The 60,948-nt window shown below is 37.7% G+C and overlaps 1 long non-coding RNA gene across 3 annotated transcripts; it reads left to right on the top strand.

The window, feature by feature from the left end:
• Positions 1-713: 713 nt before the first annotated feature.
• On the top strand, positions 714-31,086 carry LOC116441787. 3 transcript variants are annotated; one of them, XR_004239240.1, is made up of 4 exons: positions 714-802; positions 24,176-24,260; positions 30,222-30,431; positions 30,618-31,086. It is a non-coding gene; the product is annotated as an uncharacterized LOC116441787 (long non-coding RNA). The 3 variants fall into 3 exon arrangements; XR_004239241.1 differs by lacking the exon at positions 714-802 and adding an exon at positions 13,515-13,604 and having other exon boundaries at positions 30,714-31,086; XR_004239239.1 differs by lacking the exon at positions 714-802 and adding an exon at positions 13,515-13,604.
• The last annotated feature ends 29,862 nt before the right edge of the window (positions 31,087-60,948 follow it).

The following is a 60,948-nucleotide window of genomic DNA, read 5'->3' as shown; positions in this document are numbered from 1 at the left end:
GTATTTTCTGTAGAAAATCTTTGGACACTTCTATGTTGCAATGGTCATGCAGAAAGTAGGAAGTCCATCAGAAGAAAAGTCTTCTGTTCCCAGAATGATTCATAGCTTCTGGGAACTATATTAAATATGATTAAAGTAGAATTAAAAAAAGATTGCTATGGTAGAGCTACTTTAAAATTACAAATTACATTATATTATATTATTCATTTAATTATATTTGCAACATCAATCATAGTCTCACTTCACTAGGGAGAGTCTTAGTAGCAATAGACTTTATTTTAAGAGCAGAAATAAAATGTTATTTTGGATTAAGGTAGAAAATGATTGTAATCTGTATTTTTTTCTTGAATACCAATGTATTTAGAAATCTTCATTATGATATTTTATCACCTATTTAGATTACTTCAGAAATTAAATCAACCTAAAACTGAGTAAGATTTCAAAACAGGAATACTCAAAAGGAGTTGCTAAATTAATTTCATGTGCAGACAAGCTCCCAAGAAGCCAGTAAAAAAGCAAAGAGTATCAAAGAGTGTGCTGAAAGAAGGAGAAGAAAATATTAAATAGAAATACAAATTGAATCTGACAGGAGGTTGAGTCTGAGTATTTATAGGTGACAGGGTGTTAATGTATTATGCAAAAGGAAACACAAAGCTGGTTTCTTTTTCCAGATATTACACAAAAAAAGCAGTTTAGTAGAAGCATATTCTATCTACAATGCCATGTTCCTTCTGCAGCTAAAATGGAGGAGCCCGAAGAAATGAAGTTTAAATCATCTTTATTATCCTGCACAATTCCTCAGGTGAGTGGGGAAAGGCTGGTGAATACTTCCAGAGAGGATGCCTGCAACAGCATGACCATTATAACGCTTTGTGCCATTCTAGTGCTGACTTTTGCTAGTCTATCTTCAAAAATCAGTGGACCTACTTACTAACAAAGGTGAGTCTTTCAGATAGTGCTTGAGAGATTAATGCTTTATGACCCATAACTGCAGGTTTAACTTTGGAGCTGCTGGGGGAAAGAGAAGCAGGATGTTAATGTCTGAAATTGTGTGGCCAGTTACTACTGAACCATAAGCAAATCTTCTTTGTGTCCTTGAACGTAAAACTAGGCTTTGCACGTTGTGATAAACCACTTAAAAATTAAAAGCTACCAGTGTGAGTCCACCTGATTTATCATGTTCTTATGCCATGTGAAACATGCTATAGTCTCCTGCCCAGCTGTTGCTATGGTTCCCACTATGGTTTGAGGTGTGGGATGGAAAGTCATCCCATCATTTCTTCAGTGCTCCCCCTCCCTGGTGGCAATTTATGGCAACCACTATGGCAGTATGTGTATGTGACTTGCTCTAGAAAGGATTGCCACAGCTTTTGATTTGGAAAAACTATCACATTTGCCCTGCTAATAACATACAACTATTTTTTTTTCAAGTTATACTGTAGAGCTTTTCACTTTCTTTAAAGTGAGCATCCTTTTATGGGATATATGGATGCTACAGCTTTTCAGCATGTTTTCATCCCATTTGATTAGCTATGTGAAAGCATACTTCATTTATAAATTAAAACTCTATATAGAAATAGTTTATCCTACTTGTAGATCAGACACTGCTGCTTGTTCTGCTTGAACTATCAATATGAGTCCAAGCATAGTAGCCAGTAAATGCATCTATTTTGCTCCCAATGGAATCAGCAAAGCCTAAGACAACTGCCTGTCAGTAACAGACATGTTAGCATAGCACTAAGCTGTGTTCTGGAAGCTAGAGTTCTCAAGGTTACAGGGAAAAGACAAACAGCTCTATTCTATGTCAGCTGCTATCCAGAAAGATTTCTTAATTTTGCCTGAACACAAGCTCTGCAGGAGATGTGCTAACTCCTGCAGATCCTATTGAGGGTGTTATTGCTAGAAAAAAAAAATACAGAAAATTCATTCTCCAGTGCCATAGCACACTTGGAGTTAGAAGTACAGAAGGAAAGAAAAACAGTTTCTATTTTTCAGACTGAAAAAATAATATTTTCTTATAAAGTACATAGCCTTAAACCTAAAATCCTTTCAATGAACAACATTTCACATCTCATATATTCACTTTCTTTTATGGTCTAGTCCTGTTTGGTATCATCATTCTCAGAAACACTTCATCTTCCAGAAGGGAATATTACTACCATCTTCTTCTCATATCTCTAAATAAACTGTATATTTGTTACAGTTTAAGCATTAATGTGTATATAAATTACAATTTTCTAAAAACACCATGGAATGACAGTTTTTTAGAATCTAACCATAATCAAAGCATGCTGACCAATATATATAAAATAAATATGTAGTTGCTTGCTTCCAAGAGCTGCAGCTTTGTGAAATCACATGATTACAGGAAATATCTGACTTTTATAAAAGATGTAAGGTCTGAGCTCTCTCGTTATTGGAGAAAAGGCCTAAAAATATGATGAAGTACAAATAAAGGTTGAAAAAACTAGACTAAATAAAATGAGGAATACTGACATTGCATTGTAGGACTGCTACATACAAACACTGTCATATTAAGCTGCTCATTTATGTTGGGGTCATTAGGTTTGTACTTAAGGCTGAATGTTTGAGAATACGCTCTACACAAGTATAATTCTAGGGCCAAGATAGAAAGACTTAATTCCTTAAAATCCTGTTTGTGGCAAGAAGCTTGCAGCCAGCCTCACATGTTAGAGTGTGAAGCCTGAAGCTGTAGAACGTTAACAGCCTCTCTGCTCTTTGAGTCTTTGAAGTTTATTAGAGTGAGTTTCATAGAATTAGTCCTCTAAAATTGCTGTCTCCTTCAGCTGGTCTCTTTCTGCAGCTTAGTCTTCTGTTCTTGTGCTTTGATAATTCTGTTCACAGAGAAGCCTCATGAAACATGCGAGACATGCGTATAATAAAGCTGTCTTGAGCAGTTGCTTGGTAACTCTATGTGTTAAAATGCTTCTAATATTCAAGAGATACATGGATTACAATAATAAAAATACAGGAATACAGCAGGGAATCACTAACATCTGTTAGGGATTTAGCACTCACATCCAGATGCTTGAAAAAAACATGTTGTACTAATAAGCACTGCATTATTAGCTGTTTGAGTAATTGCTTTGGATTCAGCATAACGATAAATTTTTGAAAATATTTAGCAGTTTTTCATACCTAAAAGAATAATTATAGGATTTACCTCCAGTTACTGTACTGGAGCCTTTCCTGACTCTGGAGCTTCTGTGGAAGAAGCCACACTGTGTGATGGGGCACCTGACCAACTCTGCAGGGTGGGGGGCTAGGACAGGCCCCTGAGAAGTCAAACACCTGCTTTCTAATCCATGTTCCAAAGACTATTAAGGTATGTTTGTACAAACCCGAAAAGATCAGTCAGGAACAATTAGAAGGATATTGTACACTAGTGGCCAAGATATTATTGCAAATTTAAAAAAAAAAAGTCCTAAACTGGAGGAAGAAATTAAACTTATTTAACTAACTTTTGAGTTACTTATTTGCTGGGACTTTAGTGCTACAATTTTTCATGGAAGATATGATTTTGTGTAGTTTATTAACATATTTGCAAAAATATCCAATTGAAGTGTCTTCCCCAAAAGTTTATTATTTTCTGTGTTAACATATCTGACAATAGCAATAGCAACACAAAAAGTATTCCAGTCCTTTTTTTAAAGACTTTCCCATAGGTCTTTGTTGCTAGCTTATCTCCAAGGGCTTTTTCCTAGTAGAAGATTAAGTTTTACAATGGGAGGATAACCTTAACCTCTACTGACACTTTTGGGGAGACTGGATGGTGGCGCTGCTTCTAATTTGGGTTCAATTTTTAAAGCTGATGTTATGAAATATTACTGTTTGAATATATTTCTCCATTTTTGTCAGTTATGATGAACACGTATTTAGTGGCAAGCATAGCCACAGAAGAGAACTAAATGAAATCCCTGAAATCTCTCTCTTAAATGCAGAGAAAGGGTAGGTACCTCCTCTTAACACACTTCATCATTGCGAGTCACATGGTTCAAACAAAGATTATGAGTTATATTCTGAAATATGTGTGGTCTCAATTCAGACCCCTAAAGACGTGATTTGGGATGTCCAACTCCGTCCAAACACTTGCATGGGGTTGACAAATGTAACACATGTCTTGGCAAGTCTTGCACCCTTCTGTAGCAGCAGCTGGAGGCATCTCTAGGGTAACTCAAATAGACAAGAATGCTCATGTTCAGACAATTGAACTGCCTGTTGTCTCTGTTTTGGATAGAGAGCAAGTGTTTTGGACTTGCATGGCAACATCCTCATAGCAGAGAGTGCAATAAGGAGGGCTTCTCTAAGAAGTTGCCAGAAGCTTCCTCACATCCAAAAGAGCCAAGGTCAGCTGGCTCCAAGATGGACTCACTGCTGGCCAAGGCCAAGCCAATAAGCAATAGTGGTAACAGCTCTGTGATAACAAATTTAAGAAGGAAAAATAAAGTTATTGGGCAGAAGTAATTGTGGACAGAGAAGAGTGGGGTGAGAATGTGTGAGAGCAACAATCCTACAGATCCCAAGGTCAGTGGAGAAGGAGGGGCAGGAGATGCTCCAGGCAGAGATTCTCCTGCAGCCCCTGGTGCAGCCCACGGTGAGGCAGCTGTGCCCCTGCAGCCCAGGGAGGTACACAGGGGAGCGTCACGCAGCCCATGGTGGACACCCACCCAGAGCAGGTTGGTGCCTGAAGGAGGCTGTGACCCTGTGGGAAGCCCCTGCTGGAGCAGGCTCCTGGCAGGACCTGTAGCCCTGTGGAAAGAGGAGCCCACACTGGAGCAGGTTTGCTGGCAGCCGCTGTGACCCTGTGGGGGACGCACACTGGAGCGGGCAGTTCCTGAAGGACTGCACCCCATGGGAGGGACCCACTCTAGACATCCATACATGAGGAGCTGCAGCCCATGGGAAGGATTCATACTGGAGAAGTTCTTGAAAGACTGTCTCCTGTGAGGTGGACCCCATGCTGGAGCAGCAGAAGGACTCCTCTCCCTGAGGAGGAAGCAACAGGAGAAACAACATGTGATGAACTGACCATAAACCCCATTCCACATTTCCCTGAGCCACTGGGAGGGGAGGAGGTAAAGAACTGTGAATAAAGTTAAGCGAGGGAAGGAGAGAGGGGTAAGGGGAAGGTGTTTCTAAGATTTGTTTTACTTCCTATTATCCTGCTCTACTTCTGATTGTTAATAAGTTAAACTAATTTCCCCAAGCTGTCTGTTTTGCCCATGACAGTCACTGGGGAGTGATTTCTCCCTGCCCTTATCTCAACTATGAGCCTTTTGTTATCTTTTCTCTCCCCTCCCCTGCTGTGGAGGGCAGTGACAGAGTGTCTTTGGTGGGCATCCAAACTGCCACAGCAAGAGATACTAATCAGGAAAAATAAATCCAATTAAACGCACACAGAATCAAGTGAAATTGGTGTGATGGATGGCAGTGTTGTGCAGATGTGATAAAAGTTTTGTACCACAGGCAAAAACTCTCCCTTCTATCCCATATAATTTTTCCAGAGTTAATTATCTGATTACTTTAAAGTGATTACTTGTCTTTTATTACAGAAGAAATTGTGATAGCACTGGAACCAGCAAATATTGTGAAGAATAATAATTTGAGTTTTCTTCATTTTTTTCACAGAAATGTAAAGTCAGTAATATCAGAACTATAGAATGCTTTCACCTGTCCCCTTTTCTGACATTCAGAGATTATCCTTTCCCATTTCAGTATTACCCTCTGTTGACAAATAGTACAATTGCAATGCCATCAACATTAGGCCTTCCATGATGCTGAATAGGGTGTAATGTAAATAGACAACAAGAAATAGAGGCCAAGATGGTGTGGCTGAAGCATAAAGAAAGGACAGAAATATAAACAATACTTACCTGTCACATGTAGTCACCCTTTTAGAGGAGAGGTGCCATGCAAATACAGAATACTACAGCACAAAGATGTCTGAACTCTCGTAACAATTAAAATTTAATTATTCAAGCAAATAAGAAAATCAAGATTTAGTAAACATTTAAAGAGGCACGAAAATCTAACTTTTTATAATATTCTTCTACATGTTAACTGTTAAAATATTCTCTTGCTCCATTTTAATGCTTCTTGTAATGAGTCCCATAGTGTTATGTATACTAGAAGTTGTGGACCTGATGATAAGACCAGATAGAAAAAACCCCAACTTTGTTGTAAAAGTACTGAATTCTTATCTGGAGCTGCTAGAGCTCAAAGATATTTAATGAAAGTATTTTTATTTTATTTTATGAATCAAGTGATGAGAGATGCATCCCAGCACAACTCATTTTATGAAAGAGATTGCTTACATTATAATATATAGAATTGAATGCCACAGATATAGCTTTTATTTGCTGGGCAAAAGTAATTCATTCCCATGTAATTGTCATTAGATCGATCATAATATAGTAACAATAATTAGCTATTTTTTAGTTTTAAAGTTGTTCTCAAATTAAAAACCCTACCTTTGGTAACTCTCTCAGGCAGATAGAATCAAGGAATTCATATTGTTATAGCAACTACCATAGGTGGTTCTACCTTAATAAAGTACTTTGAATGTAGAATCATAAAACGGTAGAATAGATTTGCTTGAAAGGGACAGTAAAGACCATCTAGTTCCATCCCCTGCCATGGCCAGGGACACCTTTCACCAGACCAGGTCGCTCAAAGCCCCATCCAACCTGGCCTTGAACACTACCAGGGATGGCGAATTCACACCTTCTCTGGGCAATCAGTTCCAGTGTCTGATCAACCCCATAATGAAGAATTTCTTCCTTATATCTGATATAAACCTGTCCTCTTTCTGTCACTCCACATCCTCTTAATAAGTCCCTCTCCAGCTCTTTACAAGCCCCTTTAAGTACTAATAGGCCACAAAAGATCTTTCAGAAGCCTTCTCCAGTCTGAAAAACCCAAACTCTCTGAGCCTGCCTTCATAGGACATGTGCTCCAGGCTTCTGAGCATGTTTGTGACATCCTCTGGACTTGCTGCAACAGATCCATGTTCTTGTTATGCTGAGGACTCCTGAGCAGGATACAGTACTCCAGGTGAGGTCTCATGAGAACCTTGGCCCACTGGTCACACTGCCCATGACAGACTCATAAAGGCTGGAAGAGATATTCAAGGTAATCTAGTCCCACTGTCAACCCAGTACCACCATAATCACCCTTAAACCATATCCCCAAATGTCACATCCAGACACCTCTTGAACACTTCCAGAGATGGTGACTCCACCATCTATCTCCCTGGGCAATTGATTCCAGTGTCTAATCCCTCTCGTAGTGATTTTTTTTCCCTGGTCTAATCTGAACCACATAATCTGTTGATACAGCCCAGGAAATGGTTGGCTTTCTAGGATGCAGGCGTACATGTCCATGTTTTCATCCGCAAACACTCCCGAGTCCTTTTCCCCAAGCCTGCTCTAAATCCATTCTCCACCCAGGCTGTATTTGTGCTTGGGATTGCTCCAAACCAAGTGCAGGACCTTTCACTTGGCCTTGTTGATTCAGCTTCATGAGGTCTGCACAGGCCTAGCTCTCAAACCTGTCAGGGCCCCTCTGGATGGCATCCCTTCCCTCCAGTGTGTCGAGCACACCACACAGCCTGGTGTCATCAGCAAACTTGCCCTCAATATATTTATAAAAGTATTTTCATTACATGATTACAGAAAATGCAAAGACTATTTATTGATTGTATGCCCAATTTTATTTGTGGATAGTTGGCAAGTATTCTGCTTGTTGTTGTCTTTTATTGTCATATTTGCCAAGTTTGGAGTTGTTTGAATCTAGTTTTTCATCAGCATGCCATGTACAGTCATCAGATAAGTTATGGGTTGGTTCTCTGGATAAAGATGTTTATAATGACACAGAGAAGGGAAATTTAATTAACAGTCCATAAATCATATCATTTTGACAATCTGATATAGTTACACTGGAAGGCTTTGAACTAACCTCAATTTCTATGCGCACCAAGTCTTTCTCTTCCCCCGATCACCAATTGTTTTGGTACTATGACAGGTAATAATAAATCGTGTACTTATAGTAAAAGGCTCTGAACAATTTGATTGCTGTTTGCACCTTCACAATCTGACACCTTGATTTTCAACTCAAATTGGTAAGAAATTTCACAGAAAGGTTCCCTTGCAAGTTTTCAGTTGGATGACTCCTGCCTATAACAGATCTTCATACACAGCAACATGGGAAACTCTTCTGGCTTGTGCACATATTTGTTTACACTTCAGATGGCTGAAGACAGAGAAAGAAGAAACACAAGAAGATATAACCCCAAAGAATGGAAAATTCAGTATTATTTTTAAAAGTCAAGAAAGATGTTATTTTTACTTCTGCAGTGCAAGCCAAAGAGTTCATTTGGCATTAATTGGTTATTTCTAATCACCTTCTCTCTTTCACTAAAAAGCTATATTCATATTTTCTCCAATACTCAGCCTGGCTGAGGTCTAACTAAGCTTAGGAAATATTGAACATTTTTTTAAAGAGAGCAGAGAATTGTGTAGCCAACCTACAGGATTAACTTTGGTCTTTTTAGTCCTGATTATGTGCATTAATCATAACATTATCACTATTCTTATCAGCACTTTCTCAGAATTAGCTCTGCCTGAAAGGTGTCAAAACTGTTAATTAAAACCAGAGATAATCATAACAATCTGGAATCTTTGACACAACTGCCCCTCCTCCCATTACAACCCTTTTCAGAGGGAACTGCTGGGTAATGTACTATAGCTCTGCAAGAAACATTTCATCTACAGAGGAAAGAGAAATAAATCTTTTTTCATATATGTCAAGGAGAATAATTGCTTTTTTTCTTTTTATTTCTTCTACCATGGTCTGTATATCCATGATATCTGACATTGAAGCTATAAGTCATTCATCAAAGACAGAAAGAAATTATAGGAAAAGATGTGGGACAACATTCTAGCTTTAGATTGCTAATGGATGGATGCTTTCTGTAGCTTGTGTCAAATTTACTGAATAATAAGGGAAATAGCTCATGTTTCCTTGGTTACAAATTTCTCTACTTAAGGCATTAGAATTTGAAGGTCAAGTGCAGAGTAAAAGACTACAGATTAAAACAGTCCAGACTGAATTTCTGGATCTCCTTCTAGAACAGGATAAAATATATTTATGTGCTGAATCCCAGTCAGATTTCTCACAAATTGGGGGTCTAATACTTGAGATTAGGGTCAAGAATATAGAAATGAAGCTGCCAAGGCTTTCTGCCTCTCGATTGTTTGTCTGTTTTTCAGACGTTTGCTCCTTGAGCTCTAGGATTCACCACTGTTTCCAATGGGTCCCACTTCTAGTACAGCTGTTCCAATGTGCACTTTAATCAAGTTTTTTGGTAGCAGAAGTAGCTGAAAACATAATGGCTTTAAGCAGAAGGAAGGTGGATTTAGATTAGATATTAGGGAGAAATTCTTTACTGTGAGGTTGACCAGAGGAGTTGTGGATGCCTCATCCCTGGAAGCATTCAAGATCAGGTTTGATGGGGGTCCAAGCAATGTGATTTAGGGGAAAGTGTCCCTTTCCATGGCAGGGGGGGGCTGGAACTGGATGGTTTTTAATGTCCCTTCCAACACAAAGCATTCTATGATTCTATGGTCATAGAACCCTGATGAAAACATGATCATCCCCCTGTCTCAGGCAGCAGGATAGTTTTGCTGTGACCAAAGAAGTAGCCAAATTGGTAAAACAACTTGTAGATCTTCAACAAGTCCCACTCATAGTGCCCAGAACAAGCAGATCATGAGCACCAGCAATAGTGAAGCAAATCAGAAACCAAAAGCAAATCAAAACTGAAACTATTTGATCATCAGCAAGGTGTTCTTTAGCCAGTATTAAAGATAAGGACTCTCAAGTGTCTGGAGTATCGCAATAACCAAAAGTGGCTGAAAACCAGATCTAGGGAGGAAAGTCCCCCAACTGTGCTCCAGGACTGGGGATCACCTCTCCATCTGGGGGACTCATGGAGCAGGGGAGAGCCCATAAAAGCCTCCCAGCAGGAACGTGTGCTCACTACCAAGCCTCCCAGCAGGACCACATCTCTCGCATGGAACAAAGAGGTTGTGTACTTATGTTACCTCAATTGGCTTCTCTTCCCCACTGCGCCATCTCCACCATAGCCCAGTGAAGGCATGTCAGTAAGAAAATTGCAAATATCTGTGATTTAAGTGCTGTAGTATCCAAATATATTTACTCTCTGTTATTTGTGTTGATGTTTGACATATGCAGGGTTTGATATACTTGGGAAAAGGGGAGTTGCTGGAAGCAGATCTAATACAACAGCAATATTTAGGAGCTTCGAGAAAGGAAATGGATGGTTATGCCCCACTTTGATCCTTTTTGGAGATGAAAAACACTAAGATCCAAGTGAGGAATCTGCAAGTGAAATGTGCTGACACTGTGACTTCTTGCACTTTGAGAGAAAGAAAAGACAATTTAGAGAGATCTTTTCATGTGGCTGCTTGCATTAGCATGATCTGTTCAATACAAACTCAAAATTTTCCACTCTTTTGCATAGAAATGATTTTAATTATTTTTTATTTAGATGCAAAAATCTTAATGAAAACGTTGCTTGGATTCTACTTGATTTAGATAAAGTATATAATTAAGCAGGGACAAAATGCCAAATGAAATAGAAATTATCAGTGTGATGGAAAGCAATCTGCCTTTTACTTATCTAGCTGACCCTTACATGTTGGCTGAGCGTTATCTCTGAGCCACCAGTATCTTATTGGCATTTGTAACCTTGGACAGAGAGCAGTAATTTGCAGTAAATCTCCTCACACAGGGTTATATTAAGAGTGAATTCTTATCTGAATAGTGCAGTGAAGACTGATGATAAAATACCAAGGTTTCATGCTTGCCAATAAGAAATGAACAATTTCATAGCTCCAAAAGATAAAGGCAAAATCAACAGGTTGGAGGAAAAAAAAAAAGATAAAAATAAGTAGAGCTGAAAGATTAGTACATAGGAAGAACTAATAAAAAACCAAGGAAGCAAGCAAAACAAAACACAAGACATAAATAGATAATTACTTAAAACACAACAATGTGCTTTTGTATTTGAGCCCCCTTTTTTTCTTACTTATTTGATGTGACAAATCAATCCTCGAGTAGCGCACATACCCATACTACCTTTCTGCTTTTATGGCTTCACATACAAAAAGAAGACCAAGTGCCTTTTTCTGATCCCACTAGTAAGTAGCTCAAATATTCCTCATTTCTTTCAGGCCCCAGCGAGGGAATGTGGCATGAAAGCAGAAGCTGCTCTAGTGATATTCAGTTTAATCTTATACAAAACCTGATTGCTGTTAGTGAAATATTTGCAAGTCTTCCTGCAGAAGTATAATTTTCACCTAGTGAATATTATTCGTCTACAAAAACATTTCCAGGAGTAGGTTTTCTGTCTCTTCTCATTTGCTATATCTGTGCAAATAAAATAGATCAGGCACATTCATGATCATGATGCAGTCTGTGTCCTTACAGCTGATTTTCCTCATTCCCACAAAACAGACGATTCAAACCCAAACTTTCTGTTGCTCATGGTCCTGGCAGGTGCTGACCTTGCAGTGCATCCAGGCATTGTCTGAGGGAGCATTAGTGAGCTGGAGCCAGACCCTTGCCACGCATCCTACTAATTTAAGAGCTGGAATGGTCACATGACAGAGTCACAGAGCTCAGGTCCATTCTCTGCTCAGTTTACGAGTGCAGAAGCAACGAGATCAACTATATTTTTTGTCAGAAAAATCCTAGAATTATCTGTATTGCCCATTCTCTGTATGAATAAATAGAAACATTCATGCAGAAGATCCCAGTTTTTAACTGTAAAGTTATTTGATAAGTTTTTATTAACCCTTTTAAGACCTCTATTTCAGTGTTTCTTCCATGGTTCCGCTATATCTGCTCCAGAGGGAAGGAGGGGTCATCCAGCAAATGGGAGTGACATTTAAACTATTGAACATTTCTAACTGAAAGTGTCATTACAGCTTCATTTCATATTACTTCTTGTCTGGGGGCAAGGAATGACCATTCTAGGATATTATAGTGTAGGAATCCTTTTTCTGGTGTGTGTATGTAGGATATGCATCAAATTTCAAATGCATTCAAAATTGTTGACACCAACTTGTGAAATATATTGACATAGTCTTGAACCCATTTTACAGACCAGGAAGTCTGGTACTAATGATTCCTTCAGTAACATGACTTTACCAGTGTAAGCTGTGACTTCACTTCAAGCTATGACATGTTTTTAAAGGAAATCTGGTCTAAGGAAAATCACTTCCTGCAGATTAACATTCCTGATGTCTTTATTCTGCAAACGTCTAAAAATGCAGTGTGTAATCTTGGCTTCTCTATAAATAACAAGCATTTTACCCTTCAGCTTCATACAGCCAAAAGTCCACCTTGTGAGTGTTGGAGTGAGCTGCTACCATGCGATGAACAAGTTTTGTAGTAGACAAAATTCTGATTAGTCTTGATATAATAGTAGACAAATTTAATAGACCTATATTTAGGATTGCAGAGTTTACGTATTCCCTTCCACTCATGGTATGGCAAAACTCAGGTGATTTGGGTTGCAAATATCTTTTAGCTCTCTCTCTATTTAACTTGTAAATAAATTATCAGGAATTTTAAAAGTAGCCCTATTTATTGGAGCCGAGCCCAGAAAGAATCTTTATTTAGTGTACTATATCCACTATTACTTGCATCCTGTTGAAATGATTGAATTAAAATTACTAATAAATACAAGACAAAGACAAGCTATACAAGCAAATTTGTTTAAAATATAACTTTATGTATGATAGATACTTTGCAGTTATATTAAAACAATAAGAAAATTATTCTGTAGTTTAATTTTAAGTTCATTGTTTTTCCCACCTACTGTAGTGGTTCTGCAATACTATAATTCTAAGATTTTATAGATAATTTAAATTTCCACATTTGGTGGGCTGACTGCTGTCTATGGACACAGAGTGACAAACGAGAGGCAGGTTTGTGTCATAAGTGGATTGCACGCTGAAAAGCCCCAGGCAGAAATGTCATTTGCATTCACTGCTATACTGGGAAAATGATGAAGAAAAATACAACTGGAAACTCCTTCTAATTCAAGGCAGAATCTTCAGACACTATGTGCTGTAAAAGCAAGGGATTTCCAGAATTATGCACTCTTGACAGAAAAATGCTTTAAAGTTGTCTATCTTAGAATGAAGTATGTAATAAAAGCACAAAGTAACAACTGGCAATGCTGTATTGTGCTTATATTATATTCAGGAAAGTTTTGCATTAAAAGACATATTAGAAATTCCAGATGCTCCTGTAAATGGCTGAAATGAATTTATGAAACTCTGCTGTAGGAAAGAGCCTAATTGAATTGGAAATGCTTGGGAATTTAGGTGTTAACTTTGAGGGTTTTGGTATTTATAGCTGCTAGTATTCTGAAAGATAGCATCTCCTCCTCCAGATTATCACACCCATTATGGCTGAAGTGCACTTGCAAAACCATTTAGAAATGATACTATAGGAGAATCACCGACTCTTTCTAGAGAATGTTGCTGATGGTAAGTGGCCTTCTTTATCAACTGCGATTTCCATGACTACTTTTTATTTAATTTGTTCAGGATTCAGACTTTTTTTTTTTAAAATATATTCTGCTTGTAAAGATCCTTAAAAAATGTTACTGGACAATTGTTTAATATTTCTTAGAGTTCATAATTAAGGGGTCCTTCAGATTTGAAGGACTTTCAGGACCCATTATGTCCCATCACTTTTCCTCTCCAACCCACATCAAGAATATTCATGTCACTGAGATGTTGTAGAATAAATTATAGTTGAGACATATTTCAATTATATCTTTTTGTTGTACATAGGAGGATACTCAAATTATTCTCTGGCAGAGAGAAATACTTGGAAAAATACTTTATGCCTTAAACACAGGCTGAGAAAGATGAAGATGGAGAATATTTTGGGAAACTTGAATAAGAGAATGTCCATCTCTTACTGAAGAGACATTTTTCAACAAGAACACCCACTGTAAATCTAGGCAAAGGAGAACAGAAGTTCTCTCACCTTTTACTTGCCAGAAGAGTCTAGATACATTTCCCCCCACAGATACAAACTTTCCCATGGTTAATTTTGCCTATGCTATTCTAAATTTTAACAAGTAAAAATTTTTGCCAAGGCAAGCTATGAATTCTGCCATTTCATTCCCGTAATTTAGGATTCAGTTATTGTTTTGAAAGTGGGAAAACATGATGAAAGCATACTGAAAGTCTTATTCTGTGCCCTAAAATAACTACACCTTCATTTCCAGATGAAGTCCAAAGTACAAGCTATTAGAAATATATTGTAAACCTTAAGTTATTACTGGGCAGAAATGCTTTGGCTGCTTCTTCTGAATAGAAAAAACCCACCTGTGAGTCAGAAGAAGGGAGTCTCAGCAGTAGCCTCTTATACAGATACAGCTGCACTGAGCATACTATAATTGAGTGGCAATAAACATATAAACAAGGATGTTTCATTCCTTATAAGCTCCCAGGTGCTGTGCAGGGCTAGGTACACCCATAAATTTAATGTTTCTTCTTTTTATAAAAGCATTGTCCTTTATAAATATAAATAAAAGGCAGTGAATACATTCCTAATTTCAGGACCGGATTGACTTCTCCATGTAAAAAGTATTTGTCTTTCCATAACAACATGCTTCATGTATTTATAATGTCTTGTACTTCAGAAAGAATTTCACAAAGGTTTAGAAACTAAACACATCCAAGATAATGTGCTGGTAAATCCCAGAATAGCAAGATATTTAGTTATTGACAGCAAGTCTTGTCCTTGAAATCTCAGTATTTTAGGCTTATTCACTGTAGGAGCCAGAAGAAATTGGCAAGTAGTTATTGTTCTTTGTTCAGTTTCCATAGCAACAACAGTAATAAGTTGGGGTGGTTTTATTAATTTTTTATTTCATCTTTACAAAACTCCTTATTCCCTTCACAATACTGGGAGTTTCTGGAAATAGTAATGTATCTATCTCCAAACATACAATTGCTCTACTTCTGCCTAGGAGGAGCTGTGTTACAACAAATATTGTTTTAATATTCATACATATAGAGAGTTTGTCACTATATGGCAATGATCTTATGTGGTGACATGGTAAAGTTCGCTGCTTATGAATCTCCCACAATGCAAACATACTCCCAGGCATTAATTAATGTTCCAGTTTCCTTTTCCCCCTCTGGTAAGGAAGGAGCATTGTTGTCCCATGTTGTATCACAGGAAGAAGTTTAATGAGACTGTGCAGCTTTACAGCTATCTCCAAAATGCTACCTGATAAAACTCAAACTGTGACAGCAGTGCCCTCAGTCTGGCTCCTGCACAGCATAACTAGGGCTGCTCAGCATCAATCCTGTTCCACATGGAGGTCTGAGATGAGCCACATCCTATGCCCAGACTTTTATGGAAAAGAATTCAGGTCACAATGTCGTGTGTGGCAGTCAGAGCCATCCATATTGCACAGGGTAGAGTGCAATAGAGGATCAGTATTGGCAACAGCTAGTGATGTTAGCGACCCACTCAGGGATAGCCTGTAAGTTAATATGTAAATAAGTTAATCAAAGCTGAGAAGAGAATAGCATGGGCCTCTGGATATAAATATTCTTTCATTTTCAAGTAAAACAAGCAATTTTGTGCTCCTCTCCAAAACTAGCAGACTCAAATCTATGAATTTTTCTTAAACTGACTAGCACCTAATTATGCTAAAGAAATCAGGCAAAAAAATATGTTTAGACTAAAGGCAAGAGCGTTACCGTGTAGTTGTGGGAGCACAGTCTGTCATTAGAAAAAAAAAAAAGACTTTGTATGATTTCATATCTCTGGTATATATTTCAAAACTTAAACCACATTATTAACTGTAGTAAAACTTATTGATCCCCAGCATGTGCTTTTCTCAAAGTAGCCACGCAGCTTTGACGTGCTTCAAAACACAAGCTTAATATGAGCAGCTCAGGGAGTAGTGAGTATCAGGAGGGCTGTTTCAGTGAAAAAGAAGCTGCTCATATCTTCCCTTCCTCTGTGGAATCCAAAACACATCCTGCTTCAATGAGTAATTTCCCTGAAGCTAATGGCTTTATTGACAGCTGCAACTCCATCAATTCTTCTGGTTTACTGAAATGGTTCATATAAGCCAAATGTATTATGTACACTTAAATTGAAAATGTCCTAGTTGTATTTGTGTAATAGCTTTTGCAAATGCTCACATACTCAGTAGCCATGGTTTAAAAGGGGGACAGGAGAAGGCGTTTGGCATCACTGCTTTCAAAGGATCATGCACTGCACGAAATCTGGGTTAAGAGCTGAATGCTTGTAGAAAGAAGGAAAACCAAAGCTCAGGTCAAATATCAAGTACTATTATTAAATACTGGTAACAGGTAACTTCAGGTGTGTTCTGTTCATTTGGATGAGAACTGTCGTAAAAATAAGAAGTCACCAACGTGAGTAAGAGTTCAACAGACTGACTGTTCTCAATTTCACATCACTGTTGCAGCTGTGCACTGTGGAAAACAACCAGTGCTCCCCCATTTTTCTGAAAGTCAAACCTATGCAACACATTTAACTCAGAGGTCTTCTTGACTTGATATTATTTCTTTAAATTTTTTTTTTGCTTTTGTTCTGTCATCTTTTTCTATCTGTTATCAGTAACCTTATTATCATGGGTCATAATGTCAATATAAAAAAATCTGTAATAAAAAACATCTCTTAACTGACAGAGTTCAGTCCACATGGAAGTAATTCAATTCAGACAATGATTGGTCAGATTTCCCCAGCTGCCTCCTGCCTCATGTAATCAATCTAAAGAGCAAATCCTAGTTTAGAACTTCTGACATTCCAGTTCAGGGATGTGAATTGTGAATTCCTCTGAAATTCCTGATGGTGAAGCCAGGCTCCTGCAAAGTGCTGCAGATTTGGAAGAAATATAATGGCATTAAATGCTTTTGTGAATATCTTGCAGGTAGAAAGGAGAAAAGGCAAGTGTAAGCTGTTCAATGAACAGCTCTATTTTCAAGGCAATAGGTGTGTACAATGAAAAAATAAATATCCAGTGCCCAGTCAGCTGTTCTTAGATGAAATTCTAATCTATAAAAGCAGGATAAAAGCACAGGCTGGCACAGAAACCAAACCATTCCAAAATTTCCTGACAAACTGTGTTTCCTAATGTCTAAAGTTTCAGTTTTCCACTTTTTTTCTCTTTCATTAGCTCACAGGAGTATTTAATCTATTTGTATTTCATAAAAAACTTAGGAAAAAATTGTGGAGAAATGAACAGTTATTTCCATGTAATTTCATAAATGATAACACATGTGCAGCTTTCAATAATTGAAAATCACATAATTCTGCAGATATTTCTAAATAAAACTAAAAATAAACTCATCACATGCAGTCAATGGAAAGGCAAGGACAAAGAAGTGATGTGCCTTTCAGGTAAGACCAAGTGCATGGGAAGGGAGTTCACCCCTCTGGCAACACAACCCAGTCTCCACCTAAACATGCTTCTTGCTTTGTGCTTGTACACGGGGCTCGGGGTTTGCTGCTGTGCCCACTTTGGCCTGTGACAAAAGAACAGCCCACATTTTGTCTTCCTGTGCTAAACCAGCCTTCCAGGGTAGTGTCTGAACCTCTGTGGTCTTGCTGCTCTGCTCCACTGCTTATTTCATGCTCAGATCTGGACAAAGTGACAGAAATGGTAATATCCTTGTTATCACAGGGCCCTGCTCCAATTCATATTTGCCAGAAATAACGCTGGAGAAGATAAGATTAAATTTTCCAATTTCTTTCAGCACTTTCCTCACAAATGAAAACCTTTCTAATGCAGCAAAACAAAGAAATAAATCCCAAACCCCTTCACATGATAGGTGCTCTGGAGGAGGTCAGACATCTGGCCAACATATTTCTCTGGCCTCGTTTAGTCTTTAGCAATGAATTTCATTAGCAACCATTACTAAAAAGCTGCCCTTACACAAACCAGAAGATGCAGGAGGAGCATCTAAAACAATGAAGAATTATTCTAGAGAAGGAAGTGCTGGGGTGAGACAGGAGTAACAGAAGCTGTGAAACAGAAAACATAAAAGGAAGAAGGGGGGAAAAAACATCTCACACCACAAAAGACAATAAACAAAAGACAGTACTCCTCACCATAAATCTGACTGTAGATATATGCTTGTTGGGGTCCCTTCCCCCTGCCATGTGGTCCTGGGAGAGGGGCCCTGAGGGCACAGACATGGGGTTTCCCTGCCCCTGCTCAGCCTCGTTCCCCATTGGTTGTTTTGTGTTCCCCTGCGTGGGCAGAAGGACCCTCGGGTCCCGTGACTGTAACAGTTCCTGGGCAGAGCCCCGGCCATGCGGCTGGAGAAATAAACATCTCTCTGAAACATCTGTCAAGAATCGGTCCTTATATATTCTTTCCACGGGCCTTGTTGATTGATACGTGTGTTGCAGTATCCCCACTTTAATATATGCTCCCTCTTTCTAGCAACCCTTCTGGTAATAAATGTAAAGACATTTAATAATATTAATCTCATTATAACAAAACAACTCATCTAACAGCACCATCAGTTACATAAGGCAGGGACTCTGCCCATCACAACCTTTCATGAACATCCTGCTGTCTTCCTCTGACTCTAGGACAATTTTAACTGTACATTTGTGTTTCCCAGTCCATAGGCCACCCTGACTTGCCCCAGATTTCTGGGTTTATTTCACATCCATGCAGTCACCCAAAATAATCAAGAATGCAAAATTTACTGCCAGGTCTGGTAACTGCAATCCCCTTTTGCAATTCTTACACATCCAAATGGACACATTAAAAGCAGCAATTGAGCCACTCATATAAACAAAGATTACACTGATGCCTTTTCCTGGTCTTAAAAATTAAGAGCCAGACAAAGTTAAGGGAAAAAGGGTTTTTTACCTTGGTATTTAATAAGGATCCTTATGGTGCACCGCTTCACCAAGGTGGAATGCGCTGAAATGCACACACACGATAGATCGTGTACTGTTGGGGTCTCCTCTCCCCGCCGTGTAGCCCTGGGAGAGGGGCCCTGAGGGCACAGACACGGGGCTTCCCTGCCCCTGCTCAGCCTCGTTCCCATCGGTTGGTTTGTGTTCCCTGCGCGGGCAGAAGGACCCTTGGTCCCGTGACTGGAACAGTTCCTCGGCAGAGCCCCGGCCATGCGGCTGGAGAAATAAACATCTCTGAAACATCTAGCAAGAATCCGTCCATATATATTTCCTTTCCACGGGACTCCTGGTTTGATATATGCGTGTTGCAGGATCCCCACTGCAACAGTGTACACAATTTATAGACCTTGCAAATTAGCATATCTACAAAGATTCCCCAATGAGAGGCTTGAATGGATAGCCTGATATCCCCCCCATCCTGAGGAATTCCCCCCTGGATGGGCCTAATCTGAGTTTACAGGATGTGTTCTAGAGAGGACCTTGTTTTCTCAGGATAGCGTGGGGCTTTCCGGCCTCCAACTGCAAGGCCTCCAGGATGTTTGGTCTCCTGGATTAACAGAATGCTAGGGCTATGCTGAGTTATCAGACTTAAGGAATTACAAGTATGCATGCTAAGAGCACTGAGGATACATAAAAGCTATATAAAAGGTATATATAAAAGGTATATAAAAGAAAAGGCAAAAAATCATCATGGCATCAACACATGATTTCAGGAGATGCAGCCAAAAAATCCTCTGAGAAGCTGCAGGCATGTCACTTTTTCTTTCTAATGTCTACTTTTCAAACAAAAACAACACGATAAAGCCAAGTGTGAAAATTAAGGCATTAGGAATGCTGTGAGACAGTGAAAGATAGAAGAATCTTGCCTTACAGAATAAATATCTCTAAATTAAGTGTTGTTTTCCCTTCTAATTACATCCTAAATTCTCTTTTAATCACATTGGAAATGATCCAGTCCATTTATTACCTTGGGCAAATCTTCTCATTGCTCTATTTTTTTACTTTTTTTTTCCCCCTGAATACATAGCTGAGATTATTAATGTTTAGAATTTTTTTTCCCCTCAGGAGTGAAAGATTTACATTAGAAAAGCAAAAAAAAAAAAAAAAAAAAAAAAAAAAAAAAAAAAAAAAAAGAAAAAAATCCAGCAACCATGAAGCCATTATTAAAACAGAGCTATATTACTATCTAGTACGCAGTTCTTGAATAAATGTGTGATTTATTCTGAAAAAAAGTACTTTTTCAAATCTGAAGATTCTTTTGAAATTTGTTGTTTGTATCATCCATTCTAAACCATAGGCACCAGAAATGTCAAAGCTGGAAGTGTTAATGCAGTTTTGCTGGGGAGAAAAATTTGGCAAGTTTATGAAGTTTAGTATTTTTTAAAACATCATTGATACCAAAATATTTGGCAAGTTTTCTCCAAAAGTCAATAAAAGTCTCTCAAGTTTCTCAAAAGTTTTAGAAGGAAAGAGAAAGAATTATTTTGTGACAGGTTAAACCACATCATAGACTGAGTCAGAGATAGGATCAGAACTCGGAAATCTTGACTGTATTTCCCCATTTTTTCCATTGCTCTACCAAATGTTGCCTACAGGACTTTATAACATTTCCAGGTTGCTTTTGGCTAAACATTAAATGAGTTCTTGGTCACCTGTACTTAAGGAGGACCTTTGTCTTTAACTAGATCACAAAGAGGAACTGTTTCCTACAAACCACATAATGTTCTATCGGAATCACTTTTTCCTCAAGCAAAATTCCTTTTTGGTATATTGAAGGGGTGAAATGAAATGACAAGCCCATCTAGCTTCAATGTGTAGCCTCATGCTAGAGCAATGTGAGGCAAAAGCTGAGGGCTTACTGACAGCAGTATAATCTCCTTAATACTGAGATTGATCTAGTCTGCAGGGAAAGAGGTGGCTGTGGTGCATACAAATGAAGAAGCAGTGCATTTGGAAAGGTTGCAGTGAGTCTGATCGCTCTGTCAGCAAAGCAATGAGTCTGTACTCCAAATATCACAGCCTTCAGCTTGAGAAACCATGTATAGGAGGCAGAAAGAAGATAACAGGAATGAGTGAAGAGAAGCAACTGTTCTCCGTTACTGCTGTGATTAGAACACAATAGAGGAAACCATTCAAAGGCCAAAACTGTGACAGGAACTGGGTGCAAATTAAGCAATGTTGACAATCATGTTTGTGTTTGAGTGTGCCCCTGCTTCATGTAGTGTAGCTCTAGACTTGAACCCAATTTAGTGCAATACAGTTAAAAAGTTACAAAGAGCTGGTTTGCCTGAAATGCCTTCTGAAATGGTTCTGTCTCCTCTGGAAAGAGAACTGTAAGTGATGGAGCAACATTTCCAGTTCTGCCAAATCTCCACCTTTTTGGGTTACCACATTTCAAAACAAGAATCAAACTTATTTGTTTTTTAAAAGACATGTCTCATGGATATTTACCTAGCAGAGGGATTTCAACCCCTGTGGGCAGATAACTTCCTTAGTTTCCCATTCGTTTTATGTATAAAAGTACATAGGGAATTGATTTGCAGAACTACCTTTTTGTTTATCACTTTTATAATCTCGTTCCATGCGTCAGGAATAGTGTGGTCAGCAGGACCAGGGCTGACCAGTGATCGCCAGTGCCCGTGTACTCGGCACTGGGGAGGCTGCACCTTGAATCCTGTGTTCAATTTTGGGCCCCTCATGACAAGAAACACAATGAGGGGCTGGAGCACGTCCAGAGAAGGGCAACAGAGCTGGCGAAGCGTCTGGAGCACACGTATGAAAAGAACAGCTGTGGGAGCTGGGGGTGTTTAGTCCAGGGGGTACCTCCCCACTCTTTACAACTCCCTCAAAGGAGGCTGTAGTGAGGTGGGGGTTGGCCCGATGACAGGATGAAAGCAGATGGCTGCCAGTTGTGCCAGGGTGAGCTAGACTGGATATTAGGAAAAAAATTCTTCATGGAAGATGTTTTCAAGCACTGGAACTGCCTGCCCAGGGAAATGGGTAGATGTGGCACTTAGTGACATGGTGTAGTGGAGGACTTGGCCCTCCTGGGTTAACGCTTGGACTTGATGACCTTAAACGTCTTTTCCAACTTAAATTATTTTATGATTCTATGTCCTTCAATGCAGCTGTACTTTGAAGTACCTAATTTTGTCCAGACCATGTTCAGGGAATGCAGGTGTGGAGTCATCAACCTTTGGTTTACTCTCCATGTGACTAATAGAGTGGAGTAGATTGATGCCCATTCTAAATTTTTTTCTTTTTCTTTATCTCACAAATCTACAAGATCTTACACAAATCTCCAGTGATTAGCAATACTGTCCTCTGTTTCCTAGCCTTTGACACATAAATGTTTTATCCTCTTTCAATGAAAGATCGTATGGTATATTATTTCTAAAAGGAGTTTTTTTTTCAAATAGGAAACGAAACTTGTTTTCACAATAGTGTGAAGAACAGCTGGAAGCAAATTGAAAGTTTCCCAGCCAGGAAAAACTATATCTAAAAAAATGAACATCACGTCATCCCATCATAAAAATGCCTCATTACCTGAATTTCCCAAGTGCAATCAAAATAATAATAAAAGCTCCATGCTTGCCAAACTGGGATGTGCTGCCTGCCATCTTCTGAGATCAGAACTCCATCAATTATTTATTTCAGCTGTAATGTCTGTATTGTCCCTTGATAAGAGAGCTTGTAGTGGTCAGTGGTGAGTTACAAATACTTGTTTCACTGAGCCATCAGCAGCCCTTGGAAGACTTCTTTGAAATTTAGAAGACCTCTTTGACTCCTAGAAGACACTAAGAAAGTTATTAAGCATGGCCACTATTAATGAAGGTGAATTATGTTGTTCTAAATATTTGAAATTATAGAAGTTTTTACACAGTTCAAATGTGGGGTTTTTTGTTTGTTTTTTGGGTTTTTTTATACTGCAGAAATCAAAAGGACTGATGTTAAGAAAGTGGTAAAATTTTTGGTTGTCATAGCAACTGAGCTCAGTGAGTAAAGAAGCCAGAAAAAGCTAATTATTTTTTTCTCAACGTGCAAAATGTTTAGGGTAGTTTAGTTCAGCAGTCAAGTAACAGTGAATCCAAACATAAAAAAGAATGAAAGTAATATAGTATAGGGAATAAACATATATGCTAAAGCCTGAAATCTAATTCAGACAAAACTCTTTGATTTCTGATCTCACTGAATCAAGGATAAGATTTTAAAGACTTTATTCTGAGACCCTGTGCAAAGTTATTTTGGAACCAAAGAACAGAATAGCCTGATACTGTTGGCCTGTTTTGTTAAAGAATCAGGTGCTGCCTCCACTGAAATAATTTATTACTTTATCCAGACAAAAGGCCTTGTATTTAGTATTGGCTGGGGGTCTTGTCCTTAGACTAGATAAATTGACTATATTAACTGTAGTGTCAGAATTCAAATTTACCATCAAAGAAGTTGAGGCAGTGCCTACATATACACTCAAATGTCTACAAAATCCTTGCTCAAAGGAGAATAATAAAAACATTTGAATTCGACAGGAATCATTGATTTCCTGGAGTAAAAAGCTGCAGGTATGCCTAGTTTTCATATAGCTTGTTTTCTTCTGTGCTTCCGTTCCCACTAGAAATTAGTCCAAATTCAGCCACTGGCCTTCATGGCACCATCTCAGTTAACCCATAAGCCACATTTCATAACAAACAAAAGAAAAACTGTGCTTGTTCTTCTCCAGTAGACAAAGAAGTAGTGCATTAAACTGGGTTAAAACGCATACCATAAATTGTGCTGTTGCTGTATTTTGTTCACTCACAAGTGAACATTGCTCCTGCTTGTGTCTCTGCTGTGCCGTGTGTGGAGCAGAGGGTTTTCCAGGAGGGCAGCTTTCACTGCTCCAGTTAACTCACACTTCAGGCTGTGTGACATGGAGCAGCTGAGCTCCCTACAATGGTGTTATCCCCAACAGGTGAGCCCTGAGGCACCCCAAATATTGCATTACCCACTGAAGCTGTCAGTCACTCAAGACTCTTCTAAACAATGAGCACATAAGCTGAATTTACTCTGTCTCAGGCAGAATTCTAATGGGGATTTAGTTACTTTTCTTACATGATCTACTCAGTAAGTCTTTCTGTGATTGCAGTGGCAGCTAACAATATATTATGACTCAACACGGTACCACACAGATGACTCAACAGATCTGCTAAGGCGACTGCCAGTTCATCAAGGTAATACACATCATCCCTTTATCATCCCCACTAAATAAATATAAATTACTCACTTCCTTACTTTTCCATCCCTGAATCTGTTTCTGTAAGTCCCTCACTCACAACAACACAGGATAAAGTAAATATTTTTTAATTCTGAATTATTTTTTTGCCAATACATACTTGCAACTTCACATCTCAGTATCTCCCTCTGTGTGATCACTCATGCATCATCTCTCCTCATGTCATACAGGGGAAATAATTTTTTTTAGAAAATAAATGTCAACAATTATCCTCAGGAAAAAAAACCTGTTTGGGTACAGGCACACTGTATATACCTACAGGAACTGCAGATGCATTTGAAGTGTAAATGCTCTTTGCTAAGCTTAACATGAATGAAAAGAGAATAACATATTCTTTGATGTTCCCTGGGGGAATGTCAAAAAAGTGAAGCAGTCACTTTTGACCAGGGGCCAGGAATGATCATGGATGATAGTTTTTATTTTCAGCTGATGTTGTAGGACATCACATACTTTGAGGTTTTATCACCTTCTGGGCATCTGTCTGAGGTGGGTGGATTCTCAGACTTGAGATTTATGACAGAAAAATACAGTTACAGAGTAAAATTAAACTTTAAAGAAAAGATTTAAGAAAAAAAAAAGAAAGGTTAATTTAGTAGCTACCAAAAATATGCTAGCAGAGGAGAGAAAAAGTAGTCATACTTCATTTTCAGAGCTTCTAAGAATATCAGTAGATACTGTATTGAATACTGACCAGGAAATCAAAGCAACCCCTCCCCAGTTATTCCCATTACCTCCTGAGATATCTCAAGCTTATCTGACATTTAACATGGAGAAAAAACAGTTTGGAGGGAAGGAGATGTAATTGTCTTACTCTGTTGTTTATTGTGGTGTCGCAGGCCCTGAGACTGCCTATCATTGCCAAATTTCCAGTGGGTGACCCATGGTAAACACCTTCTCTGCACATCAGGCTGGACTGAATGCAGCTGCAGAGCAGTGACCCTGACCAGGAGTTAGCCATATCCCTCAAGGCACATAAAACTCTGGTAGTGTCTTGGTTTGAAAGACAGGTGTCTGCTAAGGAAGGCAGGAGCCTCCCTTGGAATGGCAGATGCGACCTCCCTTCCCTCCAAGTTATTATAATTTTGCAATTAAGGGGCTTTTAGGCAAAGATATGGGAAATAGGAATAACAGTTCTTTACTATTATATATCTCTATGTGTATAACCAGTCAAACAAACAACAATAACTATGGCAGTAACAGCAAACAGAAGCACAAACCCAGTCCCAGCCTTCTCGGCTGTCGGGCCCTTTCCCCTTGGGTGCAGTTCCGCTCGCAGCCGGCAGGGGCGCTGGCGGCTCCCGGTGAGCAGGGCAGGTGCGATGGTTCCCCCGCGGCTGCAGGGGGCGCTCCGGAGCGAGCTCGGGACACACGCGGCACCGGTGCCCTGGGATCCCGGGAAGGGATGGGACAAAGGCTTCACAAACCCCTGGGCAGCCGATCCCGGTGTCCGGCCGGACCCTCGGGAACAGCAGGCGGGAACAGCAGGCTGGAACGGCAGACTGGAACGGCAGACTGGAACGGCAGGGATGAGCACAAATCTTGTGTGGCAGATGAGATGTATCCAAACTACAGAGCTGCAGTGGGAACCCCCCGGAGGTCTGGGCAGGCAGGGTGAGCACGGCTACAACGTAGCGAAGGCTTGAATCAATGGCAGGGGCAGGGTAGCTACGGCCCAGCTCCCAGCAGGGCAGGGAAGGCGGGCTTGGGATCCCGGGGTTTCTCTGGCAGAAGGAAAAGCAGCCGCAGGAAGCAGCCTCCCTCTCCATCCAAACAGCTGGGGACCAACTGTCCGCACACCCAGGTGAAACAAAAGGGTAGCCAGATGCGCCCCACCTTCAGTGGGTAGGTCTTTTGTTTTTCTTAAATATCCAGCAATTTGTCCCCCTAGCAACCCATATGGGGAAAATTCCTTTAACAGAAAAAAAACCAAAACAGGAGAGCTCCTAAAACCCCAACAGGTAGTTATGGCAAGATCTAAAAACAAGAGGGTAATGAGAAGTTCAGACTGTATATTACACATGGTTGAAAGATCCTGTCTCATCAGCAGAAATATCTCCTGGTGCTGAGGAAATGAAGCAGCCATGTCAAAGTCAGGTATTCAGTTTGTTACACTCTTCTAAGTCAACACAGGGAGACAAGTTCTCTTCCCTACTATTAAGTTAGGTGACTTGTTCTTTGTAAATGAGTATTTCCATACATTGATTAGAAAGAAATACTAGATGACTAAAATCTTAAATTTGTAGTTGGTTAAATTTCAGTGTGGTAATTCCTGATTGAAACTTATTGCAAAAATTGCACCTTACTCCTTTATTTTTTTGTACTTTGCTGATTGAGTTGAATTATAATTTTTACTGAGAGATATTTGATACAAACAAAGTGAATTCCTTTTCCCTTTAGAATATGACATGTTTACCATTGTTTTCAGTGGGGATAGGATTTTATGGATATTTTGGACTCACCTTCAGTAAGGGAAATAATACTTTTGAGGTACCAAGGTTAACATGCCTCTCCTTCATAATCTAATCAGTGAATGGCTTAAATCATAGAAGTATTTTCCATTTACAAAGCATTTTAGATATTTCCTAAATTAACATTTGCAGTGTTCCACCTCTTATTCTGTTCATGCATAATTGAGAATACTAACAGGTGAATTGGCACTATAAAGTGGCTGCCAATGGGGAATTTAGATGACAATTAGTTTCTATTAGGGCCATAAAAAGTTTGGAGGACAACTTCCACAAATGCACACTTGTATATGCAGCAGCCAATACAATAATGAAGGACTCCATTAATTATTTTTCCAATCTAATTAGGGAACACAAATATTTATTTTATCAGAAAAATTGCAGGATAAGAAACATAGGCCGATTGAAAACACTGTAGATTAATTACTTTGACTTTAGAAGGGCATCTGGCTCAATAGGCTACCAGCAAACCAACAGTCCACTGTGAAACTGATGCTGGTCATTCTTGTTGGATTTGCTGTAGGCCCAGTGCTGTATCACCACTTTAGTTCATAGAGAAGTATGCACATAAAATCTAAAGTTTTTATATAAGAAGACACTGATCTCTGTCAGAGGACTTGCTGTTGGGTCTGAGAGGATAGGTGAGGACAGGTTGGTGCTACAGTCCTGGATCTGCCGCCCACCACTGTCATTCCACTATGGAAGGAACAGCCCCATTGCAAATGCTCATGTACATCAGCATTTGGACGAATTAGAATGTATTCACATAAACATATGTTGGAGGACTGGGTTGTGATCTGCCAAATATTCCTTATGAATGGCTTGTTAAGAAGCAAATATGGAGGGCTAAAATACATAGCCTTTTTCAGTATGAATTAAGAAATTTCTGTAGATGTCAGCTAGCAAAACCTTGCAGCTGGGTTTATCTAAAGATAAGACTGATCAAGATTTTCTTCTTAGTCCACCTTAATGATGTAAGATGAATATATTCCCATGAATATTTTTGAAATTTCAACCAAGAAGCAATTGACATGTTTAAAATTAAATTTACAAAATTATATTCTATTCCTCATATATATATATATATATATATATATGTCAGTCAAGATGAATTTAATAAATCCCTATTGCCTTCTTTAGGAAAAGCTATATAATATTACATTGTGTTGGTTTGCCTTAGGTATGTCATTCACTGCTGACACAAAAATATAGCTGGATTTGCCCAATTTATAAATCTCTACATTGGCAAACTGGGTTTCGACATTTTGCAACTTTGAGCACTCGAACATTTAACAGTGCTACTTCATTAATGGAATTTTTAAATCCTCATCAATCACGATATCAATGACAATTTTAATTACATAAATCGTAAAACTGTAAGTACTAGTGGTTGTTTCTCAGATTTCTGAAGATAGAAGAACTGATGAATATCTGTCTCAAGCACATAATTGCAATATTGTATCTACATCATAGACTTTTGAAAGATGCTCAGTTTTGATTTAAAACTACAACAAAAGGTTTAGGGCTAGTTTGTGCAATTAATTGTCTTTGATTAAACTTTTATGTTTCAATATGAATCTGAATCCCTGCAGCTTCATTTTTCAAACATTAGGTTTGATTACAGCTTTTTCCGTTGGAGTATTAACCATTATTATAAATCTCCCTTTCTTGAGATGCTATGTCACCCAGTTCACTCAATAGCAACAATTTTCAATCCCTTATATAAAGGTCCCCTTCATGTTTACAAACTATAGAACTTGAAAATGCAGTGCAGCAAAAGCTGACTATTTTTTTTTGAAGAGGCTGAAAATCCTTGATTACTCAATTACATTGTATTTTCAAAAACATCTTACAAATCATAAATGATTCATGATAAAAGAATATAAAAAGTAGGAAAATAGCAAGACTTTACTTGCCAAGGTACCAGCGCAGATCACCCACTAACAACAGAAGAACAGTTTAATTTAAAATCAGAAAATGTCTAGATAAAATTAAAGGAGTTGTTGATTCTTTATTCTGATGCAAGGGTCAGACCAGGAACAACTTCCAACAGGGGATGGAGTGACTCTCCAATTATCACGGATTCAAGTCATCTACCTCTGTATTTAACTCATCTTGCTTTGTGTATTTTATTATGATATATATTTTCTTATGGAGGGTATTTTCACTTGTTTTGTCTATAAATTTTGTATGTTTTATATCTCTCAGTTTCAGAGAAAAATAAATGACAAAACTGGGTTTTGTTTTTCCTGATCCCTTGACATACAGAAGATATAATCCATTTTGCATGCCTGTCCTGGGTCGGTTCCTGAGCCTAGGAAAAAAGTAAAGTAAATCTCTAAATATAATATTATACAGAGATCTTTCATGAAGCACAATATTTATTTCATTTTGAAGCAATGGGACACTAAGTCTTTACAGTACAACTGAACAGTACAATTGATGTACGTCAGGTTGAATTAAGGATAAAAAAAGGAACTGTTGCTGTTCTATTGTCAGCATGTCTAGTGGTTCTCCACACTGTGGCCAACTCTGACCTGATGGTTTCCTTTCATATGTGAATTTACCTGACATCTATAAATGCTGACCCCTGCAGCAGTGAGGGCTCCTCTTTAACTGGATGGGGGTTTATTGTCACCAAAACTTACAACAGTAGGCTTTGCCATTTTTCTTTCTTACTTTTAGATTTGAGAAAACAACTGTATCATTACTAGCCTTTTACTTGCTGAGGAAGAAAAAATTTGTTATTTTAGCTTCAGGTTCAAAACCAGCAGACACAGCTCTTTTAAGTGCATCTTCCACTGCACTTTTAAGTGCACTCCTTCCTGACTTTGAGGCACACATAACTTCACAGCAAGATGCAAGGAAAGCAGAAAGAAGCAAATGGCTAAAAGCCCAGAAAGTCAGAAAAAAACACTCAAAATTTTCATTGCCTGCCTATTTTATAAATATCCACTGGGCAGTTGATACATTTTCCAGACATTAAATTATCTTCTATTTGGTTTTATATTTATCTCTAACTGAGACAAATCAGTTAGGGTTATGGCATTATCAAAAGGAACCTGTGTCAGAGTGCCATCTCTGTTACTGGAAAGGTTACTAATTTTTTACCTGTTTTCCTTGTGTGAAAATACATGGAATGACTGGTTGTAACTGCTAGACAGCAATGGGGAAATATTAGGAGGGCTGTGAAAGTGCATAATATCAACTTTTTCTCTATATTATTGCAATTTCCTCTAATTTAAAGTAAAAAATGGTCAGACTGCTCTTTTAGAATGAAATATGTCTATAGTGCACAAAGGAGTGTTGCTCCGACAAGATGAAAGCAACCACACTCTGACATCCACACAGGGCCATGGTGCTGGAAATAGTTTTTACAAATTTTCCTTGGATGTACCACCATGATATTACAAGTCTTTTTTTCCTTTTCCCAGAACCAGCTGTGCTGTAACTCTCTTGAAGTCTCTGGACTGCACACATTTCTGCGATGTCTGCAGCTGAGACTCCACAAGCAGAGACTGCTGAAGTTTGAAGATAACAGTAATAGCCTGACACACAGGTTTTAGGATTTGTTGGTTGGTTCCCTCTTTAAAAACTGGAACATCTAAAATATTAAATATAAGTGCTTTCCAAGATATTTCCAGGTAAGTGCAAAAACTGATTTAAATTTGAAGCAAAAGTCCAGAAAAAAGTGAAAGGCAAAATGTTAAATAAATATTTATGCTTTTGTCACTTTTTGTCAAGCTAGACACGTATATTATACCTCACATTTAGGTATTCTAGTAAAAGAACCTCAAACTGAAAAATTACCATGTGTTCTTCTCTAACAGGTCAGTGCTGCCAGACATGAGTTTATACACCCAGTCATTGCCCTTGCAGGCTGTTTTTGTTCAGCCTGTCTACATAGCTCATTCTTTCTTTTGAAGGCCATTCAGCAAAGAAACTTGTACAGCTCTTCTGCCTGGCTGTGGTGGCATATCATTGCAAAGGACACATTTTTCCAGAAGTATGTGAGCCAGCTACTTCCTAAACGTCTGGATGCCCAAAGATGTTGCATGTAAACGTGCCAATGACTGTGAGGTAAAGCACAAGGCAAACCTTATCAGCCCCAGGCAAGTGGTCACAGCAATATTATTGAATATTAATAATATTAAACTATAGGAGAGCATCCAAAGGAGGGCAACGAGGGTGGGGAAGCATCTGGAGAGGAAGCCATATGAGGCGGTTCAGCCTGAAGAAGAGGAGACTGAGGGGATACCTCACTGCAGTTACAACTTCCTTGTGAGGGGAAGAGGAGGGGCAGGGACTGATCTCTGCTCTGTGGTGACCAGGGACAGGACCAAAAGAAACAGCATGAAGCTGAGTCAGGAGAGGTTTAGGTTGGATGTCAGGAAGAAGTTCTTCACCCAGAGGGTGGTTGGGCACTGCAACAGGCTCCTCAGGGAAGTGGTCACAGCACCAGGCCAAAAGAGCTCAAGAAGTGTTTGGACAATGCTCTCAGTCACATGGTGTGACTCTTGGTGTGTCCTGTGCAGGACCATAGTTTGAACTTCATGATCCTAGTGGGTCAAACTTCAATGATGCTTCTGTGTCCTTTCCAGCTCAGGATATTTTATGACCCTATGCAGTTTAATTGGAGTGTGTTGGTATTCTCCAGAGTTAGTATAAATCTTCTGTAAAGAAAGGCAAATAAATGTGCAGCAGGTGCACAAGAATAAAAAGTTCCTTTGCTGTGCCTCTAGCAGTATCAGAAACTCTCCAGTACTGATGATTCTGCACAAAATTCAGGTGATGAGTGATAAGAGTAAAGCTGCCTGAGTGAGCAGAGGAGATGGCAGTGGGCTGGCATGACAAGAAATCCAACAAACACAAAGGCATATTGAAAGGAAATGCCAAGGAGTTCATTAAGAGCAATTCTACAGCCCCACTGGCATTTAGAAGATATGGAAAGCTCCTTTATTCATCAGGGCCGAAACACAGTTGTGCTAGTCATCTGTACAGGGTCCTCTATACTTTGGTGTTTTCAATGACTTAAATTGTGCAACACTGAATTATATTTCATGCACTTGGTCATTTGGATCCATTTGTTCAAATACTGTCCTGGCTTATATGATAGACTTTCTTTTTAACAGGGAATAGCATTGGAGTTATGTTGTTCAAAATAATGGTAATACAAATAGACCATTTATGTCCTTTCCTTTTGAAATTTATTCTTTTATGTAGAGTACAGTGCTGAAGGATCAAATACGATGTAAACGTATAGAAAAGATGTGAGGTCTGTGTCCATCTCTGCCACAGTGTTTCTGCACCACCTGGGGAGGTTACATATTATAATTCTCAACATGGTAATGTAATTTACAGTCTTTGCTGTTTCCAGAGCTGGAGCAGGGCATCACAAGATCTGAAGCTGAATTTGTACTTTATAGACACTCAGGGATTCAGTTCTGCATGTCTGATCTGCTCCATTTGAAAATGGGAGGTGTTACTTTTCCAAAGGCAGTAAGAGATTAAATGCTTCAGCACTAAGGAGCAGAAAGGGAAACAACATGTTTTTTCTAATATAAATGCTTCTATAAAATTAGCATCTCTAGTGTTTTGTATACCAAATGCAGACTGTTAGATTTTCTCCCATATAATGATTATGAATTATTGTTATCTGAAAAAAATGTGCATTGATGTAAAGATAATTCAAAGACCCTTGCTGTGAAAAAGTCTAGTACTTGGCTTGTTAACTTTCTCTGGAATTAGCATCTCTAAAGTATATTACTGTATGAGGTAGCAAAGACAGTCCTAACTGTTCTGTTTAGGCTCAGAATCTTGCATGAAAAATGTGAGGTAGAAATCTCTGGGTCTGATTCAATGGCTACTCTCTTTCAGTCTATTTCAGCCTGTTTTTCTAGAAAGGAATTTAAACAGGAGCACTTGTTAATCAACACAGAAAATCTTGGCTATCATTAATGTAAATGGACCTGTTTGTACATTGAAATGGAACACCCGAAATTTAAAAAGGAAATTCACATTTGAAGACTCTAAATATAATAATGATACCTTCAGCAGTATCTCCATAGTTAACATTTCTATCCGGATGGCCCAGATTTGCTAATCTTTTTACCTTCAAGGTGTGAGTTTGGCAGAAATAATATTTAACTATCAAGTGGAAAGACTGTGCATTACAGGTTATGACTTGCACTTGATTTCTTAAGGGTGTTACAGCCTTGGAGCCTTGGAACTCAGAATAAGAATAGAGTAAGTCTAGAAAGTAAATTTGGCATCAATACCAGTTACTGAATTTTGTGCATAGTAGTAACCAAAGTGCTGGCCAGTTTTGCATAGACTTTTTAAAGGGCAAAGTAGCCATGCACTCAAAATAATAATAACAATGATAACAAAACCAACAACAATAATAATATCATTCCAGTCTGATAATTTAACTTGAAATCATTACTTGTCAGCATAGTTATTTCACAGCCTTTTTGATTTCATATTCTGCTTCATATGAATATTTCTGGTGAACGTACTTCTCTTGGCTACCATTTGTGCTAGTCATTCAATTAGCAAAAACTGTTTCACATGCAGTTTTTCTCAGTGCCAGTACATGTTTTCAACTCCAATTTTGTGTTTGAGAGTTTTTGAAAGTGCTGCCAGAGCTCTGTATAAAATATTTAATCACTGAGAGTATAAAAATAAAATTGATTCTCTGTTGGTCTGTTATTAGCATTAATGCTCCTGAGCTAAAACGAGATGCTATGGGACGTATTTTCGCAGTGAGCTAGATGGCATTTTAATCTTGCAGTCACTCAGTCTAACTGGAGACAGGTGGCTAAAGCTCTACCTTCTACTTTGAAAACATTATGTTCTCTCCATTCAGAAACGCCTAACAAAGCCCTAAATTCATCCTGTTATAGTTTGCCAGCTGAACTTTGCAACATGGAAGACAACATGGGCTGTAAAGCCAGTGCATTAATTTAGCTAAGCTCACATGGATTTCAGGTAGTTTAAGATCATACAATGCATGATTACAGTATTATGTAGCAAAGATTTTACACCAGAAAACACCACAATGGCCATCTATTCTGACCTATCTTTTTCCTGACCACAGCATTTCAGACATATTTGCAGTGGAGAGATGATTACTTCATCTTGCAGAAGAATAGCTGATTCTGGGGAAGATGGTATTTTGTTCAAAAACTTGATTTATATTTTACAAAGTGGATAATTAAAAATGAAGCCTGTATAAGATGATACATAAGAGGAATATGATTTTAAACAGATTACTGTATAGCCAAAATCAGCAAGATTTTGCATTGGTAACGATTATGCATTGATTTGTCAGATGCAACATTATGACACTATGCCTCTAACACTGGTCCCTGGCAGACAGCATGGAATATGGCTCTGTTCCAAGAAGGTGGTGATTATGTTCTTAACATTAAAAAATGCCTTAAAATCAGACATTTGGATGAAGAATGCTTCCTGTCCTGTGGAACAATTTCTAGAAACATGTTGGTGCAACATTTGCCAATCTTTGAAATCTGTGACTGAAATTTTTAAAATTACTTTACAAGGGAGACCATGTCCTGTACATTATTGTTAGACTTATGCCATCTGTTTCTCATGGAAGCCATCTGAGAGGTATAAAGCCAGATTTAAATAATTTAAATCTCAAATGTGTAAAAAATTACTTGTATTTTTAAATCTAACATACTTTATAGGAGAAAGTTTCACTAAGGATGTCTGGACTTCAGGCGGCTCTCTTGAAAACCGTTTCTTGCATGGGTGAAGTTACAGCATTTCAGGGAGTGGGGATCCAGAGCCAGCCCTACAGCTGCCAGCTCCAGCTGTAGGCATACCTGAAGCTGTTTTCTGTTCAAGTTACAAAGCATTATATACTTTTCTTTGCAGAGTATCTTAATACATAACAACCAATAAGCACCATACACAATACCTTTACATTTGCCTATAGCCTATCATAACTACTACCATCACCATATTATAGTCATTATTATCCAATCACAAGAGTAAGTAAGTTACAATTTAAGCTTACAATGGAAAATGCTCAGATTTCTCTTTTTCTTCCTACTTCGACATTTCTTGTTTGCCTGCCATATCTCTCTATTTGGTAAAGACATGTTTTCTATTTACTTATGCTCTTGAGACTTATTTACTTGGTGAAAAAACATGTCTTTGTTTGTAGTCACATACCTTTGTCCTACTCCTAAAAATCTCCTTCCAACTCATCTCCAACCTTTGCCTTCTCAGTTACTCAGCGATCACTGTTTCAGCAAAACATCTTTTACTCTATATCAAAACTTGCTTTCATTTCTATCTCATCCCCAGTTTCTACATTCAGAGATCTTTCTGCCAAGCCTACATACCTGTGAAACTTTCTTACCAAACTTTCATCCTCCCCAACAATACTTGTTTTCAAAAACCTGATTCAACAACCCAACTTCATGGACTAGATGTGTCTAGTAACACGGCATTCATTTATCCAAGTCTGCTGAGACCTCTTCTACCTGTCCTAGAAAACTCACATTTGATTTAGTTGGCTGAAAAATTCACTGCAGGGTTCTACCTTTAAAACAACATAGATATACTGTTCCCAACTTTTATATCATAAACTATGATTTAAAGCACTTATGCTGAAGAAAAGAGACCAGTTGAATTCCCTTTTTGACCTTGAAAGGATTCAAACCTAGAACACTTCCATGGCTGGTAACAATCCTAACCAAAAAGCCTATTGTTTGGGTCAGGAGAACCATTTAGACAATTATAGCCCAAATCTTATGATCAAGGTCTGCAACAAGGTACAAGGTGTGCTTGGAGCTTCCTGTTCTGGCTCTCAATGTAAGTGGGCGGCGAGGCTGCATTCCAGAACAGTTGGTTACTTCACAGCTGTCCTACTGCAATCTGATGTCCCACTGTGAAGTAACACAATTTTTTCTTCTCTGTCACATATGAGTAATTCTTTTTGCTGTACAACTGACCATTTTTAGTGAGAGCAAGGCAAGATAATCCTCTCTGGTTTTTTTTCATTCCAGAATGACCTGAGGGAAGTCTAGTCTTTAATAGACAGAGAGTTGGGCCTTTGAGTTTTTCAGGGCTAAAAAAAGATATTGGACTCACCAATTTTCTTTTCAAGCAAATGATCTAAGAAATAATTAGTATATATTCAAACATGATAGCCAACACTTCTTAAAAAAAGCAAGGATTTTCTCATCCTTATGCTCCATTACTACCTGATAGAAGAGAACAGATTCCAGTTTTTTCCCAGTTCCCATGTTTTTTTGAATGGCTGGAGTATCTTGGACAGTATTTGTCAGGCACCTCAACCTTTGCAAAAATGAACCACATCTGTAATAGAACACAAAACATGGCGCTGAATTGCTGCCGGACTTCATGGCAAAACTGTGGGCAGTCTAAACTCATGTGCTTCCCAAACAATGTTTGGTCACTGCTGAGGGGTGAGGAGGGACCCAGGAGCATCCAAAAGAAAGTAGACTGGATGCAATTACTCTGCTTTGGTAAGGAGGGAGTAAGTACAGTTGCCTGAACACAAGCCACTCAGTGCCTTAGATGGATAGAGTTGCCACCTGTCCTGTTTTCCTGTTATGGAAATGCAGGTGGGTGTCTACACTGGACAGCTGATTTCTTGCAAGATGGCCAAGATTCATAATTCCAGGAATGTAATTTTTGTTAGTCTGTGGCCTTTGGTATGTCTAGCACAAGTTCAGCACAGTGAACAGCTCTGTTCTATGAGTGAGGATGATCTTGAAAGGTGACTGAAAGGCCTTGTGCCTTTGTGTATCATTCAACTTTGCTGTTGACAAAAGTCCTTGCTCAAGTCCTTTTATGTTGAGAAATGATGATTAGCACCAATTATCTGAAACTGGTGGATTTATGTACTGATTAAAGCACTTCTCAGTATATCTCTAATGAAAGCCCGCTTCAGCAAATTGACTAAAGCAATCTTTTCAAGCTTCCTAAGGCTTTACAATGAAAAAACAAACAAACAAAAATCAATTAGTTTTAACCCTCACTGGAAGTTCTTTTATCTAAAAAATTGTTTACTGTCAGCAAGTAATCTATGCAGTAATAAACAGATAGTTCCTTACTAAATATATTTCAAAGCAGTTTGTGTATACTCAATTTATCAATTCCATAAGGACACAATGCTTTCATAAAATATGCACACAAATACATTCTAAGGAATATATATGATTTTTGACTTCACAGAGGTCAAAACTGAGACTAACTTGATGAAAATGGTTTATTTTTAATGAAAAATATGCAATATGCAAATATGTGTATAAACAAATACTTAGTTTGGAAAGTAAGGGAAACAATTAAGACTTGCTTTGATGTGAAAAACACGATATGCATTTTATCTCCTAGACAAACTACATATGATTGACAGTCTTTGAAGCTCTAGAATAGCCAGAGCACAATTTGTAGCTATTCTGCCAGCCTCCAAGTGCTTTCACACAGAGATGCTAGAATGCCTGGCTACATATTCCTGTGCTACAAATGGAGTGGGCAACCGTGTCCTGCACTTGGCAAACCCAACAGATGAGGTGGATCACACAGTAAAGGAAGACTAAGATCTCCATTAGAAAAGGAATTCTGCTCCCACTGATTTGAAATGTTTAATTTGGATGATGTATTTTGACTTTATAATTTTGAATAAAAATTTACATTACTGCTATATATACATAATTTAAAAATGTATAATTTTTCATCTAAAACCCCCTCACAAATGAGTTTCAAAGATAAACAAGAGATGGAAATTTTTTACTTTTCTTGTCAAATGCTGAAATAAACATTTCCATTAAAACACATTCCCATTTGAAATCTGGCAGGACTCTACTTTGGTAAAGAAATACTGCACCAAATGAATGATCATTTAGATGCCAGCATCTAGCTCATTTAAATGCTCAGATCTAGTTAAATTCTAGTGGTATAAACTGTCCATCTTCATTCAATCATAAAGTAAAAATAATTCCCTATGTCTCATTAAGAATTGAAAGTTTATAGGAAGGGGATTTTTCTTAATCTTTTCTATCTTGTATCTCTTAAAGATCAGGAGGGATGCATTATTTCATTTTAGAAAAATAAAATAAAGGGAGAGTTGCCAGCTCAAAGCTTATGGTTAACAGGAACACTTCTTTCACAGTGCAGATGCACAGCAACAAATACAGTGATAATATTCCCCTCTCTCTGAACTTTATTGAATTATGTTTCAAAATTCTAATAAACAGAGGTTGTCTTCATTCTAACTTTTCATGTGAGAATATAATACAAAAATAAATTTTTTTTGTGAACCTGCATCCTAACTTGCTGTTCTCCTCTAAGAATGTATGTAAGTTCCTACTCATAAAGCAAAAATAACCTTGAGCATTGTCGCTATAGTGACCTCAGTTTCTTCCATTAAGGTTTTTAAGAAATTCAATTAACACTGATCCACACATTCTAATTTTGTAGTGCTATAGGATGCATAAGATACATTAGTATTACCCCCCCCCCCAATATTAATAAAATAATATATGGAGGACTTATTGTCGGGCTGCCTAACAGAATTCAGAGTTTGTGATTTCCAGCTTTAAATCACACATGAGTTCTCATTTAATAAGCTTCAAGTCCCTGTTCAGTTTTGATAAATAGACCATTACCCCAACCATGTTTCGGGATCCCAGCAGACTTTTTAAGAGGCTACGAGAGCCATCTCGTCTGCACAAATGTTCCTCATATCCATGCTATTCACATGAGCCAGTGCCTAGCACTTAGGAATGACACCATCTAAAGAGACTTTATTATGTTTATACTTATTAGAAATTTGCAGCCAGTGATGCTATCTTAAGAGGTTTAATTATGTTTGCATTCATTAGAGTTCCGCAAAGCCAGCTCTTCTCCAATTACTAGCAATTTACAGCTTTTATTATTATTTTTCATCTAGAGGTCTGTCTCATCAAGGTCAAAGCCCTTGCAGAGTCATATTGTTTAGCCAGGTCCCTAGAGGTGTCTCTAGATGAACATTTGAATAAGTTCTGTAGCCCAGGAGAAAGCAGGGCCAGTTTTTTAACCCCTGAGATTTTCTCCTAAGTGCGAACAATAATGTTTTAATGTTGCTTAGATGTGAATAGTTTCTACGGAAAATATTTTCATCTTTAATGCTGCTAAACAACAAATAATCAGAACATGATACTGCACAGTGTTGCTACATATCCTTTCAACTTTCTTCATGATTGCCAATTATTTTTACAGTTACATAACTGTACTTCAGGACAAAACTTACAAGCCTGAAACCCTATGATTCTGTAATAGCTTCAGTGTGTGCCATCTCTCCAGTAATCCCCTTCTCCCTCCCACTTGTGATGTGAGAACACCTGGATCAGGCAGAGAAATTGTTCAGAGGAACAGAGAGTTATGCAATCCAGTAACTTTCCTCAGGACACCAGTCTGTCCTCATTTTGGGGACTGCTGTGCTGACTAGAACAGTAACAGTAATAATCATTTAACTATGTACGTTAATTTGCAGTAGATGAGAAAGAAAAGTAGAAAGAAGAAAGATTAAAAGAAGAAAGTTTTAAAAATTTGTCAAAATTTTGATTTTCTATGTTCTGAGTGTGTTTGGCCAGAACTAGCATTGTCTCAGCTTAAAGGACTGTAGGAAGAAACTCCAGAATCATGTATTCAGGAGGAGGCACTAGAAAAAGTAATTGTCATAGCCAAAAAACTAGGGGTTCACAATAAAGATTGTGGGGTTTTCTCAGTTTTTCGATTCAGTGCTTTGATAAAGTATCTTTCTTTTCCAAGTACCAAAATCCTTGATATCAGAGTCCTCATCCATCTAATGGGTATCAGTAACATTTTACATAATATCACTAAATATTACTGAGGCCTTTCAGGGAATAAAAGCCTCAGTTGTTTCCTATGGAACTGGAGTTTCCATAAGTATTACTTATGGGAAGTACTAAATATTAATTAAGTATTAGTTAAGTATTTAGTATTTCTTAGTATCTGTCACGATCTGCTAATACAAGCGAAGGTCGTGATGGTTCATTTATAGATCTCAGAGTGCAAAAGGACACAAGGGATTTCAGTCTTAATCAAAAGAGTGCACCTTTATTAAGTGCCCACAACACAGCAATGTGATAGAGGAGAGAGAGTGAGAGACATAAAGAAAACAAAGTAAAAGAGTAGAGAGGAAGAAAAGGGGGGTAATAGCTGCCAACAGATGAGTCGAAGTCCTCGTGGTCTTCTGCCAATAGATTAGTCTTTTTCCGTGGGGAGATCTCATCTTGGTTAATTTAGAAAGTCCCTTTATAGTCCTTTTCAGAAGCGAGGGGCAACTGTACAAGAGGTGGGGAAATCTCCAACCACTGTTATGAGGCCCATTGCTTTGGGAAACAGGTACAGGACAGGTGTACAGGACAGGTCATTCCCTTCCGCTTCAGCACAGTCCTTCCTGCCTGGGCAGCAAGAACGGCGCAGTCCACCGTGACCCGCACTAATTTCCTCAGGAACTGGGTACCAGTTCCCAGCGGGCTCACCTGCAGGCAACAGTGGGCAGACATCCCACCTCAGCCAGGCCAGGACTCCTGTGTTCAGTCTCTGTCCTTGGCGATGATCGTGAGGCAGATGAGGGATCTTCAGACTATCTCTTACAGTATCTTAGTGCAATTAATATCTTAATATCTTAATGCAATTAAGTATTTCCATACTAAGCAATTCTGCAGTAGAAGTAAGAAAAATTGAACTTAATACCAAATTAAGAGCTGAGGGTTTGAGAACAGTTACCTGTGATTCCTGGAGGAAGTATTTTGAGCTCAAGGTGCAATTAAAGACAACACACCAGCTTTATCTGTATTCAGAGTTTCCAAAGAAGTCTTTCTGTCCCATGTATTATTTTGACTTAGAATAAATGTACTGAAACGATAAAGGGTTCTCAGACTGCTTAGGCTGAGTTCTCAAAAACTGGGATATTTACACAAAACTTAGGAAAAAAATTATAACCATGTATTTAGTTTAGAAGCTATAAATTTCGTGTCACAGTCTTTCCAAACAGACTTTTCCATTAGCATTTGAGCAATTGTCTTCAAGATGCAACCCTTGCAGAAACTATTGCTAAAAAGAGAAATGTATTTTAAACATCCAAGAAAGTTAGAGCTCCAGTCAAGAAAAAAAAGAGAAAGAAAATTGATCAGAAGTAGTTCTACAGTCTCTGAACAAAGTACAATTTATCCTAAATTACCCCAAAATAATTTCATAATTTCATAATAAGCAATTCCGTAGTGACTTCAATACAATCTGCACTCCCTGACCATTAAGTTCTGTTTTTCTCTAATTAAAGCAATGCAAACCTACCCAAAACCAAAGAATTTTCAGAATTTTTAACTCAAAACTGGAAAAATACCAGCTCATGCAGGGGTTGTGTCTCCCCCCGGGCTGGGCTGGGCCCTGGCTCCCGGCCCCAGGCTGCACTGATGGCTCTGACTTTGTGTGATCCCTACCACGCACAGCGTAGCCACAGGGATGTGGTGGCTTTACTGAAGTGTTGCAGTAGCAAACAAACACTTTTCTATCCCTCCCCTGTTTCTGCTTCCTGTCACCCTCTGAGTGATTGCTGCAACGCGCGTGGCACTGGTGCTGCCTTGTTGACATACGTTCAATCTGCTCTTGGCATGCTGCTCTTTTTTCAACACCGACTGAGCTCCTGAGTGTGATCACATCACCCTGTCCCAGCCGGGTCCGCACACGGAAATCAGAACAGCCTGTTCCAAAGAGTGAGAAATACTGAAATCCCATGTCTTGTCACCTGGAGTGGTAAGCTCCTGTGGAGAGCTGTGAAAAGGCCTTACAAGGGTTTACAAGAGTTAGGGGTTGGTGTAAAATGTGGAGAAAGTAGCTGAAAGCCAATCCCTTCTAAAAATAAGATGCAGTTTTAGAAAAAGCCTCTTAACAACTTGAAGTGTCATCCCGCAGGCTGTGTTGCTTCTTTGTGAACCTATACCCTATTTTAAGATAAAACAGATCCCTTCAGATACCTTCCAAGTGTAAAACAGAAAAATCTGAAAAGCGCAGTAGGTTAAAAGTTTTAGGAATACCATGGACCATTAGAAAACAAAGATTAGGGAAAATTTAAATCTGCCAATAGAGCGAAATGAAGCCTGACTGAACTCAGAAAAAAACAAGACTTTCAATTTTTAATAATAAGCCAGATCAAATAAACTCTTTGTGTGACTGAAATGAAAATTGTTTCCACAAAGCTATCTGATACCAGGAGAAATCAGTGAGTGAAAACCCTCATAGTGGTTTTCTTCTCTCGTTTGAGCAGAACACAGCAGCTGCATTATCAAATTTATCATCTGGTAATCTATAATATATTCAGATTTCTGAAGTAAGCGTGCACCTCTCCATTAAATTAAATTAAATGTTTTCTTGATCATAAATTCACGGAGATAGCAATTAGAGGTCAGTGGGAGAGATAATTAAAGGTGTTTTTAGTTGCCACATTTAGTTTGGAGGGAAGAAAGGAATTTTATACATCTAGAGGCAGAGGACATAGTTTTGGACTTTAATTTAATGAGAAGAGAATCTAGCTTTATATGCCTCTTGAGCAGAAAATAGATGGTAACTGATTAATTCACACAGCTTTACTCAGCTGCAGGAAACTGCATAGTGCAAGACTACTGATTATACAGGGAGCAGGGGTTTAGAGGTGGCTACTCCTCTAAAGAGAAAACTCCTCGGGTTGCAAATATGTCACCATCAGAGCTGCAACCTGTAGGCTTCCCTTGCTAATTGCTGTTGCCCTCTGCTCCTCCTCAGTGCCCTCAGTGCCTTCTGTTGCCACCTCTGCTGACCTGAGCAAGTGCTGCCATTTGAAGAGGTTGGAAAAATAAACAGGTCTTTGCTAGCTCAGCTTATTTTGGCTGCAGCAATGGAGGAACAATTCATAGGAGAGGGAGGTGATTTCCACAGGGTCTGGGTGAAGGCAGTAACTTGTCAAGCTGCTGGGACTAACTGGTATCTTCCCCTAGAAGGCAATCACTTGGCCTCACACCGCAAAGGCTGAAGTCTCCTCTCTGAAGCAAGGTTCAGACATGCAAGTACAAGACAGCTTTTATTTTCCTCTGTCCTTTTTTTTTTTTCTTTTTTCTTTTTTTAACAGGGGTAAGAAAGTTAAGAAATAGCTTGGTTTTGTCCTAGAAATTTCCAGAAAAAAATATTTGTTCATTGCAAATTACCTGTGTGAAAACAATCAACACCCAGCAGCTCTGCTTTTGTAAACCAGGATCATTCTCTATAGATAATGTGGATGTTTCCATAACTAAATCCTGGAAAATACTAAAAGGTTGACACTAAGCATGGTCTCAGAGGTCTCTTACATGAGATTTTCTGTTAAAAATATACTACTCAAGATTTTATTTTTCTTCTACATCATTACAGTAGATGAGACTAATTATCAAGAAGGAATAAGTACAACAAAATCCAGCTGCTTGTTTACTGAAAACTAGTAACTTGAGTGATGTGACTCTTCAGGGGTTCATAGAGCTGAAAGAGAAAAATTGCAGTTATGGAAGTGCATTTTTTATTTCTTGCACATAAATAAACCAGGACTCATTTAATCCCTACCACCTTCTGGCTTTTCTGGCTTGGAGGAAACTACAAATGATTAAAACATAGGAAAAAGAGGAGAAACATAGATTAACAGACTTTATGTACTATAGGAAAAGGGAGAAGCATGAAAAAAACAGATAGAATAAATGCCCTTCATTTTATTTTTAATTTAGTAATATGTGTTATGAGATATAGTAGTGACAAGAAAAATTTGGAAGAAAGCAGTGGGGAGAGGAGGATTCCTTACACAGCTGATTGATAGAGGTGTCTTTCAGTGTAATCCTCTCACTCTGATCATGCTGGAGACCAGACGTATCCTAAATGCATTTTGTTCTGTAAATAATTTCCCCATCCACACCACTTTCATATTTTCTATAAAGAATGCTTAATCTAGGAAAAAACCAATCTGAAACATGCTGGCCTTAATTTGATGAACTTCAGTATGTAATCAGGCCTCTGACTCAAATCACATCCTTCAACAGTTTCCTGATTGGGGATATTACCTGAATGAGTCTTGGTGAGCTTATTTCTTTCTCATGGCATGCAGCCTTTTTCCCACAATTTTTCCCCCTTTTTTCCCATCAGTACATTCCTTTGGGCTGTTCAGCTGTTGGAAATCTCTCATGTCTGTTTAAGGATCCCCTGCATTAACAAGGGATGGAAGGGAAGCACATAGGAACTCACAGGGATATTTATGCAAGAGGATTTGCAGGGAGTCATGGGGGAGGGCAAATATCTAATGAATGCTCTTAGTGTGGATGTCTTCAGCCAGGTGAGAGAGGAAAGCTGATTATCTCAGAGTCAGGAACCACCTTTTAAACAGGACTTTCGCCATGTGGTCATCAATACTGTGGTGTCTTAAATTACATGGTATGAGTCTAGGAATGTGGTTCTCATTTGAGACATCTGTTAGACTAGATGAATCATCAACAGAAATGTCTGTTTCTCTCTACTGAATTTAAAGGTAAATCTGTTTGGACTTCGATATTCAATAGCAGATGTTTTTTTGTTGCTAAGACCTTGATTGATTTATGTGTTGGCTGGTGATTTGAAGAATGAAAAGTATAACTAAAGCAGAGTTAAACATGTCATTTGGTTTTTAAACATTGTAAAGTCAAGTCTGTTTTGCCCATGACAGAGTAATTTCTCCCTGTCCTTATCTCGAACTATGAGCTTTTGGTTATATTTTCTCTCCCCTGTCCAGCTGACAAGGGCAGTGACAGGGCAGCTTTGGTGGGCAGCTGCCATCCAACCAGGGTTAGTCCATCACACACAATAAAAGTAACCCAATAATGCTGGACCACTTGTTTGAGTGATTTATCAATCAGGACTCTCTCTTTTACTCCTTTTTCTCAAATATGTACAGGCACTTTACCTTAGAAATAAAATGGGGTCCTGTTTTCAAGTGTAGTTCCTGGCAGGGGGATTAAGGAGGGAGAAGAAGAGGGAGATGGACATTTTATGCTGTTTTATTTCCTTCCATATTTACAGCACCCTCAATTGCAAAGATTAATCTTGAAATTGTCAAAGTTTTTGTTTTTCCAAAGGCAAAACGGACCATTAAAATGCACATTTAGAATAAATGAACCAAGCTGCCTGCAGACCTACTGTGGACTTTAAAAATGATTAGTTTTGCTGGCGTTCTAAGCACTGACTTTCAGTTTATTGAAATGCTAATGAAATTTTGATTATAATATAAAATACATTTTTTTCCTCTATAACATTATTAATGCCATTCCAGAGACTAATGTTGCAACCAGAATGCTTCATTTTTCATTAATCCTCCAGTTCAGCGCTGAATTTACTAATAAATCTCCCCCTTTATCTAGTTTATGTCTCACGGCTCCACTGAATTTAAATTGTATCTAAAATTTTATGACAGTAGAAGTATACTAGTGCAATTAAAAGACCAATGGAGCAACCTATAGCACCATTTTCACTATTGTTTGTACCACGCTGCAAGATACAGAGCTAAAGTGAGCATGGGCCCTTCTGTGATTGAACTGTGCACAGGGAGAATCCAGGCACGGTGTTTGAAGAGAAAGATTCGGTAGCATTAATCAACACAGAACAAAAGCAAAATGGATACTGAATCCCATTAATCATGAAATTAATTTTCACAGTACCCTTTTTCCCCTTTCCTGTCACGGATAGGCCATGTAATGAGGATTAGTTTTTTTGGCATGTCTGTATTGCCTCTTGTTCTACTCTCACTACCAGCATCTAAATTCCTGCCAGTCGTTCTTTAAGAAGCCTAACAACTGTTTGCCATCTATTTTTCTCTTTTATGCTCTCTAGACCAAGGAAATGTGTATGAAAGTGTGCCTTATTCTAGAAAATTGAACTTTTCATCAGAGGAGGATGACATTTTTCCCTGTGCTGGGTGCTTAATTTGGATGCACATTGTGGCTTTCAGAATTATTACCTGCTATAAATCCTACTGTGGAGTTGGCAATGTCAATGCAGGTTGATAAAGGTTTTAGCTGTCTTCCATATCCTCAGAGTGAGCTCAGGGGAAAAATGTTACATTTTTCTTGATCTGTTTCAGTTTTCTTCCCTCTAGAGAGATCTGACTTACTTTTCTCTGACTTTTTTTACTTTTTCTCTGACTGTCTCTTCTTGTAATGAAAATTGCTTGAAAACCCAGATCTATGTGGGAGATGAGAAGGACTGTGCAAGTCATGATTTGGTCACCAAGACTCTTGCATATCAACACAATGATTCACCAAACTCCTTGACTACTTGTTTTGTGGGTGGAGTCTTTTAAGAGCTATTGATACTTGATTGTTCCCCATCCACCTTCTTGATCAAAATCTAATTTGAGATATACATGCACACACCGAAATACCCTGATAAGTTCGATCTGTTCTAGATTAGTTAAGCTCACTATCATGCCAGTAAAACTTGGGTAGTAGAATACACAGAATATTTTTATAGAACGTGATGTAGGTTTTCAACATCTAGTGTATCCACAGTGTATCTCAGATTCTAAATTTAAGTTTCTCATGCATGTATTAATGATAGATAAATGTTACCCTGATATTACTCATTTGCATGTGGGAGACATGGGGAAGATAAAGGATATTTGATGGAGTGATATTCTATGTCTATCTTCAAAATCAGACACTTGAAAGGTTTTTGTATTAGTAAAGAATTAAGAGCATATGTTTTTTCAGTTACATTAAGTCTAATATTCTACCTTTTAAACTCCAGGTGAATAGGGCTTTTCACCTAAACCTGGCAATTTGCTATTCATGATGATGCAAAATTCTACCAGGATTCATGTTTTTAGCAACAGAAATAGTTATTTTTGGTTAACTTAATTTCTTTTATTTTATTCAAAGCTTTTTCTTTATAAAAACTAATAAATGGTCCCTGATTTTGCTGAGGCACCAAATTTATTCTAGAACTTTCAAGATTCTGATTTAGGTTTATGCAAAAGTATTGAGACTCCCACTGACCAGAGAGAATAAAGAGTCACTTTGCTGCTACCAACAGTAGGATATTATTTACGTTGCTGCTATCTGGGAGAGTGGGTATGTTTCCAAGATTAAATGCTGAGGCACAGAGTTATTGCAGAGAGCATTACCAACTTTCTTTTTAAATGTAAATCTTTCATCTGTGCATGGTGAATTACTGCGCAGCTTTTAATATTAATTTATTTCCAAGTGTCTTGAATGTAAGTGAGCATTGTTTGGAATTTTTCCTTTCTATCCTTCATTCTTCTGTTCTGGTGCTGTGTGGCATTCTCAATAGCGACTTCTGTCTTGCTTACAGAAGGTTTTGTTCAGCAACTGCATTTCATAGGACTTCATGGATATCTGAAACTGGGCTCATAGATATTTGTCTTGGTGACCCAAATAGCCAAGGCATGCATGGGAATGAAAGAAAAAGAAACCCTGTCTCGGTTCTTAGTATAGTGATGGACCTGCTTTATATTTCCAGCACAGCCTTGCAGCTGTTTTGTGCTCCATGAACAGGGATTAGGATCCTGAAGGAACTGTGCCTCTACTTACTCCCTCAGTTTTTATGGCCCTTTTATTCTGTGACTGTACTCAGAAAACAAAGCTGTAGTCTACCACTGGTATTTTCTGCATGTGAACAAAATCCCTGATTATCTATAACACACGTATGATTTTCCTCCCACCTTGCTCAGTCCTGTCCTAAAGCATTACCCTAAGGACCATGTGAACTACTGAAGTTTTCTTGATGCTAATGTGATCCTAGAGAATATATAACTGTGTCCTTAGAATTAGCCTCCATAATTTTGCTACAGCAATAGCTGCACTGGTGTTGAAACCAGAGAAGAAACCTGAAAATCAAGACAAATTAGGAAAGCAAGCAGATAAATGGACAAATCAGGGTGGATTATTAGAGGCCTGATAACATAATTTTGAAGAGTTTCAAAATCATAATTTCACGAAGTGAGAAATAGAGATAAAAGAATCTGATGGACTGTTGAAGTCTGAGAGGAAAAAAACTCCAGTAGATGTTTAATAGCCGATCCTAAAACCTATTTACTCAGAATGACCAACAGTTTATTTCCAGGTTTGCAGGAGCTATATTAAAAGTCAGGTAGAGAAGATGAATTCTGAGGAGGGAAAATAAATAACATGTGGTCTTTACTTTTAAGGGATGAAGTAGAAGAAATTCACACTAAACTCAGCAGCTCCTCCCAGACAACAGAAAGGCACACAAATAGATAAATAGATCAAAGGAATAGGATTGCTTTCTATGGCTCCTTCTAACATGCTAAGTGTGTACACTACAGAGCTTTATGGAGTTCTTCTCTCAATTAAAGCTCAACTAGTAGACTGTTAGCATCACATCATTTTCTGACATACTGCTGTTACTGTTTTTAATTGATAGATTTCTGTCAATAAGTTAATTCCAAGAGCACTTTCTGCTATGTCACTAGCAAGAGTGTCAGTGTTCTGTCAACAGTGTAACTGCAGGAATGACACACACTTGTCAATTCTGGCAGCACTGCACGTGCTGGGAATATCTGAAACATGTCATCATCCCATCTGGTCCCCCCAGTTAAGCAGGGATGGTATAAGACAGTGCTTTAATGACAGACTTTTTATAAAGAATTTAGAGCCTTCAACTCAGTGGTGTGAGCTGCTTAAATATTCTTTTTTTGGAGGCAGTAACAGATGTGCAATGAAATAGCAGAGTTTATTCTGCCTGGTCAATCTGTGCATAAAATATCCCTCTGCAATCTTGTTTCAGAGATACAATGATGGAAACACCCTCATTATTTTAATCCCCAACCTCTTTGCAGCATGAAAAAGGACCATGATTTAAAAAATAAAATGGAGAGCCATCACTAGAAATATTTGCAGGGGAACACATTCTCTTACACAAGCTGCCTCTCAAGTCCTTTGCTCTGCAGCTGATTGTGCTACTCATCTTAGTAACCAACACAGTGGCACCCTGGATGATTATGACACCCACATGAGCAACTTCTCATTGCTTCAATTCCTGCTCATTGTCAACACTTTTGACAATGAAATGTACCAATTCACCAAGTTTTTTATCATACTTTTCTCAAAAATGGAAAGGAATAATGCCTTCATTTTTAAGCAAGCAAGCTTTCAGTTAATGCCTCCGTTTCCTTACTAGGAGGATTTAAATGCTGTACTTAAGAATGAGCTTGTGGAGCTGCATCTGCACAGCACCTTGGGGAAGCAGACTAGCAATACATGGAATTTAGTCATACTTTGTAATTATATGGTTCTATGAATCCTTCCATGATCCCTCTCATCCCAGTGAGAGAGAAAGGAAGCTGCTGTGGATCTGTGTTCTCTCTGCCACAGTGTGGCTGAGCATGCATTCCCATCTGATACATCTGCACACACTCACACACAGTGAGTGTTTGGCACACATGGCCAAACACACAAAGCAGCACAGAGAGAGGCTTCAGCACCCACATAAACACCCACAGCACTCACACTGACATGAAGGTCAAAGATGGCCTTGTCCTGTTCCTCCTTCCAGATGGCTGGGATTGGAGTCAGGGTACATACACACCCTCGCCCTGGATTCACAAAAACACATCTGGGTGTTTCTTGAATCCTAAAACACTTTTTAAATCCATCCTTGGCCCATTCCCACACATAGACTGCGACCTTGGGTATTTCTCTATATGGATCTCTTCCTACCTAACACTGGTCTAATCTGAAGTTCATGAGCAATTTTCACTCAGAGGCTTAGGGAGTGACCCAAACAGAAAATAATTAGAATGTATTTAATAAGAAGTTATGAGAGGCTGTGGTACTAAATAATCTGATTTGCCAGGCTTTTTCCTACTTTTCCTTTTTATTCCACTTTTTTCTTGCTGACCCAGCTTGATCACTCTCTTCCCCTACTTTTGTTCCTTCCTCTAAAAGTTTCACGTGTTCTTCCCCTTGAAGACACCCCATAGTTTTACAGCATTTTCAAATTCTCTCTGCTCCCCCTCAAAATCCTCTTCTGCCTGCATCTCAAAATAAGTACTGTACTCCTTTGGAAAATCATCCCCCTTGGTTTGTATGGTATTCCAGGAAGAAAACTTCAAACTTTCCTTGAGTTGTCTTGGCAGGTGGGACAAGGGATAATGGTCTAATTGTTCTTCTTTGATAATCTTAAAACATCTGGTTTGGTGTGCTCTTTAGTCACTGATCAGGTTACTTGCTGGGTGCCTTGGTCTTCCATAGTTCCTGGGATGCTTGCTGAGTCTTTGTTTCCACTGTGTTTATCTTTTTAAACATAACCTAATAAGTGCAGGTGGTCTCATCTGTCATCACACAAATACATTTAAGTGTAAAATATATATGTTGTATCAGAGGGAAAAACAAGCTGTTATTCACATGAGGAGCATTCTTTTTACTTTTCATGTATAATTTTCCAAGAACTCTATCTCTTTCAATGTTGAAGACATTTTGAGAATCTTGTCCTTATGAAAGTGTTTGTCAGTGTAGAAAGGTATTCTGATAATCACTACTTTCATTCGTGGTTTCTTCAAAATCTTCAGAAATAACAATTTTAAAAATGCATTTTCAATTTCAATTCTTGTTACTTTCATTTATCAATACAATCTCTTATATGAATAACTTCTTTTATAATTAAAATGAACATTAAATGCATCTATGTCTGTAAAATTTTTGTATCTCCTTTGTATCGAGACAGATAGAATGATAGAATAAAAATTAATTGCTTCAAAAACTTAAAAAAATAAAATTTTTCATGCTCCTTCTAAAATTTTTCGTTAGTCTGATGAAGTACAATAAAAATGCAAGACTGTGACTGCATAATTTTAACATGAAAGGGTGGAATAATGTATGAATTTAGACAGTCAAGCAGAAGATAGCAGCACAAATGACTGCCATATATCAAAACAGTCTTCTCATGACTGCTGTACATCCTCTTGAAGCTCTCTTTTCCTTACACACTAATTATGCAATAACAGAAAACTTTGGTTACGATGGAAAGGCAGCCTTATTTTATCTTGCAAGTCTGGAAAATCAATCAACTTGTTTTTAAGAGAGTCTTAATTCAAAAATCCTTCAGCACTTCTTTTTTTAATTTATGCAGTGCTTCAGAATTGAGAGAGAAAAAAGACTTCAGTGCAATCTCCAGTAAATAATTTATATGCTCACATGCATTTGGGTCAATGAACGCTTTTTAGAATTTATGCTGGTGTAAAAAATATTAACTAAATTTAGCTGAATCATCATTCGGTATTCCTTTTTATTCTTACATCAGATATAAATGAACACAGGCATTTTAAATGTGATTTTCTTCTTTTCATAGATGTATCTTCTGAATTTCATGCTTAATATTTATGTCTGATACATCTGCTGTGGCTTCCACTGGATAAGTACAGTCTTCAGAGGCCTAGGGAAAAAAACTCAAAGGGTTATAGCAACTCTGTTCTTAAAAAGAAAATATTTCATCTCCAAGGTGATATATGAATAGTAACTTAAGTTCAGTGTCAGACTTTAATGGCAGAATTCAGTTCAAAATTGAAATATCTAGATTTAGTTTAGCGCAGTTAGTTCTTCTGACAGGACTTAATAGAAAGTCTTCTGGTCAGACTGCATCCATTTGGTTTTGGTATCTTGAAATGTATAAAAATAATGGAATTCAATATAGTTAGGGGTCACCATCAAATTAGTGTTTGGGAAACTAGATTCACAATGTTATCTTGAATTTTTCAGCTGCCATTTGATGCCCCTGTATCCATAATTTAGATTCACAAATAATTTCCAGCTACCATTCAGTTCCAGAGGCACCAGAAGGTCTCCAGTTACCAGAATATTACATAGAAGTTATGTAAACACTTTTCTCTTGATGGTGTGCATCAGCTTCATGCCTACCTCTTCAAAATTCCAAACATTGGTGTATTTTCTGCCCAAATCTGCTGAGAGACTCAGTGAAGAAAGGTTCTTAGAGCTTCCAGACCTAAGAGTATCTACACACGACCGGAATGACGGTGATGTATATTGTTTAATATACTCAGTGATTAAAAGAATGTCAAAGGTCCTGCTTCATTCCTGTCTTGAGTCTACTGGGACTGAAATCCCCATCTCATGCTTCTGAAAGAAAATGGATCCCTGTTTCCTCTTGCAACATTAGAGAAGGTGCCTAAATCCTAGTACTGAAGCTGCTAAACCTCTTGAATCCCATTGAAATCATTCCCTATTTTCAGTGCTGGAAAGTGTCTCTGTTCTTAGATGACTCTCCCCTTAGAGTTTCTGTGAATTAGTGAGGTTTTGCAGTAGTCACTATTGCACAGCTTAAATATATCTTCTTAAATATATCTGCCCACAGTTTTGTTTTGTAGATAGAAAAATTAAATAGCTCAGTTTGTTTTACTAGTCTTATATCCAAGAAATGAAACACTGAAAAAGCCATTAAACATCATGTTGCCTCCCCAGAGCAGCGCAACATTATTCCCTATTGAGTTTTTGACAGTATATTTCCAGCTATAAACTATATGTTCTTTTGTTATACTTGTAAAATTGATTAATTCCAATATGCCTCACCATTCTTTCGTGAAAAATATTCTGTATAGTATTTAAATATCTAGAACTGAAGGATTAAAACCAAATAACTTTAATAATTTAAATTCTCTTGCTAGCTAAGGAAAAAAAACTTCTAATGAACTACATAGATTTCTTTGCATATCTAGGAAGTATGCCTGTGGTTTTATACAAAGGATAAAAAAGAACATTTTTCCAAATGAAACTAGTTTAAATTCTACATAGATCAATTATTTATATAGCCTGAGTTTAGCCTGTAATCCTTTTTAGCTATTTTTCCCTCTTGCAACACAAAGCATGGTAGAATGAAAATGAAAAAAATTATGAATGAGCAACAGCTGTATTCAGAAGCAGTTTCTCAAGTCAAAAAGTTTACATCTATGCCATAATGTAAAAGAGAGAGAAATTGTTTAAATCACTCAGTGCATGAATGACACATTGGTGACCTTTGCAGTATACTAATGATTGCATAGTTATTAAACTAAGACTAAATTACTCAAATACATCTGAAACAAATCTGAAGGGGATTATTAGTGTTGCTTGTAAAATGTTTCTAATTTTCTTTAATCAGCATGCAAGAAATAGACAAATTGCTCCATTTGAGAAAATATATTCAATGGCTGGTAAAACTCATTCTGGAAAAGAGCATGTTGGCTGATGGGAGGGAGGGAAAATGTTGGTTATCCATTTTATACAGTCATCACTCCCATAACAGTCCTTAAAATTCAGAAAGGAAGTGAATAATGTCTTTGACTGTTCCTTGTCACAAATGTACATAGAAACAGAATCAAGAGTTCCACATGGCTCCTGACTTGTCATGAATATATATTGCAAGCACAAATTTATTTGTTAAAGCACACGGAGATTGAAAAGATTCCTCTTATAAGCTTAACACTTGAGTTATGAGAGTTGAAACACTCCAAAGAAGACATCTCCTTTAGATCCATAAAAATTCAGTCTGAAGGGCTGGACTGATATCACAGGAAATTCAATAGAGAGCTTGATTCAGCTTCCACTGAAATATGTCTGAATGCCTAGTATACATTGGGTCTTAATTACAGCTGGGTTTGGCTTTGTTAATGAAAGACAAATATAGAAAATCCATAGATGACATCAAAATAAACTTGTTAATTTTATGAAATAAAGACATCATAGAATAATTTTGTTTGGCAAAGGCCTGTAAGATGAGTGAGTTCAACAGTTTACCTATCACTGCCACATCTACCACTAAACCATGACCCCAGGTGCCACACAGAGCCATAGAACTGCTAAGGTTGGAAAACACCTTTAAGGTCATCAAGTCCAACTGTCAACCCAGCATCTATCACCATGTTCACCATTTAACTGTGTTCCTAAGTGCCAAATCAACACATTTTTTGAACACTTCCAGGGACCAAGACTCAACCACTTCTCTGGGCAGGCTATTCCAGTGCTTGGTCACCCATGTGGTGAAGAAATATTTCCTAATATTTAATTGAAACCTCCCCCAGTGCAACTTGAGGCCATTTCCTCTCACCCTGTCACTTGTTATGTGGGAGAATCACTACACATAACCTCACTACAACCTCCTTCACTTCAAACAACCTTCAACTGGGTAGTAGAAGACAGTGATAAGGTCTCCCCCGAGAGTCCTTTTCTCCAGGTAGAGATAATCTATACAATTAAACTGACCTGAACGAAGATTTATTTGCAAATAGCTTGTTAACTTTATTTCAGGTTTATCAGTAACTGTCATTCATACCATCTGATACTTCTTCCTGCAAACTTAGCTTCAGCATCTGTTTTGGTTTAGCTTTTCTAATAGGCCTATTTGGGTTTTGTCTGTTTGTTTATTTTTGTTTTTAATTTGAAACCTTTCATGCTTGGTCATTGGAGACAGCCAGGCTTCTTTCTTTTTAGGATTTTGGGTATATAATGCACATAGCAACTAAGGGAGGAGATACATTGTCCACAAATCTTTGGCCTTTTATTGTCACTCCAAATCCCATAGATTCTCTGCTTCTGTGAGTCAGTCTAACACTGGTCTCAGCAGCAAGAGTGCACTTGTCATTACTACTCATCTTCTATTGCTGTTTCAAGCCAGGGTACAATTTATTTGGAAAACCCTTGTATGCCATTCATGGAATAACAAATAAAACATGTGAGCACTCAGCTTTTGTTTATATTAATAAAAAAAATCTGTACTGTCTTCTCTCGTTGCCCATTATCCTGCCATAAAATGTTCTGGTGAACAGCACCAAAGCATCAAAGTAAGTACAGTTAATGATGACTAGCAATTTAATCCCAAGCTTTCTATATGATTCAAAATACATAATCTTCCTCTTTTGATCTTCCTACTTTTAATTTTTATTTCTTATCTTTGGGTTCTTCCAGTGTAGACAACCTGTCAGCAAAGCTCTGCTGTGACATCAGTTGCAGTTTGGCAAGTATTTTGCTTCAGCAGTTAGACATTTTAAACCACTGTAATTCCCACTTTCTCTTCCTTTCAAACATTGTTTCAGAAATGGTGTAGACAGTCATATTTTTGTCATCTTTAAAAGTTTGTTGTAATTATTGATAGGAGGTTAATTCAACTTCTGAGTAGAATTTTCAGTTCCCCTTGTAACACATCATTCTTTGCAGATAAATAGATTTGGGAAGCAATGGGAAGATTATCCTGATCTTTTCAGAATCTCTTGAAAAAAATACCCATTTTATGCATTAATCACTAGTGTAAACATAATTGTCCTATTCCTTTTGATGACAATGATAATTTGCTTTGCCGTCTATGAAGGTTTTGATGTTTCTGTTACTTTTAATATTAACTTTTTAGGCTGCATCATTTGCTTCATTAATTTGGTGACTTCATTTCCCCTCACTATCATAGCTGCTCTTTCTATACTCAGAGATTCCATTTTTTCAGTTTTTTGTCTCCTTAATTTTTCACATGCCTGAGTTATGTTTTTCAGAAATCTTGGATTTATTTTGTAGGTTTTCAAACTTTTTCCCTGCGTTTAATATCTGTCTAATGAATTGGTAATCTTACACCACCTCTTTTCTTGCTAATATCTTGCTTTTAACTTTTTTCATTTTTCTTCCTGGGGCATATGATTTAATTATGATGTCTGCTATCAAAAATGGCAACGGTATGTCACTCACTTCATGTAACTATGCATCTTTTGACTGTCAAATCCATCTTCTCCTGTCTCAGTAGGTTCATTCTTTACTGCCTTTCTCTTGGATTGCCTATTTTACGTTTTGGTGAGCACATTTATGACAGTCCCTGCTAGACTGGTTATACAATTTTTATAATATAAATAAGCATTTTATAAAACTGTCATGTGTAAAGAAGTTAATTATTGTATTTTATGGGCTCTATGTATTATTCAGAGCTTATGCATTAGGTTGGTAAGAAGTCAAATACAGTGTCTCAGCCATTTCTCTAGTATATTGAAACAAACAAAGCATATTAAATGCTTTTTACAGCAGCAGTCTAATTTAACTTGCTATCTAGAAGCTGGCTTTTTCTTTAACACTTGAATACAAAATTTGAAGCTACCCACTGCTTTATTCCAAGTTTTCTACACTATGATAATAGTTCAATGTTTGTGTAATAAGAACTCACACAATTCATAGAGAAACTACAAAATGTGTCATTAGGATTGAGTATCAGATGGAAAACTAGATGTTAGTTTGGAGCTGACTCCAAATTGTAGAAGTCTGAAAAGAGATCAAAGCAATTATGCAACTCGGTACTTCACTCATTAAGACATTCCAGCAAGAGTTTGTAAACCTAAAACAACACACATGGACTTGTATGGTTGAAGTGGAAATTTATTATATATACCTGACATATGTGGTTTTTTTGAGCCACTTTGTGGAGCCAAAGTATTTAAACCCTGCCTATAAGCACCTACTTCAGAGTAGAGCTTAAAAACATATCAAATTTATTTTAGCATACTGGCATTTTGATATTATAACTATTTATATTACTGAAATAAAGCAAAAATTAAGTTTCTGTCTAAGCTCTATTTATTCTCTTCCATCATCATAGTATTTCAAATACTTGCTAGTGCATGAAACGTCCAATTTTTTCTGTTGGATGTATGCCTTACCAACTTAAATAGCTTACTGAAAGTCATACTTCAAATTGAAACCATCATCCTTTTCCCAAGTCCTTATACTCCGGGTATATATGTCTATATCTATATATGTTATCTATATGAGATGTAGCATTCAGGAAATGTGTCAAGAAATACCAAGGCATTTCAGTCCATGCTCTTTTCAACAATGAACACCAACTGAAGAACAAGCTAGTGACAAAGGAGTTTTATGGCCCCTCTTCTTACTCTGAGGGGCAAAATGTGGATAGTAAAATCCTTACCTCTGTGTTACACTGATGTTCTCTGGGGAAAATTAGCCATTTTTTTCCTGACATTGGCATATTTCTTCAAATACACAAGTTCTTACAGGTGTATTTATACACACATGTAGAGAAAGACTGGTGTATGACAGGAAAAAGTGACACTATGTGACTAATGTGGGACACCCAGTTCATGCACTAGATAAGTGTCTAACTTAACCCCAGGAAGATCTGAGCTATGCTTTACAATATTTAAGCTGTAATTATTCCTTTTAGAATTAAAAAACCCTGACTGATCAATGTGTGTGCCACAATGGTGGCATGCACACTGTGGAACATACTTACCTAAATCTGAAGATTTTGTTGCATAGAGCAATGGAGAAATGTTGCTAAAAATCTACTTTTTTTGATTGTGTGAAAAAAACTGTGTGATAATTTACAAAAATCTGTCAGATTTCCTATCCACATAAACATTATTTTTCATTCTTCACTGCTAATTTGAAGAAGGAACAGCATGCATATATCTAAAACTTTTGAGACAAAACATTAAGTGCCTATAATAGCAAATGCCTGCATTTCAGCATCACTGCCTAAACAATACAACTTCACAACAGCAATATCATAATATGGGACCTTCATAATTGAAGACATTTTTAGATTCAGCAAATGTGTTGCTAAAACAGGTTAACCTTCTTAAAAGAGCTTTTGGCTTGTAGTAGTTCTGTTTCCAAGTGTGTTGTGAAGCCAGAATAACTGGGTCTTACTTGGTAAGCAGTGATCACTCTACAGGATTTTCCTGCTATGGAATGTCTGACATCATTTGCTTTTTTCTAAGGAGTCCTTTGCTGTCTCCCCTTACATAGAGCTGACTTGCTTATTTTGACCAGTTAATTGTCTCCTTGTCATCTATTTATTATCATATAAAGAAATAATTGTACTTGTAGCATCTTTTCATAAAGTACTGGGTTTCCCTAATATCTTTTCAAGCAAATAGAATTCTTGTCCATTACACATGGCCTTTTCCAAGGTATAAGCAACTCTATACTATTGCAATATATGTCATTGTCAAGTCTCCTTTTCAGATTTCTTTTTGTTTAAAATTTAATCAGTTGTTTATCTCAACGTTTTCTGTATATTTTTGTGTTCATGTACCTGACTGATATAGAATTCCCCAACTAGCTACATAGGTTCAGATAAATGGATTCAAATAAATAAAAGTAATTATAAATTCTCATTACTTCAAAATTCTTCAAGTAAGCAGAAATGTGCAAATAATATTTGTAAATATTACAATTTCACAACTATAATATTTAAAAAAACCCCTTATCTTGATAAAAAATATTTGAAGACTCAAGGAGTAAAATATGTGATTAAGGATTTTTTAGTAATGTTTTAATTGTAAATATAAGGAAAAATATTAATAAGTACCTTTTTATTTATAGAGGAATTGTACAAATTTGTTGCAGCCTTATTTTACAGTGTTATGTTATACCTAGTTCCAGCTTCCTCATGTGGTGCTCAGACTGAATGCAGAAACACAATACTACAAGCTGACATTTCAAGGCCTTTCAAGAGTGCTGTATGGCTTAGGCAAATCAGATTTTTCCAAGATGCTATAAACTAAGAAGTCAAACTGGACAAAAACATTAGTATATATGTTTCAAAAGAAAAATAATTCTATTACTTTGTCTGTGTTATTTATCAAATTTTCTTTTATGAGAAAAATATGGTTTTTATTATCTCGAAACTTGAAAGGTTAATTTTACATAAAAAACTTTTTTCCCAGGAGATATAGAGAAAAGTCCTTATCTGAACCCTTTATAAGCAAAACAAATGTTAAAAAAATCAAGTAAATTTTTTATTTGTAAGAGAAGTTGTGTTTAGGCTGAAAAATACATACTATAATCCAGACATAGTGCTTTTCAATTTAACCAAAATTTGGTCTAAAAAATCTCTGAGTTAATTAGTATAGTTACTTCCCTGAAGTTAAAAAAATATTTTTATTGCATGCAGATATCTGAGTTATAGTTGATTTAATTAATAAAACAATAAAAACCCATTTTTTCTCTTTCTTTTTTTTTTTAAATTCCTAGTCATAGTGTTCGGTACATATTTCATCACATTCATTTTTTTAATAATATCAGTATAGAAAATGACTGCCCTGTGGTGTTGCAATGATAACAAAATCAAGTTACAAAGTGTGAGTTTTCTGTCTCAGACAAACTAATCTAAGATGAACTGAATAGTGTAATGTAAATCAAAATTTAATAAGATTTTGTCTCCTTTCAGATTTGACAAATGGGACCCAGTTTAAATTTCATCAGCTTGTCAGGCAGTTTGAGACATATGTTTATCTTTCTCCCTGAGATGGGGAATCTAAATTTGGACTTAATTCCACATTGCAAAAGTTCTATTGTCTGACACATTATTTGTACCAAGCTTTTAACATAAATTTAGCGAAACCGATAATTAACTCAAAGTAGATCAGCTGTAAGAGCACTATTAGCCTTTATGGTACTTTGAAAGCTCTGCAATTAGTAGACATTATTTTCCCATGTATGTATATGTAAGGCTTTATCCAAAGCTTTTTGAAATGTAATGTAAAAGGTCACACTAACTTCAGTGAAAATTGAGGAATGCTCACAAAAATCTAGATGAGCAAGCGTACATTTACTGTTAGATACATGAACAGCGACATTGAAGGCAGAGGAAGTTATTCTCATTCTGAAAACAAGTATATGCTTGAAGAACCAGCCTTACACTGCTTTAATAATCTCTAGGACTTTGAGCAGCAAGTAAAATGATGGCATTTTGAAATAAGCCATTGATGGAACGAATGTGGAGAAACATGCAGATGCACATCAGACCCCATTAAAGCGTATATCACACCTCACCAAATACATGGAGCAATTCACTGCCACCTTCCTCCTGAACGAGGCTGGGAACAGCTCTCAGAGAAGCTCCACAGCCAGAAAGTTATACCAATCTTAATGTCAGCCTTGTTCAGCTGAGCTGCTATAACAGCACACACAGAAGTAACTCCAGAAAACAAGCAGCTTGTCCATTCATTCATGGCATCTCCAGCCCTGACAGTTCATTGCTGTCTCCTAGAGCTGCACTTTAGTGCCCTCATCATTTTTCCACAAAAAATGACAGGATGTACATGTACCACAAAAGATTTAGCACAACTGCTCCTGCTCCTTTGTGTTGGGATGCCTTTCTTGACAGCACATATTTGTGATAAATAGCACTCAATGTCTTAGGATACACTTGTTGGGCAATATAAAATTTTCTTGAAAAAAATGTGCTGTAAATAATTGCACATGTATCAACATTGCAAGTGACTGCCAGGCAAAAGAAGCTTAGTAACACCTTTTAATTAAAAAGAAAAAAAAATTAAAAAGTGGTCTCTTCCAGTTAAATTATTTTCACTGTGTTTGTTATTTGCCTGGAATATGGATAAACTTACGCTACAAGCTGAAGAGTGGGAGGAGAGAAAAAATAAGACAGCTATAACCAGTTACAGAATAATCAGAAGAAAGAAACCAGATTATTCCTTGCAGCTGTTGTGCAATTCTGCATGTGGTCAGCCTTCTTAAGTGAATACATGTTCTCACAGGTGTCAGTAGTGTCTGTCTCTAATAACAAGGTACAGGCCCATGGTCATTTCTCATATTTATGATCAAGGAATCCAGAGGCAGGAGCAGGCCTTCTTGTCAATCAGGGAAATAGAAAATGCAGCTTCAGGGAGCATAGCAGCTCAATAATAGATACCACTGAGGAGGCACCTGTATCTCTAGATCATCTTCATCCTTCATAGCTGAGTGTGACTGAATGAGAACAAAACAGAAAGTTGGCAAAATCCTGAGGGTATTTGACAAGACTGGATTTGCCTTTTATGAAGATCATGCACATGGGCAATCAGTATGACTGAACCAAGTCTCAGTAATTAAGAAGAGATGGTAATAATGACCTGAGAAGTACCATTTATCAATGAAGTAATAGATGCTTCTACTTTTGGAAAACAGCAGTATCAACTTAAACCCGTCTGTTTTCCAATAAAGTCTATAGTTGTAATATGCAGTACTGTCAACATCTCCCTGACCAACTGCCTCAGTTTTTGAGACAAAACTTCAGGAGGAAACACTCCGGAATGAGTGTTCCTCCCCTTTT

This window comes from Corvus moneduloides, chromosome 3 (genome assembly GCF_009650955.1).
Source record: "Corvus moneduloides isolate bCorMon1 chromosome 3, bCorMon1.pri, whole genome shotgun sequence".
Taxonomy (NCBI): domain Eukaryota; kingdom Metazoa; phylum Chordata; class Aves; order Passeriformes; family Corvidae; genus Corvus; species Corvus moneduloides.
Note: the sequence above shows the minus strand (reverse complement) of the source record. Positions and strands in the feature narration are given on the sequence as shown.